The sequence below is a fragment of the Octopus sinensis genome, linkage group LG11 (genome assembly GCF_006345805.1).
Source record: "Octopus sinensis linkage group LG11, ASM634580v1, whole genome shotgun sequence".
Lineage (NCBI taxonomy): Eukaryota > Metazoa > Mollusca > Cephalopoda > Octopoda > Octopodidae > Octopus > Octopus sinensis.
Window position 1 is genome coordinate 31,125,160 of NC_043007.1, and position 72,089 is coordinate 31,197,248.

A 72,089-nucleotide genomic window follows, 5' to 3' on the forward strand; every position below is an offset into this window, starting at 1 on the left:
GGAAACAAGCGAGGTCTTGTTACTGTTTTGTCACGTCAAACTGAAGGATTGCCCTTATTTTATTGACCCTGGAAGGATGAAAGGCAAAGTAGAACTGCTAAACATTTTGCCCAGCATGCTAACGACTCTGCCAGCTTGTCACCTTAGTAATAAAGTGATTTATAAAATTAATAAAAATGAGGTACAGAATTCCAGTAATGGAAAACAAAAATTATAATTATGAGTAATTAAAAATTTAAACAAATTTTTAATATATTTTTCAATGGTAAAAAAATGAAAACCAAAAAAAAAAAAAACCAGCACAGCATTCCTAATTACTTGGAAGATTTGAAAGGTTTTGTAGAACGCTTTATTCTTGAATACGGTCCAATATCAGGATCAAATATGAAATCGTAAATCACTTTCACCCAAGAGGTGTGACATGGTAGGTTGTCATAAAACTCTGGTGCCATTTTACGGAGCTGGAAAAAAAAAAAAAACAGAAAATAGATTCTAAATCATTGTCAACAATTGTAATATGGGGTGTTTGATGAAAATGGGCCCTAGAAACAAAATAAACACGCATTTATGTATGTGTCTGTATGTGTGTGTGTGTGTATATCATCATTTAACATCTTATTTCTATATTGCCCACAAGTGGCTAAACAGAGGGGACAAACAAGGGATTAAGTCGATTACATCAACTCCAGTGTGTAACTGGTACTTAATTTATTGACTCTGAAAGGATGAAAGGCAAAGTCGATCCCGGTGGAATTTGAACTCAAAACGTAATGGCAGACAAAATACCTATTTCTTTACTACCCACAGGGGGCTAAACACAGAGAGGACAAACGGATTAAGTCGATTATATCGACCCCAGTGTGTAACTGGTACTTATTTAATCCACCCTGAAAGGATGGAAGGCAAAGTTGACCTCGGCGGAATTTGAACACAGAACGTTCAGACAGACAAAATACCGCTAAGCATTTCGCCCGGGGTGCTAACGATTCTGCCAGCTCCTTGCCGCCATAAACAACGTTTAACATCTATTTCCCATGCTGGCATGGGTTGGATGGTTTGACTGAGGTCTGGCAAGTCAGGAGGCTGCCCCAGGCTCCAATCTGATCTGGTAATGTTTCTACAGCTGAAAGCCCTCCCTAACGCCATCCACTCAGAGTGTAGTGGGTGCTTTTTACATGCCACCAGCACAGGAGCCAGTCACGGGGCACTGGCATCGACCACACTCAGATGGTTATTTTCATGTGCCACTAATACCAACTTCGCCTTTCATCCCTTCTGGACCGATAAAGTACCAGCCAAGTACTTGGGTCAATGCAACTGATTTGCTCCCCACCCCCACTTCCAAACTGTTAACCCTGAACCCTGCTACAGACTAGCGTCCTATTAAGTGGGCAGATAACTGGCCTTATGAATCCTAGGGCTCAAGAAAAGCAAAAAATACAAGAGCCCAGATTTTCTCAGCCAATAGCATTTTGCATCATCATTATCATTTAAAGTCTGCTTTCCATGCTGGGAATGGGTTGGACGGTTTGACAGAAACTGACAGGGTCAAGAGCCACACCAGGTCCCACTCTGTTTTGGCATGGTTTCTAGGGTTGGATGACCTTCTGTAAAGTGATTGACATTATGCCAATCCCTTTACAGAGTGTAGTGTGTGCTTGTGCCACATATATTTCCCTTGGTAATGATGAGCCAGGCAGAAGAAGCTGCTGACCTTGTCATGGATAAAGACCAATGGTGAAAGCAAATTGGTTACAGGTGAGTGCACAATCTCTCTTATGAAGTGGACTTAAGAGTATTTGATATCATTAAAAGACACACAAGCATATTAAACATACCCTGATTTCAGGGAAAAGAGCATCAAGGACAAAGCGTTAGCTTACAGAAGGATAAACTTTACAGATAGAAATTGTAGCAAATAGTGTTGATGGATAGAGTGTGTAGATCAGAGAGGTACCCCAGGTAGAGCCATTAATTCTCTGAACTGAGAGATCACAGTTCTGCGATTATAAACATGTGGTGAGAATGTTCTGGGAAAGAATCGCTGGACATATTTTATGGGCGAAACCAGGAGACTGAGGGGCAGACTATGAGTGAGTTGGGTAACACCTGTGAGCTCAGCTGGTCTCACTTAGGGATCCAGTTGAATCAACTGGAGACAGTTGCTTCTGATAAGACCCATTGGAAGGCATGCTTGAGGACGCTCCCTCCATGACCCTCCCAAGAATAAGCAGGCAAAGATGTGATGAACAGAACATATGAAGCGAGGTTCAAAATTGTTCTGACACAATAGTACAATATGTTAACCCATTAATATCCGAACTGGCTTGTTTTATGCTCAATCTGGTCAGATCTGCCTATCACACCTACCCTACAATGTCATTCTGAAAATAAACAATCATATTACTAAATCTCAAAGCTATGAGATAATGCATGATTAATTCAAAACAACAAGCATTACATTTGACTGAGTAATATTTATGCTAAAGGATTACCCTTAGAACATGCACACAAAAATCCAACATTTTTACATTACAGACTTTTCATGTTCCCCCATATGCATCCTGTGTAAGTCAACGCTTAGAGAATTTACCAGAATGACAAGAATAGAACATTGCTAACTATTTAGCTAAATCAAACAACATTCACCAAAATGTCACCTTAGCCATAATATTATCATTATCTGCAGTCAAATAACATTTGAAGCTTTCTCTTTCTCTCTCTTTGAAACCATTTTGGAAACTAGATTATGTAAAAATGTTTTGTAGTAAACATTAAGCTGTCAAAACCATGCCAAAGCAGACCACTGAAGCACAATGCAGTCCTTGAGCTCATTAGATTCAGTCAAACCTTCCAACACATGCCAGCATGAAACATCATCATTTAACCCTTTCGTTACTGTATTTTTTTTGGAGAGGTTCTGTGTTTCTTTCAATTACTTTAAATATAACAAAGAATTTAGTATAATAACTTAGTTATCATTAAGCTAGTGTTAGGAACTTAAATTGTGACTAAAGTTTGGTGGAAGATTTTAATTAAAAACTTATGAAAACAAGACATTTGTACTACAGAGTCAGAGATGGTTTCAGCTGGGTTGGTAACGAAAGGGTTAACATCCGTTTTCCATGCTGGCATAGGTTGGATGTTAAATGATGACAATGACAGTATCACCGTTTCCAAATTGGACCCCCATGTAGAGATGTTTTTAAAATTAACACGCAAATAAATAAAGCAGTCGTTTCTGAAATCATTCTTATAAATATTAATGATCTCCCAGTTTCATTGAATAAAACAATGTATTTAAGTGATGTGATTCTCTTGTTGCTATAGTAACCAACAGAGCAGACTGTACTCGTGTCGAACAGTTAGATTCTAATTTTAGACACAAAATGCAAACTTTGGTTTTACTGCAGTTAACCTTTTTTTGTGACCAAGTATCTAATGAAATACAACAATCTGTGTTTCGATTAATTTCCAAAATGACACACGTGGAATGGGTTAGAAAAACTGGTTTTTTTTTTTTCCTGATAATCAAGATATTGTTTAGAACATATGGCACCTTCTCTTAGTGGCTAACAACACTAGTACAGCTGGCCTTGTATGCAGTTTTACAGATGCTCTATGTGCAAATCAGAGGCAGGCCACATTTCTGCAAAGACTTCTCAATCACCAGTCAAAATCCCTGTATTAGTCTAACATCTGAAAGGAGGGAATAATCCACCCTCATCCTTGTTTCGATATCCACTTTTCCATACTTGCATGGAATGGGTTGGACAGAATTTGCTGTGGCAGATTTTCTTTGACCAGATGCCCTTCCAGGAGTCAATTCTCACCAGTTTTCAAATTAGGTAATTTTTGCACCCTGGCTGGATATGCTTTCACAGTAAATTGGAAACTATGGGCTTTTCCCAGTTTCTGTCTACCAAATCCACCCACAAAAAGGAGAATACCAGTCTGACTATAATACACAGGGTGGCAAGCTGGCAAAATGCTTAGTGGTATTTCGTCTGAGTTCTGAGTTCAAATTCCGCCAAGGTCGACTTTGGCTTTCATCCTTTTGGGATCAATAAATTAAGTACCAGTTGCGTACTGGGGTCGATCTGATTGACTGCCCTCCTCCCCCAAAATTTCAGGCCTTGTGCCTAGAGTAGAAAAGAATATAAACAGTATACATCTTTTACCTGTTTCAGTATTTATTTTCTAAAGCTCGGTACTTATTCTACGATTCTCTTTTGCTGAACCACTAAGTTACAGGGACATAAACAAACCAACACCAGTTGTCAAGTGGTGGTGGAGGATAAACATAACACGCACAACATGCTGCTTTCAGTTACAGTCTACCAAATCTACTCACAAAGCTTTGGACAGTCCAGGACAATAGAAGACACTTGCCCAAGGTGCCACACCACCCAAGCTCCTCAACTGCACAACATCTGTGCCTACATAAAATTTTCGTCTGTATTGCATCATAGCACCAGGTGTAACATCAATGGGGGCAAAGCAAATATTCACAATTAACTCATTAAAACATATAGCAGCTGCTATTTCAGTTTTTACAAATGCTAATTCGTTATTCTTTATGTGTTTAATAATAAAACATTAGTTTCTTTATCACAACTTGAACTAAATTTCTGTGAAAGTTTTTCTCACACTAAAAAAAATGAAAGAAAAACCTATAAAGATGACTGATAAAGCATAAAAGAAAATGCACTGAATTTGCAAAATTGTGTGTATCCTTTTTTTATAACCCATTTGCTTTCAACTTCTAAAGAGGTCAAAGAAAACATCTGCATTGTGTCGATCTATCAAACTGTGTCAACATTTTCAAGATGAATCAGAGTTGGTGAAAAGTCTATAATTTTTGATTTGTAAGCTACAACTGAATACGCAGAGCAATGAATAAACTTATTTTGAACAAAATTAAATAAAATAAAATCTTACCGCAGGCAATTTACTTCCAGCAACATAAGGGAAGTCGTGGTGCTCATTGTGGAAACCAACATTGAAGGTGATTGCGTTGAGACAGCCATAATAGGAGTAGGTTTCATATCCTTTCTTGATCATGTAATGCTCAGATATAAAATGCCCAGCCATTGGGTGGAGCCCAGTTGCCAAAAGAGTTCCAGCAATCATGTACACAATAGGTTTTATACCCAGAAAATAAAACACTACAGCATCAAAGCTAAACTGTACAAATATATTGATTAGTTCCAAAAGTTCAAAAGACTTAGGACGAATGAAAAACGGCCGTATTGTGTAAAACAATGGCTGTAAAACCACCCAGAGAAATTTGGTAAATGTTCTGTTAAAGAACTTAGCTTCGAAATAGGTAGGAATATCTACATCTATGTCATCCTCTCCTTGAAATCGATGATGTTCCAGGTGGTATTTTTTAAAAGTGATTGAGACAGGTACTCCAAGAGGTAAGTTGCCAAATATTCCCAAAGCTCTGTTTGCTAGTGGGTACTTTGTTCCGAAAGCCAAATTATGAGCAATTTCATGAATAGCTAAAGACATTGAATGATTAATGACACCACCAAAACAGTAGGCAAATATTATTATATACACCCAGTCCATATCCTTAACAAAATACATTGATATCATCTGTATGATCACCATACATAAGACTATGAACTTTAGATTCGGATCTGGCCCAAACAGCTTTTTCACTTCAGGATGTTTCTCTGAAATATAAAAAAAAAAGAAAAAAAACATTAATTAACTAAACAAAAGCCTTAATTTTTCTAGTGTATCTTGGGGGGGTCATTATGCCAATAACACACACACACACACTGATTCTATTTCACTTATTATTCATCAATTAGCTAACTGTTTAAACAATCGAATGCTTCGTTAATCATTTGATTAATGAAATCAATTAAGTTCGTCAAAGTCGTTTTGTTGACCTCTTCAATGACATGCTCACTCGCTCTCTCTTCAGATCAGCTTCAGGTCTCTGAATTGATTAGTAAATTAAACTAGTCACATCTGGCCCCTTGCAACAACTCTGCAGTATCATTCTAAAAAATTAGAAGTTACCTCATTATGATTTCAAAGTTATAAGATAATACATGATTAATTCAAAACAATGTGAATAAGCAATGCATTTGATAAAATAATCTGAAAGCTAAAGGGTCAAATAGTTAATTAATCAATGAATAATAAAGAAGTGCAATAGAGTCAGTGCATGTGTTCATAATTATGACCCTCCCAAAAACACAAAATTTGTTTCAACACACAAGTTCACATCAAGAATTATGCAAACCAAATACAAAAATCATCTGTTGTGTAAAAGTTCCTTCGTTGGATGACAGAGTCCCACCTGTGATACATATACTGTGTAACTTTCCAATCCAGAACAGAAATATATTCATTCAGAAAATATATTAGGCTATGGGTTTGACTTGGATTGACATATACCCAGAAAAACCTCAACCAAATACTAAGCTGCTCCTATATTCACAAATCCATCCTATATTGTAGGTACACTAACGAAGTACTTACAGCTGTGTGCTTTTGCTTGTTTGTATTGGTTACAGCCATGATGGGGCACTGCCTTGAAGGGTTTTAGCCATAACGAATCAACTTCAGGACTTATATACTTTTTAAAGCCTGGTACTTACTCTTTTGGCCTGTTGGCTGATTTACGGGAATGTAAACAAACCAACACTGGTTGAAAGTGGTGTGTGTGTTGTGGGGTGACAATCATAGGCAGCTTCCACACATTTCTGTTTAGCAAACTCACTCCCAAGGCATTGGTTGACCCGGGGCTAAAGAAGCAGACACCTGTCCAAGGTGTTGCACAGTTACACTGAACTTAAAACTATATCGTTACAAGGTGTGCTTCTTAGCCACATAGACATACCTCACCTGTGTAAATGAGGGGGTACTGAAAAGTTCTTGGCTTTGAGTAAAAATAAAAAATACAGGAAGATCAGTTAATTATGATTTAATTCAACATATTCCCCCTCAGATACAGCAATCCTTCAGTTTTTCTAAACTTGAAAGGTTAGGCCTACAACCAGTCTTCTTGTCTTGTCTTGAGACAGCATTCACCCGGGGTGGGTTGAGCTGGCTTCATTTATCCTCAATGTTGCATCTCCAACCACTTGTTATTCCAGCGGCGAACACCGTAGACATGGGGGCCTAGGTTGGGTTCCAGATCCGCCTTGACTGTCCACCACATCGCTTTCGCCAACCCTGAAGGGGAGCTGGGGCAATTGCAACCAGGCCTTTCATGATATCTTTAAAACCAGAACTTTTCAGCACCCCTCGTATATCTATAGGTATTACTTGTTATCAACATAGATGAAGTTAAGGCTCTGAAGTACAAGCTTTTTCATTTATTATCTTAACTCAAGCAGTTCGGAAGTTTTAACAAACTAGGTTTATAAAGCTGTAACCAGTTAAGTCAACAGAATGTTTGCACCTCAGCCTAAGTGTCGATTCCCATAACCAGCACTGCAGAGTACCTGGCCTAGATATTTAAATCTCATCAGCCCAGCCTACCAAACTGTAGTAGATTCTATAAAAAGATATTGTCTACCAGTGTCAGTAGTGAAATCGTTGAGTAATTGCCAAATATTTTATTAGTTTTGCAGTGCAGGTTTCAAATATGTCTCAGAGCAGGCAACATGAAACCATTCCAGAGAATCTTAACATTCTTTTTTTTCTAATTTTGAAAGGTCAGCAATTCTGAGGGAGACACATCGATTACATTGACCTCGGTGCTCAACTGGAATTTATTTCATCAACCCTGAAAAGATGGAAAGTAGTGAACCTCAGCAGAATTTGAACTCAGAACATAAAGAACTGGGTGGGAATGGAGGGGGTGGTGGTGCTGCTAAGCTTATTTTTCCAACACACTAATGATTCTGCTCTGCCAGCTCATCACTTCTTTTGACTAAATAGTTTTTCGTGGTGCCACAGTTGCTAAATGGGTAACAGGAATTTACTTCAAGTTTTTCTTGAATTGCTTCTGTTTAAATTATACAGGCGTAGGAGTAGCTGTGTGGTAAGTAGCTTGCTTACGAACCACATGGTTCCGGGTTCAGTCCCACTGCGTGGCACCTTGGGCAAGAGTCTTCTACTATAGCCTCGGGCCAACCAAAGCCTTGTGAGTGGATTTGGTAGATGGAAACTGAAAGAAGCCTGTCATATATATGTATATGTGTGTGTGTGTGTATATGTTTGTGTGTCTGTGTTTGTCCCCCTAAAATCGCTTGACAACCGATGCTGGTGTGTTTATCTCCCCGTAACTTAGTGGTTCAGCAAAAGAGACTGATAGAATAAGTACTAGGCTTACAAAGAATAAGTCCTGGAGTTGATTTGCTTGACTAAAGGCGGTACTCCAGCATGGCCTCAGTCAAGTGACTGAAACAAGTAAAAGAGTAAAGAGAAAATGTCAACAGGTATAATTATTTCTGCCCAAATCCACTTGTCCTAACCAAACAGGCCCATTATAAATGGGTCTGGATAGAAAACTCAAACTTAACACTCCAATGATGGCCTATCTAATGCATATATAGATATCATCATCATCATCAATTTACATTTGCTTTCTTTGCTAGCAAGAGTCGGCTGGTGCAACAGGATCTAACAGGTTGGAGGACACATTGTACTTCACTGTCTCAGTTTCAGCTTGATTTCTACAACCAGACACACACTCCTGCTAGCAAAGAAAACAGACGTACACACACTGAACAAATCAATCGATATCTCAGTAGGTTTCTTGCATTTACGAGAGACTCAAAACATCAAAATCAATCAATAATTGTAGGATTTATATAAAGAAAAAAATTAACCTCCGTAATAGACCAGACAACCTAGCTTATTGCCAAGTCTTTGGATTCAAACTATGGACTACAGTCATGATTATCTAATCTGTGTTTAGTATTAGGGATTAAATTGTAAAAATTTACTAATTTTTATCTATAGGTAAATGAAGAAAGACTGATATTAATGTTCATAAACAAACATCAGAGGGCCCCTCACAGGTATCAAGAAGTGCTTTTGCTTGTTCCTGTCTTCATTTTTTAGTCAAGCGGGGAGGCAGGGCCTCAGAAACGAGAAAGAGAGAGAGGAAATTGAGGCCCACTCCAGTTTGAGGATACCTTTCTTTTTTTCTCTCTCTCTCGTTTCTGAGGCCATCTACCAGACCCACTCAAGGCTTAGGTCAGCCCAGAGCTGTCGAAGCCGACACTTGCCCACAGTGCCGCACACTGAGAGGAAAACCGAAACTAATATGGTTGGGAAGCGAACCTCTTGCCACTCAGCCACATTTGGCTGTAGGTCTCATGATTGTGACATAACTGGATGTGATGCTATGGAAAAAAAATCCCTTTCTCTTGTTGATGTTGAGGTAATCACCGAGTCTGATATCATTGTAACTGACTGAAAAGAGCAACATTTCATTCCACATGGTGACAGATCAACAGTCAGGAACAGGGCTTTGGATAAAATCAACAACAACAACAGTATACAAAAGTGAAGGAAATTTTGAAGCGATAATGCGCTGGTGTCACATTACACTCTGTAAAGTGGTTGGCATTAGGAAGGGCATCCAGCTGTAGAAACCACGCTAGAACAGACAATGGAACCTGGCATGGCCCCTGGCCATACCAGCGCCTGTCAAACTATCAAACCCATGGAAAACAAACATTAAATGTGATAACAATAAAGTGTTTCACATTTCAGCACAAGGCCAGCAATTTTAGTTGTGACCGATGCCAGTGCCATCTGACTGGTACCCATGCTGGTGCACAAAAAACACACCATTCTAGCATTGGGCCTCATGGATACAGTGACAGATGACCAAGACCCTTAGTAATATACCGTGCTTGTGTTGACCTGTCAAACCAAGGGAGACTGTAGCGGTGGCTGGTGTCAAGTCAATGGCACCCGTGCCATAAAAAGCATCCACTATATTCTCATAGGTTGGCATTAGGAAGGGGATCCAGCCATAGAAACCTTGCCAAATCAGATTGGAACCTGGTACAGCCCCACCAACTTACTTGTTTTCAGTCAAACCGTCCAACCCTCGCCAGCATGGAAAGCAGATGATGATGATGGAAGGTGTAAGTCAATTATATCAACCCCAGTGTTTAACTGATGCATATTTTATTAACCCCAAAATGATGGAATGCAAAGACAACATTGGCAGAATTTGAACCTAAAATGTAGAGAATCAGAAGAGAAACCACTAAGCATTTTGCCCGGCTCACTTAACAATTCTACCAGCTTACTGAGTTAATGAAAGAAATAATAAAAGCAAATACTAAATGGAATCAAAGCAGCTTCAATCAGTAAATTAGGAATTTACAATCAACATTTCAATTAAAACTCAAAACAGAGATTAAAGGACATCTATTCACTGCTTAGACAATATCATCCCCACTCCAAACCCAGGTAAAACTTCTGTAATTAAATAGTTTCAGAACGTGTCCCAGCATGTATATTTTTCAGGCTAATTATTTGTAAATGAAGAAAATTATTTCTTCTGAGATAAAAATAAAGCGAAAAGAACAAAAGTCAAAATAGATTATAAAACGAAAACAGCAGTCACATGATTGCCTTTATTAGACAGATGGCATATAACTAGGCTGAAGTTAGTCCAGCTCGGAGATAATCCCTTAATAGCTAGAGAGAAATATGAACAGGGAGAATTGTAAATATTTGTGCTATAATTTCACTAATTACTGAAATTAGCCTCCATGTTTTTAGATAAAACTGCAGGAAATGAGAATTATGTTACAGAAATAACATCGATATGATAACAGCATATTGTCCCGGGTCAACTGAGCAGATTTATGATCAAACGCAATCCAGCTGTGACCACCCTATCCTTTAGAATGGAACTGAGCACTAATTTTTAAATGTGTTTTTCCTCTCTTTTTTTTTTAATCCGTTAGTATTTAAGCAAGCCACACATAGGCGCAGGAGTGACTGTGTGGTAAGTAGCTTGCTTACCAACCACATGGTTCCGGGTTAAGTCCCACTGCGTGGCACCTTGGGCAAGTGTCTTCTGCTATAGCCTCGGGCCGACCAAAACCTTGTGAGTGGATTTGGTAGACGGAAACTGAAAAGAAGCCCATCGTATATATGTATTTATATATATATATATATATATATGCGTGTGTGTGTTTGTGTGTCTGTGTTTGTCCCCCTAGCATTGCTTGACAACCGATGCTGGTGTGTTTATGTCCCCGTTACTTAGCGGTTCGGCAAAAGAGACCAATAGAATAAGTACTGGGCTTACAAAAGAATAAGTCCCGGGGTCGAGTTGCTCGATTAAAGGCGGTGCTCCAGCATGGCTGCAGTCAAATGACTGAAACAAGTAAAAGAGTAAAGAGTATAGTTAAGTGTTCTACCTATTTTGTATCAAAGCTGACCACATCCAGGCCCTCACACCTGCCCTACAATGTCATTCTAAAAATAAAGCAACCACATCATAGAAATGTCAATGGTGTGATAATGTAGGTTAATTCAAAACAATGTGGATAAATAATCATTAAATGTGACAGAGTAATCTTAATGCTAAAGGGTTAAAAATGACAGGGTGAAAGTTAAAGTGTATTTGGCTGCTCTTTCTAGCAAGGCAAGTAGAGCCACACAGTGGTTCCCTCACTAATTGATACTTATTGCTATGTAATACTAGTCGTCTGCAGTCAACAGAGGAAAGTTTGATTATATTTTTCAAATATTTCTTTTAAAATCAACAAGGCGCAGAGTGGCTGTGTGGTAAGTAGCTTGCTAACCCACCATATGGTTCCGGGTTCAGTCCCACTGCGTGGCATCGTGGGCAAGTGTCTTCTGCTTTAGCTCTGGGCTGACCAATGCCTTGTGAGTGGATTTGGTAGACAGAAACTGAAAGAAGCCTGTCGTAGATATGTATATATATATATATGTATGTGTGTGTCTGCATTTGTCCCCCCCATCATCGCTTGACAACCGATGCTGGTGTGTTTACGTCCCCGTCACTTAGCGGTTCGGTAAAAGAGACCAATAGAATAAGTACTGGGCTTACAAAGAATAAGTTCTGGGGTTGATTTTCTCGACTAAAGGCGGTGCTCCAGCATGACCACAGTCAAATGACTGAAACAAGTAAAAGAGTAAGAGTAAAGATAAAAAGAAAAAAAATTTTTTTTTAAATTAGTGACATTAGTGACAGGCGCAAGAGTGGCTGTGTGGTAAGTAGCTTGCTAACCAACCACATGGTTCCAGGTTCAGTCCCACTGGAATAATTTCTAGAACAATAACATTCAAGGAATCCTATTAAAGACAGCAGGATATGATTTGAAAGAAACTTGTTTGTTATTTTTAGCAAATTATGTAGACTGTATTGAGGCTTTTTTTGTTGTCGTCAATAATAGGAAGCTCTTTCTATTTATAAATGTTACATGTATATTAAAGTATATAATAGGTCAGAGACGAACAAAACCTTTAGCAATTACCTGGGCACTAAGTTTTGAATGATAGACTGGTTGACTGATCACCCAGTCTATCATTGGTTAAGTTTATAGCTAAGGATCAAGGATATGAAATGTGAGAATGGACCACTTGTAGAAAAGAGGCCCAGAGTCAAGAGCTGATAAATGGAGCGAATTAATGTTAGGCCCAGAAGTGAAACAGGAAGATTAAGAAACTCACTTTGCAACCATGGGGTTTTGGGTTCAGTTGCATTGTGCTGGGGTTGGTTTGTGTGACTAAATTAGTCATGGGCAGCGTTTTATCAGAAGTGGTTCCCATGAACTATTTCTCATCACCAGGTGCACCACATTACTAAGAAAAAATTCAGGAAATTCTTTTTGTTTAGGTTTGTCATTCAGAAAGTTTCCTGTGCTGCAGGTTGTCCATGACTACAAAACTTGTTGAGGCAGAGCCCCAGCATGGCCACAGTTAAATGACTGAAACGAGTAACAGATAAAAGATATATAATTATGACTATGCTTGATAATTCAAAACTCTGGCTGTGTTGGTATTTTAATTATTGTCAGGTCATTAATTTTCTCGCATAATACAAATAATTTGTATCTAGTAAAACTTTTATGTATCATCATCATCAACAGTCAAATGAGTGAAATAAGTAAAAGAAAAAAAATATTTGATGATGAAGATGATGATGATATTCAAAATTGTTTTCATTTACCTCCCTGTTTTAGTATCTGTCACACATATCACTACTTTCTGACATCTGATGGCTGAGCATTCTGTAGTTTGGACGATAACTCATTCTATTGTTCACTGATATGATTCCTCATGTCTGCTGTGCATAAAGTGAGACTGAGAGAGATTTTTGAGGAGATAATTAGAGAAGTTTATCAAATAAGGTGTAATGTGTTGGCTTTGTTACTCTGGACCTTGGATTCATAATCAGCATAGTTACATTCATACTCTCTTTTACTTGTTTCAGTCATTTGGCTGTGGCCATGCTGGATCACCGCCTTTAGTTGAAGAAATTGACCCCAGGACTTATTCTTTGTAAGCCTAGTACTTATTCTATCGGTCTCTTTTGCCGAACCGCCAAGTTACGGGGACGTAAACACACCAGCATCATTTGTCAAGCGATGTTGGGGGGACAAACATATACACACACATACATATATATATATATATATACACACATATATACGATGGGCTTCTTTCAGTTTCCGTCTACCAAATCCACTCACAAGGCTTTGGTCGGCCCGAAGCTATAGTAGAAGACACTTGCCCAAGGTCCCACACAGTGGGGCTGAACCCGGAACCATGTGGTTGGTAAGCAAGCTACTTACCACACAGCCACTCCTGCGCCATGTATTCTTTTACTGGTTTAGTTACGTGGTAAGAAGTTTGCTTTCCAACCGCATGGTTTCAGGTTCTGTTCCACTACATGGCATCTTGGAGCAAGTGTCTTCTATTATAGCCCTGAGCCAACCAAAACCTTGTGAATAGATTTATCATCATCATCATCATCGTTTAACGTCCGTTTTCCATGCTAGCATCGGTTGGATGGTTCAACTGGGGTCTGGAAAGCCAGAAGGCTGCACCAGGCCCAGTCTGATCTGGCAGTGTTTCTACAGCTGGATGCCCTTCCTAACGTCAACCACTCCGAGAGTGTAGTGGGTGCTTTTTATGTGCCACCTGCACAGGTGCCAGACGAGGCTGGCAAACGGCCACGATCGGATGGTTCTTTTTACGTGCCACTTGCACGGGGGCCAGACGGGGCTGGCTGGAAACTGAAAGAAATTTGTGTGTGTCTTGTTTCAGTTATTAGACTGTGGCCATACAGGAGCACCACATTAAAGATTTTTTTTTTTCTAAATTGAACGTATCAACTCCAGTATTTTTTTTTAAAGCCTGGTACTTATTCTATTGGTCTCTTTTGTTAAACTGGTAAGTTATGGGGGCCACAAGCACACCAGCACTGAATGTCAAGCAGTGGTGGTTACACACACACACAGACGACAGGCCTCTTTCAGTTTTCATCTACCAAATCCACCCACAAGACTTTAGTCAGCCTGAGGCTATAGCAGAAGACACCTGTCCAAGGTGCCATGCAGTGGGACTGAACCCAGAACCATGTGGTTGGGAGGCAAGCTTCTTACCACACAGCCACTGTGTGTGTTACTGTCTCCTGACTCGGGCATCATGTAATAGTTGTAAACAAAAGTTACCATCATGCCAGTAATATCCAGTTCCACTCTTCCTTGAAAACATGTCTGGTCACGGAGAAATGTTCTCTTACTCGGAAAGGTAAGGGTTAGCGACAGGAAGGGCATCCTGTGAAAATCTGCCTCAACAAATTCCCCCTGATCCATACAAGCAATGAAAAGTGGACATCAGAACATTGATGATGATAACTCACTTCATTGGACCCTGTAGTTATTTTGTTGACCTCAGAGGGATGAAAACTGAAGTGAAGCTGGGTAGGATTTGAACTCAGATTGGAAAGGAGTATAATGGAATATCCACAAAGTGTTTTACCTACCACACCACTGACATACTCTTTTTACTCTTTTACTTATTTCAGTCATTTGACTGTGGCCATGCTGGAGCACCGCCTTTAGTCAAGCAAATCGACCCCGGGACTTATTCTTTGTAAGCCCAGTACTTATTCTATCAGTCTCTTTTGCCGAACCACTAAGTGACGGGGACGTAAACACACCAGAAAAGAATGTCTTTCTGAACTCATACACAAGCTTTGAAGCTTCACGCACAGATTTACTGGCTTTATCAAAAGTAATAAGTACGTTGCAGAAACCTCATCTAAGATTTCTCTGAGATATTGATGTGTTGGGCTTTTACAACAAGCAGCTGTTATATATTTAGCTTGACAAACAGCAACTTCATTGTCGGCTTATTTGTTATGTCACTGCTATTCAGGCAACTCAATATTTTCTAACCACACACACACACACACAGTCACAGATGTGCACGTGGGAATATTAGGAGGCATAAATATGCTTCATTTATGTGAATGCTAATAATATTGACATAAGAGGACATAAATGTGTCAAAGAATTCACTCGTTAGTAAATGTCAGTAAAGGGTACAATGAGATAGGAGTGGCTGTGAGGTAAGTAGCTTGCTTATCAACCACATGGTTCCGGGTTCAGTCCCACTACATGGCACCTTGGGCAAGTGTCTTCTACTATAGCCTTGGGCTGACCAAAGCCTTGTGAGTGGATTTGGTAGACGGAAACTGAAAGAAGCCTGTTGTATATATGTGTGTGTGTGTATATATATATATATATATATATATATATATATACATACATACATATGCATGTATGTGTGTGTATATGTTTGCGTGTCTGTGTTTGACCCCTCAACATTGCTTGACAACCGATGCTGGTGTGTTTACGTCCCCGTCACTTAGCGGTTCAGCAAAAGAGACCAATAGAATAAGTACTAGGCTTACAAAGAATAAGTCCTGGGGTCGAATTGCTCGACTAAATGCGGTGCTCCAGCATGGCCACAGTCAAATGACTGAAACAAGTAAAAGAATATACACACACACCACTTTTTTCTATCTCTCTCTCCTTTGACTGGGATAGACATGATGTATCTCTACAGCAAGACATCTGTATCCCTCTTTTATCCCTCAATATTACTCCCTTCTCAATTAAGGGAGTGTCAATGCAAGTTACTTGGTGGCCTCACTAGTGTTGGTAGTAAGACAAAATGCATCCAGTACACACTGTAAAGTGGTTGGTATTAGGAAGGGCATCCAGTGAAAGAAACCATGCCAAAGCCGACAATAAAAGTCGGAGCAGTCCTCTGCTTTGCTAGTTTCTGTCTAATCCATGCCAGCCACAGAAAACAGACATTAACCCTTTAGTGTTCAAACTGGCCCTATCAGGCCAAAATTGTCTTCCTGTTTTATTTTTAAAACGAGCCAGCTCTGACCTCTCCCACCTACCCTACAAAGTCATTCTAAAAATAAACAGGGACATCATCAAAATCCCAGAGTTACAAGATGCTGTACAATTAATTTAAAACAATGTGATTAAACAGGCTTTACATTTGATAGAGTAATCTGAATGCTAAAGGGTTAAATGAATATGATGATGATATACAGATATATAGGTGCAAGAGTGGCTGTGTGGTAAGTAGCTTGCTTACCAACCACATGGTCCCGGGTTCAGTCCCACTGCGTGGCCCCTTGGGCAAGTGTCTTCTGCTATAGCCTCAGGCCGACCAATGCCTTGTGAGTGGATTTGGTAGACGGAAAGCCCGTCATATATATATATATATATATATATTATATATATATATATATATAATATATATATATATACATATGCATGTATGTGTGTGTATATGTTGCGTGTCTGTGTTTGACCCCTCAACATTGCTTGACAACCGATGCTGGTGTGTTTACGTCCCCGTCACTTAGCGGTTCAGCAAAAGAGACCAATAGAATAAGTACTAGGCTTACAAAGAATAAGTCCTGGGGTCGAATTGCTCGACTAAATGCGGTGCTCCAGCATGGCCACAGTCAAATGACTGAAACAAATAAAAGAATATACACACACACCACTTTTTTCTATCTCTCTCTCCTTTGACTGAGATAGACATGATGTATCTCTACAGCAAGACATCTGTATCCCTCTTTTATCCCTCAATATTACTCCCTTCTCAATTAAGGGAGTGTCAATGCAAGTTACTTGGTGGCCTCACTAGTGTTGGTAGTAAGACAAAATGCATCCAGTACACACTGTAAAGTGGTTGGTATTAGGAAGGGCATCCAGTGAAAGAAACCATGCCAAAGCCGACAATAAAAGTCGGAGCAGTCCTCTGCTTTGCTAGTTTCTGTCTAATCCATGCCAGCCACAGAAAACAGACATTAACCCTTTAGTGTTCAAACTGGCCCTATCAGGCCAAAATTGTCTTCCTGTTTTATTTTTAAAACGAGCCAGCTCTGACCTCTCCCACCTACCCTACAAAGTCATTCTAAAAATAAACAGGGACATCATCAAAATCCCAGAGTTACAAGATGCTGTACAATTAATTTAAAACAATGTGATTAAACAGGCTTTACATTTGATAGAGTAATCTGAATGCTAAAGGGTTAAATGAATATGATGATGATGATGATATACAGATATATAGGCGCAAGAGTGGCTGTGTGGTAAGTAGCTTGCTTACCAACCACATGGTCCCGGGTTCAGTCCCACTGCGTGGCCCCTTGGGCAAGTGTCTTCTGCTATAGCCTCAGGCCGACCAATGCCTTGTGAGTGGATTTGGTAGACGGAAAGCCCGTCATATATATATATATATATAAGTATGTGTGTGTATATGTTTGTGTGTCTGTGTTTGTCCCCCCTAGCATTGCTTGACAACCGATGCTGGTGTATTTCGTCCCCGTCACTTAGCGGTTCGGCAAAAGAGACCAATAGAATAAGTACTGGGCTTACAAAGAATAAGTCCCGGGGTCGATTTGCTCGACTAAAGGCGGTGCTCCAGCATGGCTGCAATCAAATGACTGAAACAAGTAAAAGAGTAGAGCTTGTATGACAGCTTGGCTGTTTACAACCACATCAAAACAACAAGGGTACCCATGTGCACACACGACAGGCTTTTTTCAGTTTCCATCTACCAAGTCCACTTGCCCCGTGTGCCATGAAGTAGGAATACTGAGACCACATGGTTTGAGATATAAGCTTTTCAACCACATAGTCATGCCTCCACTTATATGTATACATGGGTGTGGTGCTCACAGATATGAAACAGGAACAGAACAAAGACAAGGATCATAGAATAAGCAGTTTGGTTATGAAGCAGTGTGTTGTTTGTTAATGACAATCATCATCATTGTTTAATGTCCGCTTTCCATGCTAGCATGGGTTGGACGATTTTGGCTGAGGTCTGGCGAGCCAGATGGCTGCACCAGGCTCCAATCTTGATCTGGCAGAGTTTCTACAGCTGAAAGCCCTTCCTAACACCAACCACTCCGAGAGTGTAGTGGGTGCTTTTCACATGCCACCGGCACGGGGGCCAGTCAGGCGGTACTGGCAATAACCTCGCTCGAATCTTTTACACATGCCACCGGCACAGTGTCAGTGAGGTGACGTTGGTAATGATCACGCTCGAATGGTGTCCTTTTATGTGCTACCGGCACGGAGCCAGTTGGCTGCTCTGGCAACGATCACGCTTGGCTGGTGCTCTTGGTACTCTACTAGCATGGGCACAAGTGCCAGTAAGGCGACACTGGTAATGATCACACTTGAATGGTGCCCTTTTATGTGCCACTGGCACGGAAGCCGATTAGCCGCTCTGTTAATCACCCTCGTATGGTGCTCTTTGCATCCTGCTAGCACGGGTGTCAGTCTTTCACTTGCCTCAACAGGTCTCAACAATAACTATGTAAATATATGAATACTGTATACTTTCGATATAAATAAGTGACATAATACAACCTTTTATTGAGACAGTTGAACATATTTCCTAAATAATGTCCTTCACTCAAGTCCTGCATGTTTATTGCCATACAACACATCTAAAAGTTTTAAAATATCTTATTTTCTTCAACAGAAAAATTACTTCAAACTTCAAGTTAAAACTAGGACTAGATTTTTTAATAGGAAATTGTCATATGAAGTAAATTAAGCTTTTATACTACTACTACTACTACTACTACAACTACATAATTAAGTGTAAGTCAGTTCTTTAAACATGGGAATTTTATAAAGGATTGGTCCACCTATTTTCCATCAAATTTCAACGAAGCAGGCATACAAATGACTTCAGATAATTTAGTATTTATATTATATTATAGCACAATCAATGTAATAGGAGAGGTTGGATGCTCCTTGAATAAAGTATGTATATCTCTATACTAGATTGTTAGTTGTAATTTAGCCCCAGGTCTTTCCTGATCAACCAGATTAGGTCTGCTCTAGTAAAGCAGATGTATAATATCTACGGTACTGAAGTAACTGATTAAAGAAATCATTCAATCAACTTAGCTATTTGGTTAAGAAGTTTGCTTCACAGTCATATAATCCTGGGTTCAGTCCTATTGTGCAGCACCTTAAGCAGCCTTCCGCTGTAGTTCAGATCCATTAATGCACTTTGCAAAGCGTATAGAGAACAACAGAAGCAAACTTGAGATCTCAGACCCAAGAACAAAGAAGTTTGGAAATGTTACTACAAAAAGTTGATGAATGAGAAGAATGCAGAGGGGAGAGAGGGGGATGGATCTAAAAAAAGACCCGACAGAGGGAATTTCCCCTGGCAGTATCGTTGCTTCTTGATACTGCTGAGGGGGAGGAGCAACACTGAATGAGTGAAAATCATTTGTAATCTCCAACAGCTGAGAAACAGAAGGTCACAGTGCAAGTTAACCGTAGTAGTAATATACATATATATATATATATATATATATACACACACACCCACACATGTATATGGAGAGAATGAGAGAGATAGATAGATATTTATTTATCAACATCTATATAAACACACAGACCTTCAGCCTGTAACAAGTTTGATAAGTGCCATCATGCATTGGCACTTATCAAACAAGTTACAGGCTGCCTGTGTGTTTAATTAGCTGTTTATATATATATATATATAAAGATAGATAGATAGGTTTAAGAGACAGAATCACCCTCAAGCAACTCAATTGTCATTATACACGATAGGTACAAATAGGACTAAATATTAAAATTATCAAAATTAACACCTACAATTCTTATTCTAAATCATATACTTTACATTATATATACTACGCGCGTTTCATGACAACATATTCCTTGATAATGCTGAAATAGAGGTCTTGAAATACCATATTATTTTAATATTGTATTGTATTTCAAGACCTTTATTTAGGGCAATATCGAGGAATATGTTGTCATGAAACACACGTAGTATATATAATGCAAAGTATATGATTTAGAATAAGAATTGTAGGTGTTAATTCTGATAATTTTAATATTTAGTGCTATTTGTACCTATTGTGGATAATGTCGTTCAATAACGATTGAGTTGCTTGAGGGTGATTCTGTCTCTTAAACCTATCAATTTATATGTGTATAAGACAGTGAGTAATTCATTTTAGTACCACTAAATTGAACTTCTCTCCCCTGTGGACTCGGAAATAACTTCCCTAATATTAATATTAAATATATATATATATATATATATCATTATCGTTTAACGTCTGCTTTCCATGCTATCATGGGTTGGATGATTTGATTGAGGACTGGAGAACCAGATGGCTGCACCAGGCTCCAATCTAATCTGGCAGAGTTTCTACAGCTGGATACCTTTCCTAATGCCAACCACTCCGAGAGTGTAGTGGGTGCTTTTATGTGTCACCGGCATGAGGGCTAGTCAGGCAGTACTGGCAACGGTCACGCTCAAATGGTGTTTTTTATGTGCCACTTGCACAAGAGCCAGTCCAGCGGTACTGGCAACAACCTCGCTTGAATGTTTTTTCACGTGCCACCAGCACAAGTGCCAATAAGGCAACGCTGGTAAGGATCACGCTCGAATGGTGCTTTTTACGTGCCACCAGTCCTCAAATTGTCCAACCCATGGAAAGCTGACGTTAAACAATGATCTCTTTCATATATATATATATATCTATGCATACACGCACACACACATATATATATCTATATGTAGAGCGAGTGTGTGTGTGTGTGCATTCATTTATCAGAATGTACAATGCTTCACAGGTGGAAACAAAGAGTAAATGGAAAAATAGAGCTGTGAGTCAGGCCCAGTCATTCAACCAACTACCTGTGCACTATATGACTGTCTGATAAGAGCTGATCTGCAACTATAATACAATAACAACAAAATAAAAGGACAAAGCTTATTAACTCACTGGAAATGAAGAAACCTTGACATAGTCAACTGATTTGACCTATTGACAGCCCCCACCCCCATTGCTTTTCCTATAAGCAGGATTTGGGGACAAGGCAGAAAATCCTTAATATAAACTAATTTGATTTATGAAGCGATGTTCAAAATGAAAATGAAACTTCCCTCAGCATAACGAGTCTGATTTGAAAATCGTTAACTGTTCTGCACAAGTCACATCCAGTTTTCATCAGGCCTGTTAGCCGTTTAGCATGATACATCTCGTGAAAGTTGCAGAAGAATGGAGAGACTTATCAAATTGAAACCGTTGAAGGTCATCAAATTTCCTCGGTAGTATCAGGTGCCATATATTGTCCCTACATACACTAACACGTATGTATATGTTCCAAAACTGCATTTTTATTTTGTTCTGAACATGTAAAATGGATCCCTCTTGTCCTAATATGTAAATAGCTAATCTGTAAGGGGAAGAAGAAAAAAATACATACATTAGTTTACTATTCACATCACTATATTATCTAAACAAGTAGGCACTGCAGAGCGGTGTCATTTTCTGAGAAATGTCAGCTTAGTTTAGTGTCAGCCTATACCGTTGACAGCTGCCCTCTGTTATAATTACACAAACCTAATCATTACAACCTGTTAGATTCAGCCAGTCTAAGTAACACGGATGATATAAATGAAAGAAGTGTAATTATGAACAGACTGGATCTTTCTAATTGTCATTTTGTGATGCTAATGGCCTTGTTTTTAGATAGAGGAATGAATCTTTAACGATAAGGGGGTAAGACAAAGTGGATATTTTAGTACTGTGTTTCTCAATGGACATAAAGAAATACAAAAACACAAAAGTTTCTTTTTTTGTCTTGTTTGTATAGAGACAGCCGTGTGGTTAGGAAACTTGCTTTACAATCACAGGGCTTTTTGGGTTCAGTCCCAATGCAAAACACTTTGGACAAGTGTCTTCTACTATAGCCCTAGGCCAACTAATTCTTTGTGAGTGAATTTGGAAGACCGAAACTGTGTGAAAGTCCATCACACACACACACGCACTTTTTTTTTCACTGTTTGACAACTGGCATTTGTTTACATTCCCATAACTTAGCAGTTTGAACAAAGAGACTGATAGAATAAATACCAGACTTGGGAAATAAGTGCAGGGAGTAGGGTTGATTTGTTTGCCAAAATCAATTTGTACAAATACTCCTTTCTAGTATAGACCCAAGGACTGAAATTTAGGGGAAGAGGTCGATCAACCTCAGTGCTCAACTGGTATTTATCGACCCTAAAAGGGTGAAAAGTAAGGTCAGTCTCAGTGGAATTTGAACTCAGAATGAAAAGACGGATGAAAAGCTATTTGGCATTTTTGCCTGGCAGGCTAATGATTCTGGCAGCTCGCCACCTTAATTTGTACAAATAATGATTATTAAATATAATTATCAGTTATACTTGGGCTGTAGCAAAAAAAAAAATCAAGCTTGCCAAATTCCCATTAAATTCAGTGAAGCAGACATACAACCTCACAAGACTTGGCCAATACCTACAACAACTTAAAACTAATTCTGAAATATCACTATTTGATGTTTTAGTAACATTTTTACAAAAAGGAAAAAAAAACATTAAAGAATAGAATATCAAATTATAGAGAAAAAATACCCATAACTACCCTTCCAAGGAAACAGAGAAAAAGAGGGAAAAAATGGGGGGGAGCAGCAAAAGAGGGGGTGGGGAAGTAACAGGTTGTACACCCCAAAACGAATGGCATTGCCGTGGAGAATGGCCAGCACCATTCGTTGCAGCAGCCGCTCCACCTTGCAGGATTCATTTCTCAGACGGGCATCAGTTATCTGAATTTTGGGGAAGAAACCAGTAGTATAGGACACCCAAAGTCTTGACGGCAACTGGCACAAATTGACAGTGGAAGGTCAAGCTCTTGTGGCACAAATTGACAGTGGCCGGTCAAGCTCTTGTATTTTGTTCTATATTTCTCTTAGCTACAGGCAGCGATATCTGGGTTTGCGGCCGATGCAGCAAGGTTGGTACGGGAAAACGTGTCACAGCAGGTCGCGTCCCAGATTAAGGAACTGCCAACCTCATATGGGAAGAGGGTTATTCCGTCGGGGCCCTGAACTTGGTAGTGGAGGTTCCACAACCAGTTGAAATAGAATATCCACATAAATTACAATATTGTTCACATTTCATTTTCTCTGCATGCAAAAGACACAGAAGCTGGGTGTACATTACATTAAACTATGTAAAAATCAAGCAATTGTGTCCTCGATAGTTGAGTCCCAAAATGGATACGTTCCTTGTTTGTATGGAATATCATTCCCTTTCGTCTGAGCGTGTCACTGCCATCAAAACTCAAAGATCCCAAAGTGGTGGGAATTCCAAGCTCTAGCAGTGTATATTTTATTACGCTGTTGACTTCTGCGTGTCTTAAGTAATCTACCGTTACTGACTTTGCAATGCTTGGTGCCTAAAATTATTTTAGATATGCACCATTCTTCGGAGCTGAGGACATCCCCGGGGATGTGATGGAATATGTTAAGATTTGACCCTTTATCAATGGATGACAAATGAAAAGCACTGATCGTGGAGGTCAGACTGCAAGGGTTCATCTCCCATTATATTAATTGTAGATGACATGCAAATCTTTTTCTTCTCTACAAGCAACAGCGTCCTCGGATCTATCTTCTACTCAGGAGGAAACATGTTTGCAAAAGTCCTTTTTGTGTGTGCATGTTCTCTATTGTCTTGGGATAATGACTCGTGTTACGAGAGATTTTGATTGATTAGAAGAGAAACCATCAACAACAAAAAGGTCATTATAGATATTGATTCCTGGTAATCATTAAATGCATTATTAAAAATGGAAAGCTTGTTTTAGCTTAATTGCGTTTGAAGCCAAGTTAGATATGAGACCAGCATGTTGTTACTCGTTATGAAGCTACTGAAAGATTGAGACGATTATCAACGTTGCATTACCGAGGGACCTACCTGTTGAGCTCTATACCAACAGGTTTAGCTACATCAGGGATTCCCAACCAGGGTCCACAGAAGCTTTAAGGAGGTCCACGAGTGAAAAATTGTAATTTGTGGGTCCAATGTATAAATTTTGTTTACTAGGAGAGAAACCTGCGTTTATTGAAATTTATGATATGAATATAACGAAATTTGTTTCATTGTTAGTTTTTACTAACTTACAAATAAATATTTAATTTCAAAAAATTACATGTGCATATACGGGATCCACAGATGGTAAGATAGCTCTCAAGGGGTCCATAGACTGTAAGATAACTCTCAAGGGGTCCACAAGCAAAATAAGGTTAACTCCTGGGCTACTTCACCGATGACAAGTGTAAAACTTGTAGCCTCAACTATCGGCTCCTTGTATACCGTATTCAAATCAAATTTTATAGTCCTAAATGAAAAGGTCAGACACATTAAGTAAGTGAAGGGGATCTAACCAGAACTCAAAGAGGAACCGTAGACAGTCTGCAGAAAATGAAAAGTGCCAATTCCCTTTTCACTAGTCATTAGTCGTTTCAACTGTTTAAAACATAATTTAGAAAAGATTTTAAAAAAAGAGAGAGAGAGAGCGAGAGAAAAGCGCAGATGTGACTAAGTTTTGTTCTCCAACCACGATTCCAGGCTTCGGTCCCAGTGCGTGGAACCTTCGGTAGGTCTCCTGGAAAAATGCATTTAAAGAAAAAAAGGATTTTCGGAATTCCTACGATTTAGATGTCGGAGATTACGAATATGCAAAAAAAAAAAATAATTTTAATTCGTTTGACTAATTCGTTCAAGGCGGTGCTTCTACATGAAACAAGTAAAAGTCAAACGTTAATAATAAAAGTCACGGCCGGCTGCGTACCTCGAAGCACAAAGTTTGAGAACAGCATCCCCGATGTATCACATATAGGAAGCCACAGGAATTTTCGTGAGGAAAAAAGTAACGGGGGGTGGGTGTTCATTCCGAAATTCCACCGCAATTACAGTCACAGACGAAATAAAGTTCTCCTTTAGAAGTTTAATTAAGCATCTTAAACTTTTAGAATTGAATCTATAATTGGATTTTAGTTAAAAGAATTTTTTTTCACTTCCATGAAGATTGTATTAGCTGGATTAGATCCGATTTAACGGAATTATACGAAATGGATTTCATCTACAGTTAGTTTCTTCATAGCTTAATCTATCGCCAGTAATGTGACAACTACACAAGGTGACGTGTGTGTGTGCACACACACACACACACACATACATACATAGCCACTCCGCAGGCACATTCCACAAAATGCAATAAACGGCAAATATCCACCCTACATACATACGCACACACACACACATGCATGGTAACATATGTACTTTGAAAAAGAGTTAGAATTATACTTTTTAAACGATCGATCAATCCTCTATAAGGAAAGAAAAAAGAAAAAGAAATCCATAAGCGAAAAAAATTTTATATAAAGACAACGAATAGAAATAAGATGAAGGAAACAGCCTCCGACCATAAACGGAAAAATAGAACAAAGATGAAACGTGTATGAACAACAGATTTCTTAATGACCCTGGGATAACAGGGTTTAATTTAGGAATGACAGGTAAAGCAATTAAGGAAGAAAAGAATTAAATCGAGCAACTGGTAGGGATTTTGCAGGGGTCATTTGTGATAGAGAGGAAATAAAAGCAGGAACAGCATCCGACTGGCATTGTCTGGGCATCAAAGAAGATGGAGGAACCATTTGGCGTTTTTTTTATTAAGAGAAATATAATGTAATCAGATATATTTCCTTACCCATTATTGCTTTTCTCCGTGAAGCATGTGGTTCTTGGGTGTAAGACCACTCAAAATCTGTCCTAGAAACTTTGGCACCCATAGTGTTACAGAATCTGCTAAATCCTGGTGGAATTTCATGAAAGAAAGGAAAAAAAAGTTAAATGGGAAAAAAATAAATTCGTGCGTTAAGAAACGAAAAGTTTTAGATGTTAGATGTTGTAATTAAAAATGGTGATAATAATAGCGATCAGAGAAGGGAAGACGGACCGGATTTAATTTACTAACCGTTTCATTCAATGGATGAGTTCCAAGTGATGGACAGAAGAAACTGCAAGTTAATAATTACGAGCGAAAATCAGCAGCAGCAGCAGCAACGAAGTCATGAATATTCATTAGCTGTAGTCTGTGTATGTGTGAGTGTGTTTGTGTCTGTGTGTGTCTGCGTGTGTCACGTGGTCTTGTTAGTGAGATTCCGACTTCTGTGTAGCATAAGCGTCATAGAAAGAAAGCAGTCAAAATGGCGTCGGTTATAGGATCAGAAGTGGAGATCCAAGAGGTTGAGGTGGAGTCCATCCCCGTTGAAATGCCCATCGAGACGGTGGAAACCACAGACGATACAGTCGAAGTGCAACCCATGATTGCTCTCCAGCCATTACCCGAAGCGGCCCAAGAAGAGATTGTTCTGCAGACTCGTGAGGAGGTGGTTGGTGATCCGAACCTCGTGTATGCTGACAGCATCCCCGTACCAGCTCCAGAGATTGAAATATCCACAGAAGAAGCAACCATCACCCGGAAAGGCAAAGGTGGCAAGAGACGAGCCAATAAATCACGAAATATGATATCGACATCAGCTGTAAATTGTGGAGAACTGACGCTAGACACTAACTCTGCTACAAAGAAATGGGAACAAAAGCAAGTACAGATTAAAACTTTAGAAGGCGAATTCTCAGTAACAATGTGGGCTACAGGTTTGTGATTTCTCTACTTTGATTATCTGTTTTCTATCATTCCGAATACGCTTATTATTTTTATTAACTCGACATCGTTTCTTGCTTACATTGAGTCTTTCCGTCACACTCCCGACCGATAAGCTGCCGTTCGAGAAAGAAAGTCAATAAATCTATGTTGAAAAGGTCATAGCTTCTCTGTGACGTAAGCCACAAACTGGGCCATTTTATGTAGCCGCTCTGTATTCATTTTAAAGGAAGCTGGAGCCTATTTTAAGTCATCTTTGATGAATATTGTCCGCTAAACACATGTTTGTTTTGATTTTGAAGTCGGCCATCATGATTTCCATGGGCGCCGCCATATTCTGAGAATATGGCGGAAAATATGTTATGGCGGATGGCGGCCATTTTTGTGAACACTAACTTGGTCGTCCTTGAAATTCGCAGGGAAATACTCAAGCGAGAACTTGATTAGCGCGATAAATTTCAGTGAGAAATTTCCATAACAACTTATAGTATAGTTGTATGATATTTAATTTTCGAATCAAGCTTTAAACTGGTCGAATTTCCATGATATGTTGCAGAGTCTCTTCACTATTGTCTATGTGTTTGTATACGTATGTATGTGTCTGTGTGTTTGTCTGTGTGTGTGTGCTTCATGGCTGCCAGCAAGTGCGCGCTGCTGTGTGAATGTATATTTCACGATTTTTCACTCGGTCTAGGTAAGTTGATCTGTAAATAAAAATTAAACAAACTCTATAATTTTAAACGTTGTTTCGTGTATATAAATCGATTAATGCTTTCTGAAATAAACGATTGGTTATTATCTGCATTTAAAAAATTTTGTAGCTGCCGTGTAACGAAATAAGTCGGGTGATAAAGACGGGCAGTTTCACTACCAGCTTTTGTTGATTTTTAATTTTTATATTATACATCTTCGAAAGGGAAGAAAATACTATTTTCCCTTATCACTCAAATATGAATTGGTTTTGTGTTTATGGTAATATAACGCTACAACATTCACTTAAAGAAGAAGATGTGTTAAACCATTTCTTATGGCGTAATTTCTCTCATCGTTTTCTTTTACGTGTCTGGTTTATTTTCTACGCTTGTAAAATTATGATGGATTTATTTTGAAATGTTTGTTCCGTCGTATTCTTCGTTCCTTTCTCGATACAAGTAGCTTATTATTGTTATTCTTGTCCAACCCAAAACAACAATCCTGCTCCTTCATCACTTCCGTAAACGTTAAGATATTGTCATTAAAAATTTAGAGGAAGCGTTCGGATGTTGATGGCTTTCTCTTTTTTTAATATACCAACGAATCCTGTGCTATAAACTTGTTAAAATCGTTGGTGCATTTAATCTAAAACTATATTCCGTTGCTTTGCACAATACAATCTAATTATTCTGCGGGATTCACAAGGGTCAACCTGCTAGAAATAGCAACGAAATCGCCATCAAACCGCAGGACAATGCAGTCCCTTAGACGATGTGTTTCAAATAAAGATAAAATGATCGTGTCTGGAATGCCTTTGATCGAAGGTTTGCACTCCCTGGGCTAAACAATCACACTATCTTTGGTATACCAAAATATAATTTACGGGTACTACTTGAGAACAGTGGTCCCGGTGCGCGCACTCGCGTATTCGCGCATCAGCGCTAGCTAGTCGTGACTAGTCGATCCTACAACGACTCCCTAGCAAAGTAAATAAAACACAAAATAAGTAATTTTTGTTAAAGTAAATGATTTTTAAACGAAGTAAATAACACAAAGGATCGGCTAGTCATGACTAGCTAGCGCGAGTGCGCGCACCGGGACCACTGTTCTCGAGTAGTACCTCTTTGGTATACCAAAATATAATTTACGAATGCCACAGAAGCTCTTTTGGTTTTTAAAATTAATGATTAACAAAAAAATAAGGTTTACGACAGGTAAATACACGATCTAGCATCCCAAGAAATAATTTTTGTAAATCCTGAAGGCTTATTGTGTACCCATAAAAATAACCGAAAATATTTGAAAATAGATGAAAGATTTAAAGAAAAATAAAAACCCGGACTGAACGGAGCTTTTTTTATTCATGTGTTTTGATGATGGTAAAAATTGCGTTGCTCCATCAGCAAGTTGTGTGTCGAGTGATGCAGTCGGGTCTGGATCGATACGAAAACAATTGTAAATTTGTTTTCATTAACATTGAGTGTGTGTGTGTGTAAATGGATGTTTTTTCATCGTTTAATTATGTGAAATGTAGCTACACCGAATTCAATAGACCCTTCTGAGTAATTGGCATCTTTTATTCCCTTGTTTCAATCATTGGGTTGTGGTCATACTGGGGCACCGCCTTGAAGGGTTTAATAAAACAAATAAACACCAGTAATTGCCGGCGAACGTTTTAGCCATACATCCACACCTGTAATTTGTCCATTTATTTAATTTATGTGACATTTAAATTAAATATTACTTTCAAGATTCTTTCATAATTTGACTTTTTACTATTAGAAATATATGAGCAGTGACTGGTTTATTTTGATTATCTTGATAAAACATTCAAAGCAAAGCTTGTTCAACTGTGGGAATGTTTACTAGTAGTTCTAATAGAATATGCTATTTACCTTATAATTTTATCCTCAACATCCATTTCATGTTATTTCTCTGAAAACCTGACAATAGAAGGTAAGTTTCTCTCTAGAGGGACGACAATATCAGTTGTTGGGATAACGGTTATTAATTAACTCAGCAAACTCACATTCATCAATTGTCTCTAATCCTGGAAAATTTTGTTGAACGTGCTCTTGCTGCTTTTAAGATAGGTTAACATGAAAAAAATCTGTTCAGCTTTGGCATTGTTTTGGATTATATTGTTGCAAGGGAGGAATTGTCTTTTATTCAACAATACCTTTCTTTCGTCCATATCTACTAAAACTAACATTCGTCAAAAGTCCTACTTCCTTAAGAGCAACTGCCATGCCAAACAAAATCACCACTGTTGGCCTTTCTAAGTAACACAAGTAGATGCCACTTACTATGTACGATCACTATGGGATGGAACCTTTTAGATAATAATAACCAACCGGTAACATCATGCAATAGTACGGCTTCCACTCTACAGGGGACATCAAATACATAGTCCTCCTTCATAAGACTTAAAGACAGCAATTCCCACAATGTAGTTCACACAGCACTTAGAAGATATAGCTACAACCATCATCATCATCGTTTAACGTCTGCTTTCCATGCTAGCATGGGTTGGACGGTTCAACCAGGGTCTGGGAAGCCAGGAGGCTGCACCAGGCTCCAGTCTTATCTGGCAGTGTTTCTACTGCTAGATGCCCTTCTTAATGCCAACCACTCCGTGAGTGTAGTGGGTGCTTTTTACATGCCACTGGCACAGGGGTAAAGTAGAGATTAATACTTCTGAGAATTCTATGGCAAAACATGATACAGGAGAAAATTACAAGAAGTATATCATTGATCCACAGTCAAAACATAAGACATGTCGGACTATAATATTTGGTAGAATCTAAAATCTAGACTTGAAACGGTCTAAACATTCATCTGCTAGTTTCCCTAAAACATGGAAACCGAAATACTCAAAATATAAACTGTTTAGATATTTGAGTGATGTTATTCATAACAAAATTCATTTTAACATCTCAACACAAGCAACGTACTTAAATCCTACTGAAACTTAAAATCAATTTCTAACACCTTGACCATTAAAATATCAAGAAAGTATCCCCACACACAGGAGTGGCTGTGTAGTAAGAAGCTTGCAACCATACAGGAGCGCTGCATTGAAGGGTTTTAGTTGAACAAATCGACCCCAGGACTTTATTTTTTAAGCTTAGTACTTATTCTGTTGGTCTCTTAGGCCTAACTGCTAAGTTACAGAGATGCAAATACACCAACACCAGTTATCAAGTGGTGATGGGCTTCTTTCAGTTTCCATCTACCACATCCAGTCAAGGCTTTGGTTGGCCTGAGGCTATAGTAGAAGACACTTGTCCAAGGTGCCATGCAGTGGGATTGAACCCAGAACCATGCGGTTGGGAAGCAAGCGTCTTACCACACAGCCACACATATAAAAATGTGTATATATTATGTATGTGTGAGTTGGTGCCTCCTTGGGTTGGCATTTTGTGATAGTTATAAATGAAGCTGTATCCTTTGTTTCCAAGGTTACGTGAAAGCATGTCCAGCCATGTGGGAAAATTGCCTTACTTGGAAACAGGTGAGGTTTGGCAACAAGAAGGACATCTGACCATTGAAAATCCATGTCAACAAATTCTGTCCACTCTAAGCACACATGAAAGTAATTAACTGCTTGCTTTCCAAAATTTGTGGCCTTGTGTCTACTCTAGAAATCATTAATGCAAACAAAATCCTTTTGCGGTATTAATATATTCTATAAAAATTGTGTGTATAGTTTATTATCTCCAGCTCGGATTATTTAATAGCTTTTGTTGTCTTTTGAATAGTTTCTCTATTGCCATGTTCATCAGGTTTGGGTTTATAGCCCTTCAAGTACCTTCTAGGAGGGCAGTAATTCCAAAAAGGATCTGACTTGGATTATGATGATTTGTGCAACTCCTACCAGCATGGAAAGCAAGTGTAAAATATTTATTATGGTGATGCTGTAAAGGGGTTTAAGTAAAATTACAATGGAAGGTTTCAGGTAGTCTGGGATATTTATGGTTAAATTACTGGCATACGACATATTTGCTTTTTTTTTTCCATTTTTCTTTCAAAAATGTAACTTCATTATTGTTTCTACTATATATGACAAACCTCTTGCATTTCTCCTGCCAACCTGCATGTTGCCATTGAAAATGGTAAGCTGAAAGTACTGGGGCGCCTGCTTAATGATTTCCCACACCTTTTTTTTTTCTTGAATAGTCTCAAAAACCCTTGGGGGATGGGGAGAAAAAGACATGATTTGAACTTGAAATGTAGGGAACTGGAACAAATACTGCACGGCAGTCTGTCTCTTCCTGTAATGATTTTCTCCAAATTGTGTGTGAATATATTAAAAACACACTGACACACAGCATCCGTCTTTCACTTTCCACCTACCAAATGCACTTGCAAATCTTTGGTGGTTTGTCTGGGGATATATTAGAAGATAACATGACTGGGAAGCAAGCTCTTCACCCACAAAACCATGCATGCACCAAGGATCAAGATGCCTGGCGTTTTTCCATACTCCGCAGCAGAAGTGTTTAGACTGATCCTTCTGGTGGTGTCACCATGTAAAAGCACCCAGTACACTCTGTAAAGTGGTTGGCATCCAGCTGTAGAAACGATGCCAAATCAGATTGGTGTCTGGTGCAGCTCCCCAGCCGTACCAATTTTGGTCAAACTGTCCAGTCCATGCCAACATGAACAACGGATATTAAACGACGATGATATACATAAAACTTGATAATACTTCTGAGTTTTGTTTTTGTTACAAAGGGTATCGTGTTATGTAGCAAGAAATTTGCAGTGAATCAAGGTGACAGATCATTATGAATTGCTATCTATTGTCATAAGTCTGAGCCTTTGTGTGTTTGCGAGCATTTAGTTTTGATTGTATTAAATATAGCACCTTGCTATAAAATGTCTTCTAGGAAATATTTTAAAATTTGTTATTATTTTTGTTGGTGAAGTCGTGTTTATACTTCCTCTTGTCAATATTTTGAACATTTGCAAATGAAAATATTGTTTGCTTTATTGGATTAGCAAAGCATTTGAACTAGCTAAGAACTACCACTCACTTCCTCTATTGAACAACCTCTCAGGGTGGTAAACTTATGTTAAATTCAACAATGCAATCTCTCCTTAATTCATTGGGATATCACAGTGGGCCAGTTTTATTTGCTTCTCCTTCTAATTCAGCCTGTACATCTGTCTTCAACTCATCGCAATGTAACAATACTGTTCCTCAGTTTTTAAGACACAGCCACATACTAACTCTAACCCCACCCACCTATCAAATTTCTGTCTCACCCAAAACAAGCCAAAGAAGTCCTCTGTCACAGTATTCTCTTACATTGAGCGAGGTCATTGCCAGTGCCGCTGGACTGACTCCTGTGCAGGTGGCACGTAAAAAACCCATTTTGAGCGTGGCCGTCACCAGTACCGCCAGACTGGCCCTCGTGCTGGTGGCACGTAAAAGGACCCACTACACTCTCTGAGTGGTTGGTGTTAGGAAGGGCATCCAGCTGTAGAAACTCTGCCAGATCAGATTGGAGCCTGGCGCAGCCATCTGGTTCGCCAGTCCTCAGTCAAATCGTCCAACCCATGCTAGCATGGAAAGCAGACATTATATGATGATCTCAGCTTAGACTCACTCGACAGTGGCATCATTCTGTACTTGTTATCTGGTGTTTTGTACCATTGACAGTGTTGAAAGGATATTCAGTTTCTGCTGATGTCAAAATCTGGAATGAGTTCTTCATCGGTTCAGTAAGTTGATGTTGTGGTGACACAAACCAGGTCTGACCTCATCAACTTTAACCACTTGCAGCTCTCCTTACACAAACAAAACTTTTGTCAGCACCACATATATGCAACACAGATGCTAGACATTTGGTAGATGGAAACTGAAAGAAGCCCATCGTGTATATATATATATATATATATGTGTGTGTGTGTGTTTGTACCCCCAATATCGCTTGACAACTGATGTTGGTGCGTTTATGTCCCCATAACTTAGCAGTTCGGCAAAAGAGACAAATAGAGTAAGTATTAGGCTTACAAAGACGGAGTTCTGGGATCAGTTTATTTGACTAAAGGCGGTGCTCCAGCATGGCCGCAGTCAAATGACTGAAACAAATAAAAGAATTGATGTTTAAGATGTAGTGACTTCTTATTCTCTAGATCAGTGGTTCTTGACCTCTTTTTACCAATGGACCCCTTTGATCCTTATTTTATTTGGGTGGACCCCGATAACCATTCAATGTTTTAAAAAAAATCCCATTATATTTTCATAGTTAAATATTTGGAATTTTATTAAAAAAAAATACTGAAAATATTTTGTGTATTGTAGAAGTATATGATCAGTTTAACAGCAAAATCTTCTATGGATTCCAGTTGAGAAGCCTTGTTCTAGACCAAGTGGGCCTGATGGGACTGCAGGACACAGCTTTTTCTTAGAAATAAGTACATTAAAAAAAAATGAAGATAATGGCATAATCGCTAAGAGAACATGTATGCAACGAATTTGATGTGTCAGATGTTTTTCTTTGAAATGGGAACCCAGAAGTGGGAGGATATTTGCTATTAGTTGAGTAAAGAGATTTAGGATGGAGTTGGTTTGATTGGCCTAAGTAAGTCACGGTTGAAGATCTGAAAGCCACATTTTGTCCCTTCATACATAGTAAATTTGAACTTTATTTTTTTGTTTTTTCCAGGATCTGAAGATAAATCCAAGCTGGAAGATGAAAGTGTGTCGAGTGTCTCTGAAACGGATGCAGATTTTACTGAATATATGACAGGGAAAAAGCTTCCACCAGGTGGCATACCTGGGCTTGATTTAAGTGATCCGAAACAGTTGGCAGAATTTGCACGGTAAGCTATCAATATAGTTGCAATGCTGTTTCTGGCCTTCTGTGAAAATGTTTGATTTAAGATTTGAATTTTTCAATATTCTATCACTATTCCACCACATCACCTCCCACTAAGTTGTTCATTAGTTGTCAGTTGTTTGGAAATTAATGAATTGATAATGTTTACGAGCTGCAAAGTAAATGAATGCTTGTCTTCAAAGCTTTCGAAAGGGAAGATTAATTAAAAAATTGAAAATGTGTCACAGCATGTAAATATTTATGAATATGCTTTATTTAAAAAAAAATTAAATGCTGATACAAAAGTGATATTTCACAAACTTTTCTAGCCCCAAATCTGTAAACAGAAATAGTTTTCATGCTTGAAAATTTTATGGCAACTAATGGCTTCTTTATTTCACTTCTGCACAAATCATTTCTCAAATACATTTTTTCCCCCCCCAGAAAAACACTTGTAACTATATATATATATATATATATAATGTGCTCTCACACACACAGACATATACACACATAAACTTATAGGAAATGATATTGGTTAGAATAATGGCAGGAATTAGAGCCAGCATGCTTTTTTGCATGTTACACCAGGCATTGCTTGTGTGAGATTTTATCCTGATCTTTTCTTATAAAACTTTCGATTATATATCTGAAATTATTTTCCACAAGTTTCTTTACTTTACTAAAAATAAATAGAGATGTAGCTGTTTCTATTGGAAGCAGATCACATTTAGCTCTTTTACTGTTGTATTAATGTCTCCAGTACTGGCATAAACTGATTTTAATTTGAAGGTAACGAAGATGTTTTTGATATCAACTTATTAACACTGTTTAGAAGTGTATATATGTGTGTGTCAGAAGCCCTTAAGTGATGGTGGTGGTAATAATTTATATTGTATTAAAAATGTAACTGGTGTTATGCAGAAATATTAGTTGGAAAATTATATTTTGATCAACCAAAATGGTTTAAATAAGTGTTCTTTGTTGTTTTTCTTTGAGATAGTTGAATAATGTTTAAAATTTGTTTTATGTTAAACTGTTGAGGACTCTTCAAAATGAATTTAGGCTTTTGTTTTAATTAGACAAGGGAATTTTAAATGTTTTTAGTATAATAGTTTTTTTATAGGTATTCATATCAATAACAATATAATAAATAACTTTACATCTTTATTTCTTTGACTCATTGACATTATCTATATTAGTTTAATTATCTTTATCACCTTTAGAAATTTACCTGTATAGTTTAGATTACAATTGTTCATTGGGTTTTATTTTATATGCCTTCTTTTCTAGACATTAGATTTTGTTATAGATTATTTTTGAAGAATGCTGTAGGGCCCTTTCTAAGGATAGCATAATTTTTGTCCAAATGACAATACTATTAACTATAAATGCAGCATAATTTTAACAATATGCTTAATCTTTGTGTGATCACCACTGCTTTTTTATGCAGCACTAGTGAATATATTTTCTGCTCCTCAAACTTATAGCCATCGCCAGTTAAAATCTAAACACACCTCATTTCATGCATTTCAACTGGTGTTTATTACCTCTTTCTGAACACATACAACACTCACACACATATCCTCTCTCTCTGTCTGTCTCTCTCTTTCTTTCTCCTTTCTGTCTGAGGCTGCTTGATAAAGACCTTCTCTTTTACTTAATCTAGTAACACCTCTACAGTACGTGCGAGGAAAGAAAAACGTGACCTGACCGTTGACCTGGATGGGCTTTACCATTCGCGCCTTTCTGGGTAAGCACAGGTTGAACGCTTCTGGTTCCTTTTTGTCCACTTTTTATGTAATCTTGTCTTATATTTGAGCCTATTATTTTTATGTGTTTTTTTTTTTTAATATTTTTGTTCTTATTTTGGCTCTTGCAGTCGAAAGACTATTATTTGGTTTGCTTATTATATATTAAAATAGTTATGAATCTAAATTACCTGTTTTGTTATTGGTGCTAAGTCTTTGATTTTAGTTTTGAGTTGCATGTCTTTGGTATTCTCTCCATTTATGGCATGAGAAACTAGGAATTACTGTAAATTTGATATCAGGTTAGCAATTATATTTGTGGTCTGCTTCCTCCCTTAAAAACTTTTTCTAATTACAAAGCGGCAGGTGTAAATAAATACATGGCTATTAATTTTACCCATTCCCCAGACCTCTCCCTGCCACTTTAAACAGGATTCTGCCAATTTTGTGGATTAATTTTTTTTTTATATATAAAATGACTTAATAAATCAAATTTTTACCTAATATATATAAATATTTCTCCATAGTGATTTTCTTTCCTCGCTCGCACAATGTTATAATTCATGAATGCACTAACCATTGCTATGGCTGCCTTTTCATTTATTAGACAAGTTTTTAGCAGAAAGTATTCTGTTTCTGTCTATAGTGTTTCTCTCTCCTGTGTGTGTGTGTGTGTGTGTAAATAAACTGCATCCTGTTGAACAAAATATTAACTATTTAAGTAAAAACCATTATTGCTGATTTCTCTTGTATGTACACGGTTTATATTTGTTGAACTGGTGTCCTCATCTTGATGGTTGCTTTTGCTACTTTTCAGCTGTTGTACATTCCAGCCTTCTTCAGATCTCTTCTGTTGAACTTGGTTCTATCAGAATTTTGAGCCTAACCCTTTATTTGACCCACGGGGGTACACTGTTCTCATTCTGCTCTCTGCATTTTGTGACATCTTTTGTGAATTAGTACCATGGATCAAATAGTGTTAAGTTCAAAATTTTGATACAACTGAGTTCAACCGAAAACATCTGAAGAAGGCTGGAGCATACAACAGCCAAAATGTAGTGAAAGCAACAATCAAGATGAGGATATCAGTCTGACTAATTAATATAAGCAGTATGCATAATATAATTCCCTCATCTCAGGAATATAGAATTGATTTCTTTCCTTTCCTACAGGTGTTTTAAAGATGCTTTTAGTGTGGCTGAAGAATATGTCTAGTAGTAACCAGTCATGGTTTTAGCTTTTAGATTTTTAAACATTTCTGTGACTTATTTTCCTTTTAATCACTAGAGTTTTCCTTTTCCAGATTTCACATATCTAGTAAGTTTACTAATAAAAAAAATTAACCCATCATTAAACATATTGATTGTTATGACTGAAATCCTATCTCTAATCACTGACCAATTTTAAACAATTCAAATTTATAAAGATAATAGAATGTAAAATAATATAACTATTATTATTTTTTTTCTCCTTTATGTGTGTGTGTGTGTGTGTGTGTCTTTTACATATTGCTATAATACGAAAAAAAAAAACATTTAAAATTCTGCATTGTTGTGGGATTAGCTACTAACTAAAAAAGAACAAAGATTGGCAACTGTCTTTGTGATGTAATTATTATCCATATCCCAGATACTTAGCATAGATAAACAAAGCTTATTAAGTCGTTGAATTTGACAAAATTTTTTCGATCCCAGTTTTATGTGACCCTTCTCCAACCCAATTCCTATTTTTTCATTTTGTTTATGCTGATTCTGCTTTGTCCATTTTAAGTTCCATATTCTTTCTTTCTTCTGTATATTTTTGCATATGTTTTATTTACAAAATATGCTGCTAGTAAAGAAATCCAGTTAGCTTTCAGTAGGAACTTACATTATTCTAAGAACCTTTATTCTTAATTTTAGAATAAAACCAAGAAAGCCTACTGATGATGTTCCCCGTACAGTGCCCTGCCCTCATAAGGTAACCACTTTTTTTTTCTTTTTGTCTCTGTAAATAACAATAACCTTCAATTAATTGATATTAAAAAAAAATTCCTAATTTGAAGAGAAGAGATGTTGACTGTAATATTTTCATCCAACTTGCATCCTTTAGCAGTATCAGACACAGCTCATTAATTATAACTGGCTTTCTGTTTTTTATGAAGTTTAAGCATTGTTGAGCTAGGGTTATTCTGTAGTTTTAAAGTAGATCTCACAGGCAAATACATACAAGCAGTCATATGTGGTTGCAAAGAGAGAGTAAGCTCTCAGAACTGATACTTGGAAGGGGAATGTATATTAAAATTGCTTACAGGGAATGGTTCCCTGACACAGTACCTGAAGATGCTACTGTCATTATAGTAACTCATCTTAAATTTTAAAGAAGTATATATTTCAGAATTGGTAGTGTTGGATAAATACCTTCTTATATTTGGTTATATTTGTGAGTTCAAATCCCACCCTGATTGACTTTGCTTATCATCGTTAAAATAAATAAGCAGTCTACAATCATGATTGACTGAACTCTTATAGGTATTGCACATGAATGGGTTGACTTAAACAACTGGGACCGGCAAAAATAATATTAGTTTTGTTTTGTGAATTTTTATTAAAAAATTTCTTACAAATAAGGTGCAGGAGTGGCTGTGCGGTAAGAACCTTGCTTCCCAACCACATGGTTCCGGGTTCAGTCCCACTGCGTGGCACCTTGAGCAAGTGTCTTCTACTTTAACCTTGAGCCAACCAGAGCCTTGTGAGTGGATATGGGAAACGGAAACTGAAAGAAGCCCGTCATGTGTGTGTGTGAGTCTTTGTTTGACCCCGCCCATTGCTTGACAACCAATTGTGTGTTTATGTCCCTGTAACTTAGCGGCTCAGCAAAAAAGGATCGATAAAATAAATATTAGGCTTACAAAGAATAGGTCCCGGGGTCGATTTGTTTGACTAAAGGCAGTGCTCCAGCATGGCAGCAGTCAAATGACTGAAACAAGTAAAAGAATAAATGAATAAATACAAATATAAAAGGTGATTCACATTGTATTTTAAAGTAAAGTTGTCAGGCTCAGTCCCACTGCATGGTATTGTGGTCTACTTCTATCACCCTGGGCCAACCTAAGCCTTCTGTGTGGATTTGATAGATACTAAAAGAAGCCTGTTGTTGTACATATATATATAGTGTGAGTGTTGCTGTCTCGTTATCTTGAGCAGTGTCCTTCATTTCCAGTCTCCCATGGAAACAAGCCTGGTCATGTAGAATTATTACCTTGGAAACAAGACAGGAAAGGCATCCAGCCATAGAAAACCTGTTTCAACAAATTCTGTCTGACCCATGCCAGCATGGAAAAGCAGACGTTAGAAGATGATGATAATGATGAATGCATAAAGACATTATTGAGCTGTTGTGTCAACATCTCAGGCCATTGTCTCAACAGGTTCTAAAATCTTAAAAGTTATTTCTATGAATTATGAGCTTTCTCGTTGTGCTAGTTTGTGTTTACGACCAAATCAGAATAAGCTTTCTTTCTAAATTTACATTCTAAAATACTTGTAAAATTGTCTTTGGTGCAATCTCAAAGTACCTCTGGACAGCATGATTAATTCTTAAGAGCAAAATTAAATTCCATGAGTATTCCAGTAATCATTAAAAATATCTACCAAGAAATAGAATTGGTATTTTCTGCTTCAATAAATTTGACATATCCTGGCAAAAAAAAAATTTCAAACATGATATTCTACATCAAATTAGTATATATATAATCAAAATAAGCAACAAGTATATCCGAGGTAATGTGGTACAATTGTTTCATGCTACTTCATTTTATTAAACACTAAGTATTACATGAGTTTTAAAATGTCGAGCAATCTTCAGCCAATTATAGAAATTTTCCAATCAAACGGACAATGCACATCCTTATCTCTATTTCGTTTGCCAACATTATAAAGAGGGTGTATATACACACATATACTTGTATGCCTTTATCCTTACCACAGGTAAGGATAAAGGCATATTATCAGGTAACTTTGAAGTTTATTGCAACATTTAAGACTATATTTGAGGTTTATTTATTTTTGTATTCATTTTCAGGGTTGTAATAAAATGTTCAGAGATAATTCTGCTATGAGAAAACACCTTCACACCCACGGGCCTCGGGTGCATGTGTGTGCTGAGTGTGGTAAAGCCTTTGTGGAAAGTTCCAAACTGAAAAGGCATCAGTTAGTTCACACTGGTGAAAAACCATTCCAGGTAAGTGTCATTAAAAGCAAATATCTCAAGATCCAAGCCTATTGTTAAATTACTTAGACATTTAGTATTTCTTGACTAGAGCTGAAAATCTACATATCTTTGCTAAAAATGGAATTAAAACAAAATGTCGCTCGTGTGCATCCTCAATCTAAATCTCCTTTTATTTTTCTTTTACAAATTTTTACCATTTTTTATATATCTTCGTGGCAGCCATTGGTAGTGAATGGTAATCGGGTTAGATAGTTGAAGGGAGATAATTCTGTTGGTCTGAGTGATGTTTTGGTGTGGAAAAGGCATTATTTTGGATTGTGGGGGAAAAAAGCCTGGCCTATAAACTGAGAGGCTGTGAGCCTAGATTTATTTATTTACAGGATTTATTATAGAATTATTACTTTTGGTACAGTTTTGCTTTGATGGATAACTCACCAAATACTTTTAAAACCATGCTGTTCTTATCTGCTGCAGACCAGTGCATTGTTATATATATATATATATATATATATATATATATAAACTGATCATGTAGCTGCAGTTATTGATTTCCTCTGGAATATAAATCTCTCAGCACAAAGATTAGTCAGGGTTGGTGACAGGAATTGTATCTTGTAGAAATCATGTCATACTAGAATGGAAAACAGCTGGTAACCCTTTTGATACTAAATCGTGTATGTGTATACACACAAACACATATATATGAAAGCTGTCATATTTCTGCTTCTTGCATGAGTTTGTTTGAACTTAAAAAGACAATGTCATGTTGTTTATATTCCCAATGAACATTACAGGATGTAGCTATGCACTTTTAAAGTTCCCAGCCAATCCATAGATTGGACTCTGAATCCAACGATCCGAGTTCATGTCTCGGTGAGACCTTATATACTTTAACAGCGGTGCATCAGCATGGCCGCAGTTCTGAGCTGAAACTAGAGAGGAGAAAAAGAAAAGTATAACAGTGATTCCTCGGGTTAATTTGCTGGCAGGTAGATGTGGACATGTAATATATAAAACTCTGGTGATGTCACCTTTGATCTTTGCTAAAAGTTAAATGCAGTAATATAATTTTTTTGTTTTTCTTTTTTTCTTTTTTCTTTACAGTGTACATTTGAAGGGTGTGGCAAGCGGTTTTCTCTTGACTTTAATTTAAGGACACATGTACGAATACACACTGGTGATAGACCTTATGTCTGTCCATTTGATGGCTGCAACAAAAAATTTGCTCAGTCTACAAATTTGAAATCTCATATCCTCACACATGCTAAAGCAAAGTTAGTATTTTCTTATTCATCTTTTTTGTTTTTACAATATATTTCATACCAGTTATATATACGTGACTCTTCCAAGGTGTACAGTTTTAGTTTTTAAAAAAAAAAATTGCCTTTAATGAATGTAGCAAACACCTTGTTTATCAATTAGCAGAGCTTCTCTACAGATTTTCTCTTTTGATTATTGTTGATAGCTTAATGTCAAACGATGTATTGCTTTTACTCATATATGCTTTAACATTTGCAGAACGAGATGTGCAGATGAACTGAATTTAATGCAGGGAATTGGCATATGTAGTTATGATGATGGGTAAGTTTCCTTGTGTTTTAAGCATCATCATTTTCTTTTTAATTAATTACACTCCATTGTTATAACTGTGTTGTGTTTCATTTAATTTTCTATTTGTTTTTGTCATTTGGTAATGTTCTCTTCTTTCTAATGAGTTTTTGTTTTCTTTTTGGACATGTGTACAGGATGATATTTTCCTAAAAATATTGTTTTTTTTATAAGTTTCAGCTGAGTAAACTTTGTTCTTTTTATATTATTTATTTCTGATGCAAAGAAAAAGAAACTCACAGTGAAATATATGTATATCTTAGATTATAAAACACTTCATATCAAATAAGATAATGTGTAAGGTTTTAAATAATGTATATATACCAGCAAAGAAAAAGCAGATCCAAAAGCGATGATTTATATATATTAGCATATTTTGTAAAATAGATGTTGGTATAATAAACATCATAGCAATTAGTAATGCCACAGTTAGTTTCAATTTAAAAGCGATAATTCTGTTTTCACTCATACTACTTTGTTTGCAATTAATCAGGGCCTTGAATATTAAATTTTTAATCTAGTAATAGAATTTCAGTTTACATAGCTTGTGTCAATGCTTAACTTTTTTTTTTAATGAATAAGTCTGCTGTAAATCATATACTTGGATAGAATTAAATTCCATTTTTATATACTAAATTTAAAAAAATCTGTTATAAATTCTGTATTGAGACTTGTGTATAAATTCTAGTATTTGTGTAGGGATTTAGAGCAAGAGTTTTATATTTAGATGCTTTACACGTCATCATTAGGGATGTATGCTTATTTTTCAGTTAGGTAGATAAAAGTGGGTGGTATGCTTCCCAAAAGGGTTCTAGATAATGCCCCCCCCCCCTATTTTTGTACAGTTCAAGAATTATTAACATTAGTTAAATTTAAGTATTTCATGTTTTTAATCTCCAAATGAAATAGTTTGGTAGCTCTAATAGAAATTTAAACCTGAAATAAACTCTATCAAATTAATTACTCATCAACATGCTAGCTACACAAGTTAACAATCATTCTCACACTTTGTCTTCTTTTGAGGCTACAACTTGTTTCTCAGAATCACCTATTTTTGGCAAATAGCATGTACTTGCATTCACTTAATAATCTTATGTGCTGAATTTTTAATCCTTTGCACGGCACATTGCCTCAAGACACCTCTCTGGTTGTTTTGCAAACTGCTTGCAATGGCCTTAACCTGAAACTTTTCTGCCAAATATTCTCTGAACTTTGTGCACAGTACAGTGTGTACAAAGCCCTGTTAGGTTAACATAACATTTAGTATCTATATCCATTCTGTAAAACCAAATCATCTTCACTCTCATGCTTGAAGTGCACGCATTCCTGACCAAATTAATTGTTAGCAATTTCTTTCTGCTGGGGTGAAACTCTTTCTAACTTAGACATTTTGGAGTGGTCAGAGTCAAGTTTCATACTCAATTTGAGTGTAAAATAGCTTCTTTAATTCACATTATCTGGTAACAGTTTCAATTCATCTGTTATGAATAATTTGGAGAGAATTTATTATAATTGCTAATTATTAATGAAATCTCATTTTCATACTAGTTTTCAATGCATTATTATTTTCTATATTTTACAAAATTCATTTCCCATTTGCTACTCTTTTTCAATCAAATTTCAATACCTTCTTTGCCTGTGATCTATCTCAAATCCAATCTTGCTTGCATTCAAAATTTCTCACTCTCTATCAACATGAATACATTGACAAAACCTGTGGCCTTTTTATTATTTAAAAAAAATTTTTTTTTTTTTAGGTCACATGCATTTCAACTGATCCTAAAATTTACAATTTAAAATTATTATAAAAATGGTTCAAACTTTGATCTGAAGAAATCCCATTTTGCTTAAGAAACATTGAAAATATTCAGTTTGATCAAGTTGTAAATTCATATTCAATTCAGACTTGTGTCTAATTCAGCAATTTGTTTATAGGCATAGTACCATTCCTTGAATACCAGTTTGTAGAGTCACCTTGTATTTGATCTGTCATTCCTAATTCGAAGCTGATGTTGATGCCTTCACCTGTCCTTGTATAGTGTTCATTTTATTTGAATGCAAAAGTTCAATTCCTTCTCATCCACCATTTATTTTCTGTAGGTTTTGGAAACTATAACAATTGGCAATTACGTTATAAGAATCATCATATAGTGTCTGTTGTCAATGCTGGCATGGGTTGGATGGTTTGACCAGGGCTGGTAGGCTGGGGAGCTTCACTAGACTCCAGCCTGGTTTGGCTTGGTTTCTATGGCTGGATGCCCTTCCTAACACCAACCACTCTGATTTTACATGCCACCAGCACGGGTGCTTGTTGCATGGCACCAGTATCTGCAGAAAAGCATATTTATTTTGGCTTCCTGTGCTGGTGGAATGCAGTAAGCACCATGCATACTTGGGTCATTGCCAGTGCCACCTGACTGGCTCCCCGTGCCGGTGACAGGTAAAAAACACCATCCTAACATGGTCGATGCCAGGCTCCCCGTGCCAGTAGCACATAAAAAGCACCATCCGAATGTGGCCGATGCCAGTGCTGCCTGACTGGCACATAAAAAGCACCCACTACACTTTCAGAGTGGTTGGCATTAGGAAGGGCATCAAGCTGTAGAAACACTGCCAGATAAGATTGGAGCCTGGTGTGGCCTCCTGGCTTGCCAGTCCCCAGTCAAACCATCTAACCCATGCTAGCATGGAAAACGGACATTAAATGATGATGATGGTTGTTAGTTGTTTTTGTTTAGTATATAGAATATAGAAAGGTCAAAAGAAATACTGTGAGGCTATCTACATAGGTTCTTTAATAGCAATCCTTTAAGTAAGAAAAACAATATCTTCAGATATTTATGGACTTGAAATGCTATAATCGTTTCTTAAAGATTGTGATTATTCCCACATTGCTGTCTTCTGAGGAATTAGGTTTTGTTTATATTTTAAAATAAGGTGAAAGCAATGATGAAGGGATCTCATAGGTAATCATTATTGAATAGAATAACCAAAACAACCTGCATAGACTCTCATAATTTACATTGTCATCTTTTGTCGTGGCCGATGACAGTACCACCTGATTGGCACCTGTGCCAGTGGCACGTAAAAAGCACCATTTGAGCGTTGTCTTTGCCAGTGCTGCCTGACTGGCCCCTGTGCCAGTGACATGTAAAAAGCACCCACTACACTCTTGGAGTGGTTGGCGTTAGGAAGGGCATCCAGCTGTAGAAACACTGCCAGATCAGACTGAAGCCTTCTGGCTTGCCAGTCCCCAGTCAAACCGTCCAACCCATGCCAGCGTGGAAAGAGGACGTTAAACGACAATGATGACGATGTCTATTTTTAAATGTTAATCTTGGAATACAGATTAGGTTTTTAGGCAGTTGAAAATCAAACCTGCATTCATTTTTCATTAAAGATTTTATAAAGAAAATGTAAAATGTTTTTGTCAGTGATTTTTTTTTTTTTTTTTTTTTTTTTTTCAGTTCCTAAACTTAAACTTCTAAAATTGGAATTGGTTTTTCATTTTAATTCTTGTTTTATTATTTAGTTTAATTAATTCATTGTTTTACCTATTTATTTTTTTTTTTTATAAATTTCAATTAGATTTCATACTTAGATGTTTGTTTTTCAATTTATTTTTTTACATCACTGTTCATAATACATAGTTTCTATGTTTCACTTTATTTTTTGAATTTCAAGGTTTGCTCCTCTCTTTTCTTTATTAACTTTAGAATAAGTTTGGTTTAGTTCTATTTCTATACTGTAAACTCTTCTTATGATTTCTCTCCACATTCTTGTGATTGGAATTTTTCTTTTAAATCTTTAAATACCGTAATCTGTTTTTGCATGGTATGTTTTATCTACTTCCCTTTTTCAAGCACTAAAACTGATTTAATAATTTTCTTTTTTTAATCTTTACTGTTTACATTGATCAAATAATTCAGTTATATATTTTTTTTCTCCTTCTAAACTAGATAGAAACCATAAAAATTGTTTTATCTTATGTTTTATTTAGCATACAAGTTGCTCTGTTTCGAAGTTAACCTTTTAGTTTAAAATTCCATAGAGGGGTTGGGGTTTTATTTTTCTGCATGTTTACTTAAATGAAAATGATGCATTTTACGAGAAATTAGAATTGAAATCTGAACATTGTTCTGTTAGGCTTCCGGAATTAATGGTTTGAGGTTTCATTGTACACTAACCTCTCTCACTTCTGCTTGCCCCTTGCTTACTTTGCTTCAAGAAAATTACTTCAAAAGTATCGGTCGAGGGTGGATCTTGTGTTCCTTTTAAACTTTTTAGCCTGTTATTTCTGTGATGAGGCCATCGGGTATATGATGTATAATAATTTTATTCCACACTTACATACACACACAAACTACAAATGAAAAAGAAAAAAACCTTCTAAGTTGTGTGTTTAGAATGTTTGTATTATACAAATTGGTCCTCTTTTCTGTTTGGAAAGTTTTTTTTTTATTCCATCTTGAAGTATGGAATGGATGGCTTTTTAAAAAAAATTTTTTAGTTCATTTCATTAGTGAGTTAAATTGCTAAATTTTGATTAGGTAATATATATTGGGTGTCGTTAGTTTATTAAAAAGAGGAAAATTGTTAGTATTAATAATTCAAACATTGATTACTTTTTTAATAAAGAATTGAAATGAGATTGTATGCATATAATTGTCTGGTTCTTGATGAATGTAGCATTGGTTTGGTTCTAACCCTCATCAAACGGGTACTATTCATGTTTATAATTAGTGTTCACTTATAAAATAGTCATTAAAAAAATTTACAAGTTTTAACTAATCTACATAAGAGAAGAAAATAATGGATAACGAATGCTTTAAATAACTGATTAGAGTTATGTAGTTGATTTGAGGTTTAGGCTTTGCAGTCGTTAAGAATATGAATTACTTTAAAAGTTGTTGATTTAATTACTATAAACAATTAAAAACAAACATGTCAGTATGATATTACTTTTCATTTTCTGATTTAAATCAAAACGTTACCCAATCACTTGTAATATTTATGTTTTATATGTGTGCTGTGATTAATAAATGTTTAGAGTGCTGGACACAACTCATTATAGGTTTAAAACTTGACATTCCACTAGATTTATTGCTTTGCTTCAGTCAACTAACTTCACTGGCGGTCAGTACTATCATCCCTTCGTCAATACTGGATTATTAGCTCGAAGATGAGTATGCAGTGGTAGAAATACGATTGTATTTCTTGTAGATGTCAATAATGGAAACCTCTCTGACTCAAAATGCAAAAGATAATAAAATGCTGCTCGTGTTTCTTGTAATATCAGCTCTGTATTGTATGTTTAAACTGGTTGAAATAGCTGATTAATTAGTGCTAATTACTGATATCTTAGTGACCAAACTCTGCCTATCAGTAGAAACTGAATATGGATTTAAACAGGTTTGTTTTTACCTTGCTGTTGTTACAAAAGATTTAATGGGGATAGAGCAGTCACTGCTGAATTCAGTCCGTACCGACTTTGTAATCGCTTAGTCTTAGGATGAGCAATAGCATTATCTTACAGTCGCCTGGTGGAGGTAACTGGTTGAAGGTAGATGAGGCAGTTCAAGTTGTATTGTTACAGATTGTTGGGAAAATGCAAACAGACGGGGAGTTACAGAATGATCTGAGAAAAATGATGAGTATAAGATTAGGGGATATTACTGAGTGAAACTGACAGGAAGATAGAGATGGCTTGTAGAGCCGAGATTGATGATACTTGTAGAAGGGACCGGGAAAAGCTCGGTGGTGGCGAAGTGTTATGGATGTAAAAACTTTGTTGGGTCTGTTATCTTAGTATACAATAGTATCAGGTGAATGTGGTAAATTTGAATGAAAAGAACGGGTTTGTTGTGGGTGGAGTCCAGTTTATATATTTATATATAACAATTTTTTTTTAATTTTAAGAATGTAGTGGATCCATATATTCAATTAATTAGTTCAGGCTGGGTTTAATGAGACTGCGCATTTTATATTGTTTGCATTTTAAAGGTTTTGCTCAGAGTTCTTTTCTGATTGTCCTCTCGGTGATATGCAGATATTATCCTATATATATATATACTCTTTATATTATTTGTATATATTATTTATATTTCATTATTTTATATATTGGCATTGTTTTTTCTTGCAATAGCTTTAGTTTTATATATCTTATGTACAATTGTATTTAATATGTGTGCACATGTATACACACACACACACACACACACACACTCTCTCTCTCTCATACACACACACACACACACACACGTGTACATTTTAAATTCTCAGCCACAGAGTTTTCTTTAACTCTCTTTCAAAGAAATGACATAATGTGAAATCATGTTTACACCAGGCCTGTTTTTCTCTGTAGGAGTGAATTGCTTATGCTCTAGTCCACGGTGCTCACGTCGGCGAGCCTGAGACACCACAAGCCCCCTGAATTTAATGGTTTGTGTCCAACTTTCCTCGAAGATTCTAAAACTTCTGATAGTTCTGCTTTTTGTATTGTTCTTCAATCTGGTTTAAAAGGCATTTATTCCAGCAGCATGAAGTTTTGATGTAGATGTCTTTCTCACTCCACCTTTCTCAATATTAATTTTGGCTTTCAAGTGTTGCATGATCTGAATCTTGACTATATATTATTATTATTATTATTGATATCTCTTGGCTTTTATATTACTTATCAGCTATGCATGTTATAAGTCAGAAGTCAGTCAGCTTTGTCATATATGAACTGCTTTCTACCAGTCTGCTTTATATAACCATTTATTTTTCTATCTTTTTTTGTGTTTTATTTATTTCTATAACCACCTGCTATTTTTACATTTAGAAACATGGGCATTCTATTTTTAATAACATTTTTGGGGAGCTATACAGTAGTTTGTGGGATATTAACTGTTGTATTCTGATTTCCACTCCCTTTTTTTTTATTTAATAATTTTGTCTGTTTTATTTATTTATTAAAGGGGTGATTTTTTAAAAATATTTAATTTGGCACAGGGCCAATCTTTCTAGAGAAGGGAGTGTAGTCAACAAACCAGTCCAACATATCATCATTATTATTAATTTTATCGACCCTGAAGAGATGAGATTTAAAGTTGACTCCTGTGGGTGTGGTTTATTTATTGATCTTTTTTTTTTTTTTTTTATATTAATTGCTAAAGAGGTAATATTTGACTTGAGCAGTTTATTTGTTATATTCTTCATTATTGTTTTGCTGAGACCTTACTTTTAATAGGAATGTATATATATATGTATATATAATCCTTTCTAAGCCTAAATATAAATATCTCTTGATAGTCTTTAGTTATTGTTTGTATTGCAAAGTTAATTGTTATTAAATCTAATTTTGTAAACCTACTTTTAGATTTCGTCTCCCTGTTATAATGCAAAAAACTTGTTGCTTTCAATAATTCTGCTTTTTTTGTTATTATGTTTATATTTTTGTGATTAAATAAGTTGGCTTTTAATGTCATAGTTCTTGCTTGATACTGTTGTTTCAGAATATAACCTACTCCCAGTACATGAAAACACACATACTCTCACACACACACACACGTATAAATAAAAAAGAATTACTTCTCAAATGTGCTTGGATTGGGTTGATGTAAATGAGATTAATTAACAATATTAACAATTCATTTATTGATATTGCAACTTCAAAAAGTAATCATAACTTTTGACCCTCCTATTAAGGTCTCTAAACTCAAGAAGCTTCCTGCTGGAAAATACTGTATATGTAAGTATTTTGTTTTTAATTAAAAGTGATTTTTCAGTTGATTTGGAAAAATTTGGAATGTGTGTGTGAATGTCTGAACAAAAAATGAAACTTCAGAAATATATTTAATTTGATATTTCGTCTAATTCTTTAAAAAAAAAAAACCATGTCCACAACTGCTAGTGTTTAAATTGAAACTTAAATATAGGCGCAGGAGTGGCTATTTGGTAAGTAGCTTGCTAACCAACCACATGGTTCCGGGTTCAGTTCCACTGCGTGGCATCTTGGGCAAGTGTCTTCTGCTATAGCCCCGGGCCGACCAATGCCGAAACTGAAAGAAGCCTGTCGTATATATGTATATATATATATATATATATATGTATGTGTGTGTGTATGTCTGTGTTTGTCCCCCTAGAATTGCTTGACAACCGATGCTGGTGTGTTTACTTCCCTGTCACTTAGCGGTTCGGCAAAGGAGACCGATAGAATAAGTACTGGGCTTACAAAGAATAAGTCCCGGGGTCGATTTGCTCGACTAAAAGCGGTGCTCCGGCATGGCCGCAGTCAAATGACTGAAACAAGTAAAAGAATAAAAGAAAGAAAAGAATTCACTGAAACCTCATTGTTACATAATAGATATTAGATTTTATTAGCCAAACATTTTGTCTTTTATTAAGCCCTTGGCCTGTCATGTGTGTCACATATGATACAGGGGTGGGGGGCAATTTCCATGGCATGCACATTCCCAATGTTTTTTCAACCCCCAGAGTTATAAAGGTAATTTTATATTACTCACAATGTATGAAACCGAGCCTGACTAAAGTCTGAATGCTTAGAACAAACCTACAAAATTGCTTTGGACAAGCAAAGGGTTAAATTGAAAATTAAGTCATGATTATTTTGAAAATTAAAGCAGGCAGTACATTTTCATTAATAAATGCGCTCATTCACTCACAGAAGAGTTATCACAGGTTTTGTGACTGGTAGAGAAAAAAATTATTATTTGCAATAAAGTTTTTCAGCTGTCTGCTGTTTTAGAATAAATAAAATTTTCCAATTTTGTGACTTGATTTGGCATCACAATCACTTCTTCCCCAGCTAGCAATATCCATTATCACATTCTGACCATTGGTCTTCTGTCTTCTCTTTGCTTTAGCTTTATCTTAGAGGTTCTTTTTTTTTTTTATTTCTTTATCCTCTCCCACTTGCGGAGTGTGAGGGAAGGAGCAAGGCTTATGGTCTTTGCAGGATCTCTGAGGCCAGTGGTACTCTTAATAATCCATTTTAAACTGATATGTGTTAACAACTAAAGGAAAGACATGGCAGGAAGAAGATTCTCAGGGGCTGATGCTCTGGGGTGAAAGGAGAATGCATTGTGAAGAGTGTGGGGCCAGGGAAGGTGATGAGTGGTGGAAAAAAATGAGCGAGTCGAGGGGGCTTGGATGGTGGAGGTACAAGACCAGTCACCTCCAACAAACAGAGGCTGTTAGAGTAATGATGGAAAAGTTAGAGGAGACGGAATACTTGTGAACCAGGTTTCTTATCTACTGCTACTACTACTACTACTACTGTCTCTTTTGTTTGCTGGTATCCTTGTTTTCTCTATTGATAAAACAAATGAATTTACACTCTGAACATTTTTCACTTATTGTAAATGAAGGCAGAAGTTTCAGCAAGCTTTTGTTTTTGTTGGTGATTCTTTCTTTCTTCTTTTTTTTTTAAACTTCTGCATTCATCATCAGTTTCCTTGTATATCACACCTGTCTTAGAAATTGGCCATTTCACACAAACTGCATACAGTCTGCTACTTTTATTATTGTTCCTGTTTAACCCCATAACATCGGTTGATGTAAATTTATATGCACTGCATTTACTTCGAATTGGGTGGCAGAAATATGCACAGCCTTCTCTGCCCTGGCTTTGTACTGGTTGATGTAAATATGTACTGACCTCTGTCCACATGATTACCAAGGGTGCAATCTGGTTGCCTGATAAACAACTGTTGTCAAGGGCTTAATAACCTTATTCTGTTTTCCTTTATAATGCAGTACTTTCCATCTTGTTACTTAATAATGTTTCTCTTAGTACGGTTCTCATACTGTTATCCCCATTGCAATTTCCATTTTTGCCGATACCAGCACCGCTTTGACTGGCATGTAAAAAGCACCAACCGATCGTGGCTGCTGCTAGTCTTGCTTGGCACGTAAAAAGCACCCACTACACTCATGGAGTGGTTGGCGTTAGGAAGGGCATCCAGCTGTAGAAACACTGCCAGATCAGACTGGAGCCTGGTGCAGCCTCCTGGCTTCCCAGACCCCGGTCGAACCATCCAACCGCTGCTAGCATGGAAAACGGACGTTAAACGAAGATGATGATGATGATAAACAGAAGTTAATGAGAAATATCACCAATGAAAGACAAACAATTTGAATTATAAACTTGTCATCTTGGAAAAATGGATGTTATGAAATAGATTATTTTTGTTACTTTACATTTATCTTTTGTTGTGTAACATTTATAACTAATTTCAGATTTGTAGACAAATCTGCATGGTTAAGAAGTTTGCTTCCCAGCATGTAGTTTCTGGTTCAATCTCAGTGTGTAGCACCTTGGGCAAGTGTTTTCTACTGTTGCCCTGGATTGACCAAAGCCTTACCAGTGGATTTGGTTGCTAGAAATGGGAGAAGCTTGTTGCATATGCTTGTGTCTGTCTGTTTGTTTACATTTACACTTGTGCAAAATTGTCGAGCTGCTAGTGGTAACATTGCTATTTGTCCTGTCTACAAATTGTCTGCTGACTCCCTTTTGAAGATGGGGTTTAGGCCACTTTTGTCTTCCTTCTTGTGTCAGTGAAATATGAGTCCAGTGTTGAGATTATTATTTAATATGCTACCTGTCCTGTGCAACACCAGATTTGTGGCTTTGTGCCGTTGTTAAAAATCAGTACCAAGAGGCATTTGTAAAAATTCTTTTGAAGTGAATTCTGCTGTTATATTCTTACTACAAGCTCCATCATATTTATTTCTCAAATTCAATTTTAGTGTGAGGAAGAAGCAGATGATTGTTAGCAGCCTTTCTTTCCTGGATTCCTACAGTAAGTTCTTTGTTATATCTTTAGCTGGTTTACTAGTATTTATTAATTGCTGTAAAATTTAGACAAAGGATGTTTTTTTAACCCTTTCGTTACTGTATTTATTTTGAGATGCTCCGTGTTTCTTTCAATTACTTTAAATATAACAAAGAATTTAGTAAAATAACTTAATTATCATGAAGCTAGTGTTAGGAACATAAATTGTGACTAAGGTTTGGTGGAAGATTTCAATTCAAAACTTACAAAAACAAGGCATTTGTACTCAGAGCCAGAGATGGTTTCAGCTGGGTTGGTATCGAAAGGGTTAATGTTTTTGTTTTGTTTCCACATTTGAAGCCAGATAATTTGGATTAATAATTTTATTTTTTTACTGTACTGTCTCCCAAATATCGCTTAAAACCAAACTGGCCTTGACGTTGGGTTTGCACAGCTATAATTGAAGCCAGTCTTGCAGTATTATCTGAAAAACGTTGACCTGTATCTATTTTTATCTGTATTTGGACATACGTGAAATTCAATCATTAAAAATTAACTTTTAGTAGCCAGAAGTTGCAATTGTGTTGCAAGTCTTTTGTTTTTTTTCCCTGAAAATTCTTTCCCTTCCAACTGTTGATCTGGATTCTCTTTACACATTCTTTGCATCATGTTTTGCAGAAAATTTATCCCTTAGAGCATAAGTTCTCAAAGTGGGTGCTACTGCCCCCTAATGGGCTTTGAGACAGTCCAGGTGGGCACTTGTGCTTGAAGGGGTGAGGGCAGTAGAGAAAAAGGAGGCGTTGGGAGAAAGACAGTGGATTGGGGGACACTATGAATTTATTATTATTATAATATTGTATACAAATTATATGAAATAATTGATAGTATATATAAAATAGCAGTATCGCCCGGCGTTGCTCGGGTTTCTTTTATTTTCCAGCCTTTAGAATTGGAATTTTTGAAAAGTAAAAATTTTGCATTATGTAGCTTGTTATTCTCTTTAAGTGAATATTTTTCTGGTTGAAACACACTGAAAAATGGCGACACAGCAGTAAAAAAAAAATCATTAAAAAATAGGGGTTTTCATAGAAAAATAACACCTTTTTGATGTAAATAATTTTTGGTGTCAACATGGTCCGATTTGAATTTTTTCTTCTATGGAAGGAAGAGCAAGGCTTCTTCTATCTTACTCTCAATTTTGGTCAACTTGTGCCGCAGGGTCTCGGAGGAGATAGTGTTAGTTGAAGGCTACCAAACCTGCCATACACAGACAACTTCAGCTTTGTATAGAGATTAGTAAAATATAGAAGATTTATTTATACATAAAAATAGGGGTAGGGGCACTGAGGGGTTGTGGTGGCCCAAAAAGTTTAAGGACCTCTGCCTTATAGCTTGTCATGAAGCATTACAGCCTCATTCAAAGTTGCTTTTCTTTTTTTTTCTCTGGTCCCTATATTGCAAGAGTTCATTTAGAAATATATCACATTTTAATATTTCAGTGTTCATGTACTTAAAAACTTAATTATCTTCATAAGATTTCTAGTATTTTGGGAGACGTTTCAAAATTTAGAGCTCATTTTCTTCAAATTATGCTAGATTCGTTTAAAATGGTAATAATTGTAATTATATCTCACATTTTTGTACATTGTTTTATAAGTAACAGCCTTAATGCTTGCATTTAGTTTAAAGCTGGGGCTTTTTTTTTTACATTCTAAAACATTTTCCTTTAATTTTTTCAGAACCCCCCAAAATTTGAGATGAGAATGATGGCTAGTTGAAAATGTTGGTGCAGAATTCTTCCAGAGCAATCTCAACAAAACTACAGAGGAAACAGTGATAGAATTAATTTGGTAGATACAAGTCAAGTAAGAAAGTGGGTTGGGTAGGGACAAAATATAAAAATTGGCATTGGGGTGGGGTATATATATATATAGTTATTTTATTGTGGCTCTTCATTATTGCTGAAGACATTTTGACCAGGTTTTTTTTATTCAGAATTATATTATTTTGAATATTTTAACCCTCCACATATTCATCATGCCTGTAGTTATTTGAGTCTTCAGTACCATTTTGGTGCAAATACTATATTGAAAATATTTATAATTCCATTCAACAGTAAATGGTTGTATTGTCTTCATGTTTTCTACACTGAACATGCTCCTGCCACTGTTGCTTCTTCAGGCACCGTAACCTGTTGTAATAATAATAATAATAATGCTGCTAGATGATACTTTAATTCCTACATTTAGCAGAAGGTTTTTGGCATTAATGTCTTGGACTCCATTCTGAGCAGATTTTTTTCAGTTTTCTCCGTTAAAGAACTTTTTTGGTTTTTGCCACTGATTTAGTGCAAAAGCTACTTAATTAATTGGCCTACAATTAATGACTGGAAAGATAGAATTTATCATTTGTTTCCTCTAATGAAATACAATGTACAGACTGAGCTATTCCAGGGCAGGATCTGGCTACAAATTAAACATAAAAATAAAAAAAACAAAAAAAAATAAACAAGAAAAAGAAGGGAAAAAATGTGTAAATGGAAAAAAAAAAAATAATAAAACCTAATTTATGTCCTATCTCTTATTATCTTTACCATCTTTTTCATTCCTGCTCTGAAAACTATCTTCAATATTCAACAGTTGTTGAACTACAAGCAAAAAAAAAATTTTTTATCTTGCATAGTGTATCTTGTGAAATGCCCATTACAAACACACATACAGACATACAAAAAAAAATGGAAATAAACGTTTAACAAATAATTTCAGTGGTCTGCTTTTTGTTTTTGTTGTATTCTTATTTGTTAATTTTTAATTGAAGCACTGGAAATTTTACCTTATTGATTATATTTGTTAATTTTTAATTGTACATTAACAAATGGATTGTTAATTCAGGCACTTCATGATTTTTTAGTGTCCACCTATGCATGGAGTAACAGTTAGAGAAAGTTCATGAACCCCAAGTGCTACATGCGGCAGTTCATGGTAAATGTAGTGACCACATGGTATAAATTAGATTTTGAAAAATCATAAATGGTTTTATTATAATTCTTTCTGGTATAGGCACAACGCCTGAAATTTTGGGGGAGGGTGTAAGTTGATTACATCAAGCCCTTGTACGCAACTGGTACTTAATTTATCAACCCCAAAAGGATGAAAGGCAAAGTTGATCTTGGTAGAATTTGAACTCAGAACATAACGGCAGACGAAATAGCTATTTCTTTACTACCCACAAGAGGCTAAACACAGAGAGGACAAACGGATTAAGTTGATTATATCGACCCCAGTGCGTAACTGATACTTAATTTATTGACCCCGAAAGGATGAAAGGCAAAGTTGACCTCGGCGGAATTTGAACTCAGAATGTAATAGCAGACGAAATACGGCTACGCATTTCGCCCGGCATGCTAACGTTTCTGCCAGCTCGCCACCTTATAGTCGACCTCGGCGGAATCTGAACTCAGAACGTAACGGCAGACGAAATACAGCCACGCATTTCACCTGGCATGCTAATGGTTTTGCCGCCTTAATGCTTTTATTATAATGAAATAGCTAGGATGGTGGGTGGTGAAAATGAGGAGAGCATTTTTACTGGGAACCAATCAACTTTATGTTTTATGTGTCGAAGTAAGAAATCTTTATTACTGGTGCAAGGAACGATTATTTAACACGTTAACCACCAAGGTCTATTACTGGAACTCAACAGGGACACCGTGTATTTCATGTACTATTGCTCTCAGTGTAGTAATAGCTGTGACAAGGTGTGGTTCACCTTTGTAATTAAACTTCAATATTTAGAAGTCATGTTATTTAAATATCCTCAAACCCATGTCAAAGATTCAAATTATGAAAATATATTACTGGTGGCGCATATGGCACTTGTGTGAAGTTTGCGATAAACCACTGGTGGCACATGTGACAGTTAACATAAGGAAGCAAAAAAAAAAATCACTGGTTGTGTGCCAAATGAGGGATATTTATCAGACAGGTGAGTCGCTCGCTATAAACAGCGGTAGTGTACCTGTCTTATTTCACTGAAATTGTCATCTCTTCAAGTTCTTTTATTGTTTTACTTGTTTCAGTCATTTGACTGCGGCCATGCTGGAGCACCGCCTTTAGTCGAGCAGATCGACCCCAGGACTTATTCTTTGTAAGCCTAGTACTTATTCTATCGGTCTCTTTTGCTGAACCGTTAAGTTACAGGGACGTAAACACACCAGCATCGGTTGTCAAGTGATGTTGGGGGGACAAACATTCATACATATATACGACGGGCTTCTTTCAGTTTCCGTCTACTAAATCCACTCACAAGGCTTTGGTGGGCCCGAGGCTATAGTAGAAGACACTTGCCCAAGGTACCACTCAGAGGGACTGAACCCGGATCCATGTGGTTGGTAAGCAAGCTACTTACCACACAACCACTCCTACTTGTTTCAGTCATTTGACTCCGGCCGTGAGTACCCTATATGTTTTAAAACCTCGTGCACATGCTGGCATGACTATTTGATTGTGAAGAACACAGTCCCACTGTGCAGTTCTTTGGTTAGGTATCTTCTTTAGCCCCAGGTCAACCGATGCCTTGTGAGTGGATGTGGTAGACAGAAATCATAGGAAGCGAATATGTAAGTCATCATCAGTTAACATTTGCTTTCCATGCTGGGATGGGTTGGATTGTTTGACCAGAGCTGGTCAGCAGTTCATTATGCAGATGACACTAGGGTTTCCATTGGTGCAATGACAACTGAGTGCATACGTTGCAAGACAAGGAAGTGGCCTGGAGAGACACTTGCACTGTGCTGCAGTGGTGGAATGGTTAAACTCTTCAACTGACCAAGATTCCAAACATTTCCAAAGCAAAATTAGACAGTACAATGCTGCACTAAAGATGGCATAATTTGGAACCACAAAAGATTTAACTGAACCAGGATTGATGCAAACTTCCAAGATCCAAGTTCAGATTTATCATTGGATTGGTTCTCTACTATCTGTGTCAGGTGAATCACCAAAATTGGCCTTTCATTGTTTATAATCTGCACCTGACTTTTGGTTACGAAATAAGCTGATCAAAACGTGTTTTTGAATTACGTGTATTTACTTAATATACATAGGCGCAGGAGTGGCTGTGTGGTAAGTAGCTTGCTTACCAACCACATAGTTCCGGGTTCAGTCCCACTGCGTGGCACCTTGGTCAGGTGTCTTCTACTATAGCCTCGGGCCGACCAAAGCCTTGTGGGTGGATTTGGTAGACGGAAACTGAAAGAAGCTCGTCGTATATATGTGTTTGTCCCCCTAGCATTGCTTGACAACCGATGCTGGTGTGTTTACGTCCCCGTCACTTAGCGGTTCGGTAAAAGAGAGCGATAGAATAAGTACTGGGCTTACAAAGAATAAGTCCCGGGGTCGATTTGTTCGACTAAAGGCGGTGCTCCAGCATGGCCGCAGTCAAATTACTGAAACAAGTAAAAGAGTATGTGACCTGCTGTGCTTGAGGAGACCTATTGAGTCAAGTACATAACATCAAAATGAAAATCAAATGGAAATTTTAGTTGTGACCCCTGTGCTGGTGGCACGTAAAAAGCACCATCCGAACTGGCCGATGCCAGCGCCGCCTTGACTGGCTTCTGTGCCGGTGGCACGTAAAAAGAACCCACTACACTCACGGATTGGTTGGCGTTAGGAAGGGCATCCAGCTGTAGAAACTCTGCCAGATCAGACTGGAGCCTGGTGCAGCCTCCTGGCTTCCCAGACCCCGGTTGAACTGTCCAACCCATGCTAGCATGAAAAACGGACGTTAAACGATGATGATGATGATGATGATATGAGTTGAAAACTTTCTTTTAACATTTCACTTAACATCTATGTTCCATGCTGGCATGGGTTGGAGAGTTATTATGTAGAAATTTGGTATCTCGGCTACTAGCAGCTGAGACCTGCATAATCTGGACAGCCTCTTTAAATTTCAGTATTCTCTTTAACCCGAGCAAACGTCAGGTATACATATATAAATGTATATATACACATATATATATGTGTGTGTGTATATATATATGTAAGAATATACATATATATACGCACATAAATATGTATGTATATATATGTATTATACACATATATATGTATATTCTTACATATATATATCTATATATGTATAATACATATATATATATATGTGTGATACATATATGTATATATACATGTGTGTGTGTATATATGTATATATCCATGCATATGTATGTGTATATATACATATATAGATGTATATATCCATACATATATATATATAGATGTATATATCCATACATATGAATATATATATGGGTATATATACATATATTTATCTATGTATGTATATATATAAATATATATAGGAGACTGAGACCTTTGGTGATATTCTTTGAGAAGACCCAGCAACTAAAATGAGATTGCTGCCCCTGGCCAATGCCAGTGTTGCATGTCCGGCCCATTTAAAAGTACCCTTGATGTGTTGGGTGATACGATATGCTTGAGAAGACCTGTTGAATCAAGTGAATCCAAAATTGTAGCTGTGGCGAGTGGCCCCTGACTGGTTCCCATTCCGGTGGCACATAAAATACATCATGCGAATGTGGTTGATGCCAGTGTCCCCTGTAAAAAGCACCATCTGAATGTGGCCGATACCAGTACCCACTGACTGGCACATAAAAAGCACTCTCTGTGCCAATGGCACATATAAAGTATCCACTGCACTCTTGGAGTGGTTGGTGTTAGGATGGGCATCCAGCTGTAGAAACTCTGCCAGATCAGATTGGAGCATGGTGCAGCCGTTGGCTCTCCAGACCTCAGTGGAACCATCCAGCCCATGCCAGCATGGAAAACGCACGTTAAATGATGATGATGATGTATATATATATATACTAGCAGTATCACCCGGCGTTGCTCGGGTTTGTAAGGGAAATAACTGTAAAGCATTTTTAGAGAGTTATAGCCAAAAAATAGCAAAAAAATGGAAAAAAAATGATGGTAATTTTTTTTTGAGAGTTAAAAGGTCGAGTTGCGTCCCCTAGACAGTCTATGGTTTGTGTTTCTGATTCTCGACCCCATGTCGAATTTATCGATTTTTTTCAGAACTGGGGGAACTTTTCAAAATTTTCGCTGCGTTAGTTTTGAATTATGACATTGGGCTATGTGTGTATCAAATTTCATCAGAATCGGTTGAACGCCGTGGTCAGGGTGAGGGTACAACCTAACAGACACACAGAAACACACACAGACAAACTGCCGTTTATATAGAGAGAGATATACTATAGCCTCAGACCCACCAAAGCCTTGTGAGTAGATTTTGTACATGGAAACTGAAAGAAGACTGTTGTATATTTGTGTGAGTGTGTATCTGTGTTTGTACCCCCATCATCGCTTGGCAACTGATGTTGGTGTGTTTACATCCCTGTAACTTAGCCATTTGGCAAAATGCACCGATAGAATAAGTACTTGGCTTACAAAGAATAAATCCCGGTGTAGATTTCTTCGACTAAAGGTGGTGCACAAGCATGGCCACAGTCACATGACTGAAACAAGTAAAACAATAAAAAACTATGGCATTTTAATCCCAAGCAATGCCGGGTATCTCTGCTGGTGTAAATGCATTTATAAAACACATAGATAATGGATTTTATACATTTCTTGGAGGCCACATGTTTCTGCAAAATATCAGAGGATCCAGTTCCATAGTTGAATTGTATTAATCCATCAATTTATAATTAACTGATTGAGAAATAGAGAACATCCGTGCCTTTCTAATTATTCCTTATTTATTGTGCAGCCCTTTTTTTCAGTATTATCATTTGAGCTTTCCCCTTTGTTTTATTTTGGTTTCTTTATAAAAATAATAATAAGGCGGAAGGAGTGGCTGTGTGGTAAGTAGCTTGCTAACCAACCACATGGTCCCAGGTCAGTCCCACTGCGTGGCACCTTGGGCAAGTGTCTTCTGCTATAGCCCCGGGCCGACCAATGCCTTGTGAGTGGATTTGGTAGACGGAAACTGAAAGAAGCCTGTCGTATATATGTATGTGTGTGTCCGTGTTTGTCCCCCTAGCATTGCTTGACAACCGATGCTGGTGTGTTTATGTCCCCGTCACTTAGCGGTTCGGCAAAAGAGACCGATAGAATAAGTACTGGGCTTACAAAGAATAAGTCCCAGGGTCGATTTGCTCGACTAAAGGCGGTGCCCCAGCATGGCCGCAGTCAAATGACTGAAACAAGTAAAAGAGTATAATGAAATTATTGTATACAGTGCTCCGGTGCACCACAACTTGTCAAAAGTGCATATAAAGCATATGCAGCAATGTAGAAATGCCTGGAAAGCGAACAGTGTATGAGTCAGGTACATACTTGCGTGTGTATGGAGGGGAGAAAATCAGGTGTAGTGTTGGTGAATCTCAGGAAGCATGGAAGTTTTGAAGGATGCAGTGCTCCGACAACTAACAACCGACGCCGGCAGTTTGTAAATGTAAAGCAAAAGCATAGAATAATAATAATAATAAATTACTCCATTCCAACCTGGCCCATCAACTTACTTTCATCCTTTCGTCCTTGATGTAATTGAGGAACACCCACACGCAAATTTCCAAACTTTGTGACTTTAATAGAAAGAATTTACCAGAAACTGTAGTTCTTTAACTCGCAAATATAAAAGCACTCTCCTCCTGATTGCACATCTTTTGATAGAAGACACCGTGTAGGTTCTTCTTTTATTTTGGGGACACAGGGCACCTAAAACTCCACGTTTTCTGGTACATTGCTCTTCTTTTGTGCCATTGTAGCACTGAATTGAGATTCCACAAGTGTTCACCATAAAAATAGTAGATTGTCAATTTAACGGGAAACATGTTTCTTTATTGGCCACGCGGGGCTAAACACAGAAGGGACAAAATACAAAGTAGAGTTTTTCTTTTTGGGAAGAAGGAGAAAAAAAGGGGGGCGAATTCTAATCAAAAGGGATAGTGAAACAGAAAAAAAAAAAAATTCCTATAGCAAGTTTGTCCAGTCTGTTGAGTTACGTCCCTTGCCAAACGCTTGACCTTATTTTATCTTAAAAGGATTCTCCCTAAAAAATAAAAAAAAGCATAAAATTCTATTTCTGTTTAAATAATTTGTTTTCTTTTATATGGAACCTCTGCCGAACATGAAAGAATTGGCATTCATCAACATCAGGAGTGGCTGTGTGGTAAGTAGCTTGTTTACCAACCACACGGTTCCGGGTTCAGTCCCACTGCGTGGCATCTTGGGCAAGTGGATTTGGTAGACAGAAACTGAAAGAAGCCTGTCGTATATATGTATATATATATATATGTGTGTGTGTGTTTGTCCCCCTAGCATTGCTTGACAACCGATGCTGGTGTGTTTACGTCCCCGTCACCTAGCGGTTCGGCTAAAGAGACCGATAGAATAAGTACTGGGCTTACAAATAATAAGTCCCGGGGTCGATTTGCTCGACTAAAGGCGGTGCTCCAGCATGGCCGCAGTCAAATGACTGAAACAAGTAAAAGAGAGTAAAAAGAGAGTATTCCTTTGTAGAATAAAAGAATACAGAAATAAACGAGATGTGGTTTATGTTGAGTTATCTACCTTTATTCTGAAACTTTAAAATGAAAGTTGGTCGCATCTAGAAACATTTTTCCGGGAAAAGGAAATTCAACGTTTACACTCCCTTAATAGCAGCAGCGAAACTAATAAGTGATTTTCTTGGAATTTTATATGTGAATCGCCCGTTATTTCGTTAACATTTAAATTATCAGTAAAACTTCGGAAGCAGGAGTGAAAGAAAACTTAGATAAATTACTTTTTGAAGACATTTTTTTAGGGCGATTTTTACGAGATTTATGAAGAAACAGTAAATGAATTACAAAATAAAACGAGATTGAATATAGATATTCAGGTCGTGCGATGGACTGGCGTCCCGTCCAGTTGGGGGAGGGGGGAAGACATACGCCACAGAAACCGGGCCCACGAGCCTGGCTTGGCTTGAAAAGGGCTAGAAAAAATTATTTTAAATACCTATATATCAATGCAAAACTAATATCCTTAGTTCTCACTGAAAACTAGTAAAAACCGGAGAACTAGGATGCTAGCATCCCTTAAAAGGATTCCAGGTCCTTGACACAATTAAATGTGTTTGGAGAAATTAAAATTATTTTCAAAATAGCAAATTCTGTTTGTTTTTCTTTCGTTTAAATTGTTAAAATGAAGCAAATAAATATAATTACGAATATCGAGTCCTTAAATCAGTGGTTCTGAAACGGGGGTCCATATAAGTCTTTATTTATTTTTTTTGGGGGGGGGGGTCCACGCAACAAAATAGTAAATTTGTGGACCCACAATAGTATTTTAAGGGCCTCTGAAAAAACTTTTGCTTTAGATGTATGTATTGCAAGAAACAGCTAGGTTTCTTTCTCTAACATTTGACATAGATTCAACCTAAACATTAGTTTTTTTAACACCGAATGGCTATGGGACGTCTACCAGAATAGGTGTTGATAAAAAAAAGTTCATTATCGTAATGTAAAAATAAAGTTTATCTTTAAAACACAAACAGAATTCGAAATATTGGCAAAAATAACACAATTTATTTAATAAACAAATGATTATAATAGACAATCAAGAAAATAATTAGGGTTTTCTTACATAGATTGGAATTGTTGAAATCAATAGCTAAAGAAATGGATATAAATTGATTTTAGAAACATTGTGATGTTGATAGAATGGTCAAACTAAAGCGTTCGACCCGGTCATAAAAACAAAAAAATAGTGTAATAGGTGTAAAACAACTTGTTCTAAACTATTATCAAGATCACACACACACACAAAGAGAAATGGTTGGTTGAAGGCAAGTGTGCATTGAACTGAATTTAAATAAGCAAGAAAGATGTTATCAAAGAAAAGGCCATAGCACCATCTTTAGTATTTGTTGTTGTTATTATTATTGAGTTGAATGTGTGTGGTGAAGTTATTAATATCAATATCAATAGATTAAACAACACCATTTAAGTGAAATAATAGTTTCTGTACTTTTGGTTTGGCACTGAATTGAATCTAAGACTATACAAGTCAGCAGAAAAAGAGAAAAAGAAAAATGCAATATCCATAACAGTAAAGAAATAAGACCTCCCCCAAACAGTAACCCTTGTGTTTAAAAACTCCCTAACAAAAAGAAGAGAGGTTGTTTGGCTATGGACTACATTGATCTTTCCATGTTGTGGTTTAGCTAAAAAGTTCGCTCAAATCAAGTAAAATTATGAACCAAAGGTAAGCCTAGCCGTGACCACCTCAATGGTTCTCTTTCTTTTTGTCAGACATGGCTGTGTGGTTAAGATGGTTTCGAGTTCAGTTCCACTGCATGGCACTTTCGGCAAGTGCCTTCTACTCTACCTGACCCCAGTGAGAGGATTTGGTAGATAGAAACTGTGGAAGTCTGTTGTATGTGTGTGTGTGTCTTTGTACCTCACCCTCACTACTTGACAACTGGCATTGGTTTGTTTACATCCCTGTAACTAAGCAGTTCAGCAAAAAAGTCCAACAGAATTAATCAGTTATAAAAAATTAAACATTTGTGATTAGTAATAGTCATGATGTAAGTTTTGAAAGGTTTCCATTTACAACTTAGATTTTATTTTGTATCGTATAAACAGACAAGGAAAATATTTTGAAAAGATTTTCTTTTATATATAATTAGCAAAGCAAAGCTATCTATTCCATCGTAAATGTTGAACTGCCCCAAAATATAATTTTTTTTCAGTTTAAAAGTTGACCTGTCTTTCGATTTATAACACAACGGAAGAATTCAGGATGAATTATACCATTCTGGTCTCCTTTGCTTAATATCACCCTATTCTCCGAAAGGAAAAATTTAATTCCACATAAAATGGCTTTTTCCAAGTCGATAAAAATGCTTATTACGCTGGAATTGCGCATACCGCTGATGACACCAGAATCCTCTGGCATACCTGAAGCAAAATGTATGTATGCGCGGTTCATTTTCTTTAGGCCTTCCCAACGAATGAATTGCCAAGCATCGTACGTGGTTCCGTGAACCACTGTAGGAAAATGTTCCGGATTTAAAATTGGCTCCAAACGAAGATTTACGTCTACTGAATGTCCCTGAGTAGCTCGTATCATGTAATATCCATTATCATCTTTTTTAACAGCAAATCGCTGCTTGTCATTACTTCTTACGATATGCAAAACATCTGACAATCCCAGATTACGGTATCTCCACGTTTTTAAAATATCATTAATGTATATATATCCTTCTTCGGTCATTTGCAGTTTCGAATCTTTCTTTGGGTGACGCAAAATAAAAGAGAGATACTTTGAAATAGCAACAACATCCTGATCAGGTCTATACGGAGGATGTCTTTGTTGGTTCTGATCAGATCTATACGGATGAGGTCTTCGTTGCTGCCTATTTTGGTAATCGCATGTTTCAAATTGGTTCTGATCAGGTCCATACGGATAAGGTCTTTGTTGGTTCTGATCAGGTCTATACGGATGAGGTCTTTGTTGGTTCTGATCAGGTCTATACGGATGAGGTCTTCGTTGGTTCTGATCAGATCTATACGGATGAGGTCTTCGTTGCTGCCTATTTTGGTAATCGCATGTTTCAAATTGGTTCTGATCAGGTCCATACGGATAAGGTCTTTGTTGGTTCCTATTTTGGTTACCGCAATCCGATCTCTTAGCTCGGTGCTCATTGACATACCCGGAAGTTTTATCGCATTGATAATAGCTTTCATTGACAGAACGACCTGAATGTCTCCTTTCTTCCCTATCGTCCATAATGGCGCAGATAAGTTTCACTACTTTCACTTTTAACAACGCGAAGGAATTAATATTATAACAGCAATAAAATCATTAAAAAATACAAGAAATCAATTATATTTTGTAATGAATGTCAATCTGAAGTGATTATAAAGTAGTTAATCAAGTCTATACTACCATTTAAACTTCGCACGCAGCCTAAGTCTTTCAAAGTTTACAGCACGGTGAAGTAGAGAAGTTGATCAACTGAAGTGTTGAGTCACTCGCCTGTTGAGTGTGACTCAAGGCTGATTCTGGTCACATGACACAAACAAGCTGGAAGTGAAGTTATCAGCCTTGAGTGTAACTCTTTGGTGTATGATCCTGGTCTCTCAAAGTTTTATGTTATCAGCCTTGAGTGTAACTCTTTGGTGTATGATTCTAAACAAGCTGTAAAGTGAAGTTACTGGCCTTGAGTGTAACTCTTTGGTGTACGACCCTGGTCACATGACACAAACAAGCTGAAAGCGAAGCGAAAGAGAGAGAGAGAGGGAGAGAAAGAAAGAGAGAGAGGGAGAGAGAGAGAGAAAGAAAGAGACAGAGGGAGAGAGTGAGGGGGAGGAGAGAGGTGCGCATCGTTGGTCTCCGTGTTTATCTCTCATGCCTGAAGGATGCCTTGTGCCTACGAAGCCGTTCCAATACTGGAAAAACTCCCATTACAAATCCAAATCGGATCTATCGCATGCTACGGTAGGAACAGAACTTCCATTTATCCCTTTCTTTCGAAGCCAAACCCCTTTTTACTTCCCGTTCCATCGGGTTCTTCTCCTCCTCTTCAGATTTCCCATGGAATGTCGCAGTTTTATTTTAAAAGGCGACGAGATAATTCCTCTCCTCCGTTTCTTTTATATATATTTACACCTCAACTTGCTCAACACTTTCTGTGATTCTTCATTTCATTTACCATTTTTCTTTTGTTATCGTTTATTGTGACATTGAACCAGGCTTCCGTCCATCCTTTCCGGACTGAGTTCGGGCTGGGAGTGCCTTTCCCCGCACACCACCTCCGAAGCCATCCATAAAAGCCGAGGGTACCTGCTACAACAACGCCTTTGATGAATGAAAAAGGCTCAAAGCGTGCGAGAATTAATTACAAAATACACTTAATTAGCTCCACGACATATTATTCTTTTTTCCATAATGAAGAAGCAGTGAGTCTGTGGCAAATATTTCATGTGACGGAACTTATCAAGCTGAAGTCATTTATTTCTTTGAAGCGACCGAAGTCCGTGTTGTTATTTAATTTATAAGTACAGTACATGTATTGGGGGGTTGTTTAAATCCTTGGTACTACTTGAGAACAGTGGTCCCGGTGCGCGCACTCGCCTAGTCGCGCATCCGCGCTAGCTAGTCGTGACTAGTCGAGTCTACAACGACTCCCCTAGCAAAGTAAATAAAACACAAAATAAATAATTTTTTTTACACAAAGTAAATAACACAAAAACACAAAGTAAGGATCGACTAGTCATGACTAGCTAGCGCGACTACGCGAGTGCGCGCACCGGGACCACTGTTCTCAAGTAGTACCCATGTATTGGGGTTGTTTAAATCCTTTATAAGTTCTCCCTTAACAATTGATAGGTTTATAGCAACGTGACATATCATTATTTGGGCGATTGAAATGATAAGTGGTTGAGTATCTCGCTTCTCTGTAATTTGTCTTTCCAGTTTCTCCGTTTAATTTACACCGTTATCAACTCCGCCTTTTGTCACTTTGGGTCGATAATGCCAGAAACCTGAAATTTAGGCCGGTCTGAAGCGAAATCCACCACAGACTTGCTTCTATTATATTCGAAATGCTTTGTTTTTCTATAGTTGTTGAGAAGACCACATCGGAATGTTACCCGTTATCACGGGACTTGCATCCCATTCATTCAATTCCAGCTCTTGAAGATATTCTTGCAAGTTTGGAGACATTAACATCTTTGTCAATAAACATTCAGTTGCCCTCTCTGTTCCTTTAAAAACTTGTCTTGCTTTTCGCCTGAAGAACTTCAGAAGTTTGTCGCAACAACACAGAAAGGAGACTGTCATTTAGGAAATTGTTAGTCTGGGTAGACGAACATTATAACTTTTATTCTTAATGAGATAAGATATTGAACTATTTAACACCTGTACCAAATATTTTGGGTGTTTTACCTTTCTCAAGTTTTTCTTATGATTCGAATTGCATCGGGTCTACACAACACGTTAATTTGATTCAGTTTCTTAAACAGTTTTTGTCGAGAGACGAGCATTTATATTCTTCGATACAAGAACAAGTTATTAAATATAACATGTAAGGCTGACATAATGTTTTGGGCGACAATATTATATACCCATGTATGTTATTTATTAACGAGACACTGTGTTTTATATATAAAATAAGCTGGATATCCTAATATATATTACACCTACTCGTTTCGCCATAATGTAGCACTTCAGGCAACACGAAGATCCATTGTTCTACCTACACACATATATATACATACATACATACATACATACATGCACACATACATACATATATATATATGTGTGTGTGTATATATATATATATATATATATATATATATATATATATATATAGGGAGAGTTTACGAAAAAAACAAGAGACAGGTGGTGTACAAAACAAACAGATGTATTAGTATAACGCTCAGGAATAGAAAAAATCTTTGACGTTTCGAGCCTACGCTCTTCTACAGAAAGGGACACAGAAAGAAACAAAGAGAGAAAAAAAATGTGTGTAGTGGCTAACGATATATATAGGTAATCCCGCCCCTTTTTACAAAATTGACCTCGTCTTAAACACTTATTGCTGGTGATTGGAAACTCATCGAACACCAAGTACTAGTTGTGTGTTGGAGATTGTTAGATGAATCATGATGATTCCAAGAGCATAGAATAGAGAATTCTTTTGAAAAACTACTTTTATTATTGTTACACTGGTTGATAGTATAGAAACGGTTTGGACAGTTTTTCATCATAATCGTATTCATTGCATTTAAACACTTCCAATCGTAACCAATGAGTCTAAATGCTTTATATGTCCAATCTTTTTCCCTATGTATGTTTGGAAATTCATTCTCTTATCATTTCTGCCGATTTTCGTGTTGTTCTGAATTAAATTTGAACGCATTTGTTGCTGTTAGACAGAGACAGTAACTTTCATCAAATCATCGATACGTATTCAATGCAAATCGATATAACGAGAGAGCCTCTGAAATGACAACCTATCGTTTTCAGTAAAAAAGAAGTCCATTAGGCCATGTAGTCCTTCATATACAGAAGGTGGAATGGTTAAAGGTAGAACACCTTTCATATCTAAACAACAGCCGAGCGAGCATCAGCATGGTCGTCCGACCTGCTAGAAATAGCAGTCAAGTCTAACTCATATCATACACTTCTGTCTTGGGAAAATAGATAATACGGTTTTGCATACTCCAAAGACGACGGGTGGTCATGGCTGGCATGTTTTTTGATAATTAGTCAGCTCGGTTAGGACTGACCTTGGGCTAATAAAATACAACCTCAATCTATGCAAATCTTACTATTTAGATATTGTATTCTGTATAACAGAACATAACCATAGATTTTTGGCAAACTCTGTGTATACAACATGTAGAAGACTTTAACTTTATCTACAAAATCTTCGTGTACAGAAAAAGTGGGGCCACCCTGATTACTTTCGATCCTGTAGTTGAATCCCATCAGTTATTGAATATAGTCTGACTACGGAGACTGGTTATGAAACCCACTCGTTTTTAGATATCGGGGGAGGGCAAGTTGCGGTTTTGCTGTTCGATTAATAAATTACTGGCATTTTGTTCCTATACTGTTTGTGGTGCAAGAATATAATTATTATTTAGAGTGTAGTTGGTCGAGATAAGCACATTGGTGGCACTTGGTACCTTCACACATCCTGTGGTATTTTTAACAACTTATTCAAGCCAGAGTTATTTCTCTTCACTTCCGTCTCTTGGACAATCGTTCCAGAGTGTATAAGATGTATATGAAGTTATACCTGTTTCTTTACTACCCACAAGGGGCTAAACACAGAGGGGACAAACAAGGACAGACAAAGGGATTAAGTCGATTATATCGACCCCAGTGCGTAACTGGTATTTATTTAATCAACCCCGAAAGGATGAAAGGCAAAGTCGACCTCGGCGGAATTTGAACTCAGAACGTAGCGGCAGACGAAATACCGCTAAGCATTTCGCCCGGCCTGCTAAGGGTTCTGCTTCACCCTATTTCTAAGTGGTTGCTCGATTTTGGTGGTGCTACTGCACTCAAAATCTCCCCCATTCTACACTATCTAAAAAAGTGGGACACATTCAACTGTCCTGTCCGGCCGGGCTACGCTGTCTGAATAAAAGACGGGGTGGTCACGACTGGATTGTTTTTGATCATGTTTGCTTAACTAGTGCCTGACCTTGGCTTAAACAACACCAACAAAACCTCTGTCTACATAAAGGTAATGTCCGGGACAAATCGCCTGACATGTTAGAAGTAGCAGACAGATTTATGGGAAACCACGCCCAACTCTGTTTATTTTCATTTTTTCTTTAAAAAAAAAAAAGGGGACACATTGCACAATGAGGCCAATTTGTTGATCGTGGTTAGAGTACCTTTGATCATAGGGCCGGGTCAACTAGATCTAGCTGATCAGGGGGTTGGGTAGAACGGATAAACAAACGAGCACTTCCTGCCTTCCTTTTTCTTTCTTTCTTTCGTTCTTTTCTTTCTTTCCCTCCAAATAAAGTTTGTTTAATGTTGATAATTGAACTGAAAGGGATGGCTGGATGGAGGTGGAATCACATGAAATCGTTGTCGTTGCCTCTCCTATGTCTAATGACTCATCACCACAGAAGCTCTTCGCTGTCGAGTTCCGTCACATTTTCTGCTCCGTCGTAATATTTACATAATTTTGTCTGTGGCTGCTTAGAGCCGAGTTTGTTTGTTTTTCTTTAAACCTCACTTCTGTCTGAATTTCTGTTGGTAGTAAACATTGCATTATTTTCCCTTCAAGTACAAATTTTAGTGTGACAGAAAAACTTTTCCTCGATTTTATATATATATATACTCTAGGTATGGTAGATGATATCCTTGTTGCTTATTTTGACATATATATATATATATATATATATATATATACATATATATATATATATATATGTATATGTATGTATATATATATATGTATATATACACACTGTTGACTTATTGCTGGCAATTACCAAACAAAATAAGTACTCTAACCACACACACACACACACACACACACAGAGGATGAGATGAATTCGTCAGTGACGGCCCTTCGTCAGATGATACAAGTTTTCTGTTTTAAAGTAACCTAAATTAAAGATTTTATCTTAATTTCTGTTCCAAACCCCAGCTTAATAATTACAGTTATTGAACTAAAGGCAATGTTCGTTTTTAGCAACAGAAGCAGTTTTAGTTCAAAATAGCATTCTGTATATCTTACTTAACTTACATATTCTGTTGAAAGCCACTACACTGTGGCATTCATCATCGTTTAGCGTCTGTTTTCCATGCTAGCATGGGTTGGACGGTTCAACTGGGGTCTGTGAAGCCAGAAGGCTGCACCAGGCCCAGTCTGATCTGGCAGTGTTTCTACGGCTGGATGCCCTTCCTAACGCCAACCACTCCGTGAGTTTAGTGGGTGCTTTTTACGTGCCACCCGCACAGATGCCGGACGGATGGTGCTTTTTACGTGCCACCAGCACGGGGCCAGGCGAGGCTGGCAATGGCCACGAACGGATGGTGCTTTTTACATGTCACCGGCACGGAAGCCAGTCGGGGCGGCGCTGGCAACAGCCACGATCGGATGTTACTTGTCACTGGCACTGGTATCACAGCCGCAATTTTCATTGACATTGATCGACTTTGATTTTGGTTCTGCTTTCTGATATCTGATTTGATTTGGTTTGATTTTGATTTGTCTCGAGAAATCATCCGGTATAGACTTATAGTGCTAAAAAGTAGAGAGATGTATCTGACAAGTCCCTTAACCCCGTGGGGGTCATTGGGGTGCATCATATTTAGGGTGAGAAAGCCTGGTCGAGCCCATCCCTTTCAAGGCTAAACCCATTTCTACAGCTGAGTGAACTAGAGCAATGTGAGACGAAGTGTCTTGCTCAAGAACACAATGGATCACCTGGTCCAGGGATCGAACTCACAATCTTACAGTTGTAAATCCAACATCATCCTCGTTTAATGTCCATTTTCCATGCAAACATGGGTTGGATGGAAACCTAACTAGTGGTACTCATTTCTACAGCTAAGTGGACTGGAGCAACGTGAAGTGAGGTGTTTTG

At 37.3% G+C, this 72,089-nt stretch overlaps 4 protein-coding genes across 16 annotated transcripts in view; 2 read left to right on the forward strand and 2 right to left on the reverse strand.

Moving 5' to 3' along the window:
- Positions 1 to 227: 227 nt before the first annotated feature.
- On the reverse strand, positions 228 to 29,678 carry LOC115216999 (sphingolipid delta(4)-desaturase DES1-like). 3 transcript variants are annotated; one of them, XM_036507311.1, is made up of 4 exons: positions 29,659 to 29,678; positions 26,114 to 26,218; positions 4,942 to 5,684; positions 228 to 461 (listed from the first exon to the last, which is right to left on the reverse strand). In XM_036507311.1, the coding sequence occupies exons 2-4, from the start codon at positions 26,193 to 26,195 to the stop codon at positions 315 to 317; spliced, it is 972 nt and encodes a 323-aa protein (XP_036363204.1). In that variant the 5' UTR covers positions 26,196 to 26,218; positions 29,659 to 29,678; the 3' UTR covers positions 228 to 314. The 3 variants fall into 3 exon arrangements, with proteins under 3 accessions (XP_036363204.1, XP_036363203.1, XP_029642377.1); XM_036507310.1 differs by lacking the exon at positions 29,659 to 29,678 and adding an exon at positions 26,442 to 26,529; XM_029786517.2 differs by lacking the exon at positions 29,659 to 29,678 and adding an exon at positions 26,381 to 26,519.
- Positions 26,578 to 55,701, forward strand: LOC115217000 (transcriptional repressor protein YY1). 5 transcript variants are annotated; one of them, XR_005001208.1, is made up of 10 exons: positions 26,578 to 27,063; positions 34,441 to 34,597; positions 36,263 to 36,346; positions 38,246 to 38,303; positions 40,407 to 40,565; positions 41,661 to 41,830; positions 42,075 to 42,137; positions 48,529 to 48,605; positions 49,854 to 49,896; positions 54,682 to 55,701. XR_005001208.1 is itself a non-coding variant. In XM_029786518.2 (10 exons), the coding sequence occupies exons 1-9, from the start codon at positions 26,613 to 26,615 to the stop codon at positions 52,941 to 52,943; spliced, it is 1,212 nt and encodes a 403-aa protein (XP_029642378.1). In that variant the 5' UTR covers positions 26,578 to 26,612; the 3' UTR covers positions 52,944 to 52,969; positions 54,682 to 55,701. The 5 variants fall into 5 exon arrangements, 3 of the variants coding, with proteins under 3 accessions (XP_029642378.1, XP_036363194.1, XP_036363195.1); XR_005001207.1 differs by lacking the exon at positions 54,682 to 55,701 and adding an exon at positions 52,917 to 52,967; XM_029786518.2 differs by lacking the exon at positions 48,529 to 48,605 and adding an exon at positions 52,917 to 52,969.
- A 7,051-nt stretch (positions 55,702 to 62,752) lies between these two features.
- LOC115217002 (tRNA 2'-phosphotransferase 1) lies at positions 62,753 to 66,087 on the reverse strand. 7 transcript variants are annotated; one of them, XM_036507305.1, is made up of 2 exons: positions 65,664 to 66,087; positions 62,753 to 65,606 (listed from the first exon to the last, which is right to left on the reverse strand). In XM_036507305.1, exons 1-2 carry the CDS (start codon positions 65,746 to 65,748, stop codon positions 64,705 to 64,707), a joined length of 987 nt encoding a protein of 328 aa, XP_036363198.1. In that variant the 5' UTR covers positions 65,749 to 66,087; the 3' UTR covers positions 62,753 to 64,704. The 7 variants fall into 7 exon arrangements, with proteins under 7 accessions (XP_036363198.1, XP_029642382.1, XP_036363199.1 ...); XM_029786522.2 differs by having other exon boundaries at positions 62,753 to 65,633; XM_036507306.1 differs by having other exon boundaries at positions 62,753 to 65,370; positions 65,440 to 66,087.
- Positions 66,088 to 66,196: 109 nt separating this feature from the next.
- The window catches only part of LOC115217001 (vam6/Vps39-like protein), a 132,550-nt gene continuing 126,657 nt past the window's right edge, over positions 66,197 to 72,089 (forward strand). Inside the window, exon 1 of the mRNA XM_029786520.2 lies at positions 66,197 to 66,459. Within this exon, the coding sequence (XP_029642380.1) occupies positions 66,381 to 66,459 (79 nt within the window). The 5' untranslated portion in view covers positions 66,197 to 66,380. The remainder of the gene's footprint in view (positions 66,460 to 72,089) is intronic.

Excerpts from the sequence above, each read along its gene's own strand:
- LOC115217002 (XM_029786522.2), bottom strand. The coding sequence starts at position 65,748 with ATGGACGATAGGGAAGAAAGGAGACATTCAGGTCGTTCTGTCAATGAA. Across the intron at positions 65,634-65,663 it reads TAAAACTTCCGGGTATGTCA|GTAACCAAAATAGGAACCAA; the intron begins ATGAGCACCGAG and ends GATCGGATTGCG.
- LOC115217000 (XM_036507301.1), top strand. The coding sequence starts at position 26,613 with ATGGCGTCGGTTATAGGATCAGAAGTGGAGATCCAAGAGGTTGAGGTG. Across the intron at positions 27,064-34,440 it reads AGTAACAATGTGGGCTACAG|GATCTGAAGATAAATCCAAG; the intron begins GTTTGTGATTTC and ends TGTTTTTTCCAG. Across the intron at positions 40,566-41,660 it reads CTGGTGAAAAACCATTCCAG|TGTACATTTGAAGGGTGTGG; the intron begins GTAAGTGTCATT and ends TTTTCTTTACAG.
- LOC115216999 (XM_036507310.1), bottom strand. The coding sequence starts at position 26,478 with ATGACTTCGTTGCTGCTGCTGCTGCTGATTTTCGCTC. Across the intron at positions 26,219-26,441 it reads GCTGCTGCTGATTTTCGCTC|GATTTAGCAGATTCTGTAAC; the intron begins GTAATTATTAAC and ends AAATTCCACCAG. Across the intron at positions 462-4,941 it reads CTGGAAGTAAATTGCCTGCG|CTCCGTAAAATGGCACCAGA; the intron begins GTAAGATTTTAT and ends TTTTTTTTCCAG.